General features: G+C 38.0%; 1 protein-coding gene and 1 pseudogene across 4 annotated transcripts; both read left to right on the forward strand.

Annotated features, from left to right (window-relative positions):
* The first annotated feature begins 13,440 nt into the window (after nucleotides 1–13,440).
* Nucleotides 13,441–19,805, forward strand: LOC136206997 (uncharacterized). 4 transcript variants are annotated; one of them, XM_065998234.1, is made up of 6 exons: nucleotides 13,441–13,585; nucleotides 16,648–16,889; nucleotides 17,120–17,182; nucleotides 17,272–17,471; nucleotides 17,801–17,875; nucleotides 19,707–19,805. In XM_065998234.1, the coding sequence occupies exons 3-6, from the start codon at nucleotides 17,149–17,151 to the stop codon at nucleotides 19,773–19,775; spliced, it is 378 nt and encodes a 125-aa protein (XP_065854306.1). In that variant the 5' UTR covers nucleotides 13,441–13,585; nucleotides 16,648–16,889; nucleotides 17,120–17,148; the 3' UTR covers nucleotides 19,776–19,805. The 4 variants fall into 4 exon arrangements, with proteins under 4 accessions (XP_065854306.1, XP_065854310.1, XP_065854308.1 ...); XM_065998238.1 differs by having other exon boundaries at nucleotides 17,283–17,471; XM_065998236.1 differs by having other exon boundaries at nucleotides 16,648–16,792.
* Nucleotides 13,589–23,372, forward strand: LOC136207425 (pentatricopeptide repeat-containing protein At1g63330-like; annotated as a pseudogene).
* The last annotated feature ends 48,717 nt before the right edge of the window (nucleotides 23,373–72,089 follow it).

Here is a 72,089-nt window from a genome sequence, read left to right on the forward strand (position 1 = left end):
TTCATCACACTAGAGCTTAAACGAGGTGGAAGTGTAAGCTTTGGAGACAACAAGAAGGGTAAGATAGTCGGCTCAGGTACTATCGGAGGTAACCCAACCATTGAGTATGTCTCCTTAGTTAAAGGTCTAAAATACAACCTGTTGAGTGTAGCTCAGCTTTGCAAAAGCGGCAGAAGGGTTGTATTTGATGATACTAAGTGTCAAATACTCGAGGGAAATACAAATGAATTGATTTTAACTGCCCCTCGTGTAGAAAATGTATATATGTTGAACTTGGAAAAACAGATTTCTAAAAATATATGCTTAGTATCTAAAGAGGACAACTCCTGGCTATGGCATAGAAGACTTGGGCATGTCAGCATGGATCTTCTGGCCAAATTAGCTAGAAAACAATTAGTTGAGGGATTACCCAAATTAAAGTTTGAAAAAGATCAGCTATGTAAAGCCTGTCAGCAAGGAAAACAAACTAAAAAGTCATTTCATAGTAAAAATGTCGTCTCAACCAAAAGGCCATTGGAATTACTACACTTAGATCTTTTTGGACCTATCCAGCCACTCAGCTTGGGAGGTAAGAAATTTTCTTTGGTTATTGTAGATGATTTCTCTCGGTATACTTGGATCATCTTGCTTAGTAGCAAGGATGGAACCTTTGAGATGTTCACCACACTGATCAGAAAGCTTGAAAATGACAAAGACCTAAAAGTAGCTCACATTAGAAGCGACAATGGTGGAGAATTCAAAAATCAACAGTTTGATGAATTCTGTGAAACCTGTGGTATTGACCACAACTTCTCTGCTCCAAGAACACCTCAACAAAATGGGGTTGTTGAAAGGAAAAATAGAACCATTGTTGAAATAGCGAGGACAATGCTGGGTGAAAATAGGCTTCCAAAGTACTTCTGGGGTGAAGCTGTTCACACAGCATGCTATATACTGAATAGGGCTCTCGTCAGACCTATACTTAAGAAAACCCCATATGAACTTTGGAAAGGTCGAAAGCCCAACATTGGATACTTTCGTGCCTTTGGTTGTAAGTGTTTTATACTCAATACAAAAGATAACTTTGCTAAATTTGATGCTAAAGCTGATGAGGCGATCTTTTTAGGGTACTCAACAAACAGTAAAGCATATAGAGTATTTAATAAAAGAACTCAAGTTGTAGAAGAGTCTGTACATGTTGAGTTCGATGAAACTGACCCCACAGGTAAGTCAGCTCAGCCTGAAGAAGAAGAACCAGGCTCAGCTTCCGCTGATCAACCAGAAGCCACAATGCCTAACATACAGGAGCTGACTCAAGGAAAGCAAGAAATTGAAATATCATTTGCTGACCAATCTATTCCTGTAGAGATTGTAGAAACACCTCTTCCAAACGACTCAGCACTGCCAAAGGAAATAAAGATCCCACGAGGTCATACAGAACAAGCCATTCTTGATGCCGCCAACAACAAACTGATGACCAGGGATCAACTTAGAAAATACCTCAGCAATGTTGCATTCGTATCAATACAAGAGCTAAATAATTTCGCCGATGCTGAGCAAAATGAGTATTGGATCAATGCCATGCAAGAAGAGCTTGATCAATTCACCAGAAATGAGAATTTAGCCAACAGATGCAAACTGAGTTCGAAATGTCCATGATGGGTGAACTCAACTTCTTTCTTGGACTCCAAATCAAGCAAAGCAAGAATGGCATATTTATAAGTCAGTCTAAGTACACCAAGGAAATGTTAAAGAAGTTCAGCATGGAAGAATGCAAACCAATATCAACCCCCATGGGTACTGATACTGTCCTATGCAAGGATGAAAAGAGTAAGTCAGTTGATAGTAAACTCTATCGAGGTATGATAGGCTCATTACTCTATCTCACTGCTAGTAGACCAGATATTCAATACTCAGTATGCTATTGTGCTAGATATCAAGCTGACCCCAGAGAATCTCATCTAACCGTTGTAAAAAGAATTTTTAGATACTTGCAAAGCTCAGTTGATGCAGGTCTATGGTATCCAACCTCAAATGACTTCACACTCATTGGATATACTGATGCTGACTACGGACGAGATAAGCTAGAACGAAAAAGTACTTCAGGGGGATGTCACTTCCTTGGAAGCTGTCTAGTATCTTGGTTTAGCAAGAAGCAATCATCCGTAGCTCTGTCTACAACTGAAGCTGAGTACGTGGCTGCAGGAAGCTGTGTTGCACAAGTCCTATGGATAAAGCAACAACTTGAGGATTACGGAGTCAAAACAAAGACGATAGAGATCAAATGTGACAACAAAAGTGCCATTGATCTATCTAAAAATCCAGTCCAACACAGCAGGATGAAGCATGTTAGCATAAGGCATCACTTCATCAGAGATCATGTACTAAAAGATGAGATCAAGCTGACCTATGTGCCAACAAACGATCAGCTTGTAGATATCTTCACAAAGTCCTTGGCACGAGAGCAATTCAACACACTAAGGGAAGCAATTGGTATGTCAAATCCACTCTAACCAAATTTTGCACTGAATAATTATGAGTGGAACTTTGAATGATTATACGAATGCCATGTTGAGTGAAATATTTATTCCCTACTAAGCTTAGGTTGAAAGAGCCACCCTTCGTACACATAGTAAGTAACGATACTAAGTAGGCATAAAAGTTAAGTAAATATCCCATGCTGAGTAGATAAACAAATCACTTCATGCTGAGTGAAGACACATGCTGAGTACGTAATCTATGCTGAGTTAATAGGAGATAGAAAGATCGTCTTAACAAACGATAGGCACTCAATATTATTGACGCTTCGAATTTCGGCAATAACCCATTCGTATAAAGTAAACTTACACGTGTAAATTCTGACACATTGGGAAGACGCACATTAATGACAAAAACTCATGCGCCGAAGATGTCATAATTAACAGAGCATCTGACGATTGAACGTCCCTAGGAGAAAAACGGCAAGGTAATGATTTAGGATCCTCATTGATTTATATAAAATAGTTGAATCCCCACTCGTCCTTTCTCATTCTTGCAATCCCTAAAACTCAAACTTCTTCCTTTCCAAAAATCTCAAAATCGTCAAAAATGTCTCCAAGCAAAAAGAAAACCCCAGAAGCGCAAAACACACCTATTGACCACGCTGGTCCTTCAACAGAAAAAGAGAGGATAATGATCAAGGTACACTCGAAGGTTAACAATATGAAGGTGTTAAAATGCCGGTGGTTCTCCCCAAGCTTCGTATCGACTGAAACACCGTTCTGTGAATGGATAGCGAAAAACAACTGGACAGGTCTTTTTTCTCTTCCAGGAAAAGCATACCCAAGGCTAGTTCGAGAGTTCTACTCAAATTTACGAGTTGATGCAGATGACTCAGATTACTTGGAAACCACTGTGAAAGGACAGAAAATCGTTATTACCCCTGCCTATCTAGCCACACTATTGGAGATACCAAATGAAGGAATCCAATTTCGAACAACAAAGGAGAAAATACCTAAAGCCATGTCTGAGAAGTTAAAGGGGTTCTGTAAACCCAGAGATCATAAAGGGGAAATACCCAGTACTTGTATGGGTAAGGATCAAAAGATAGTCCATTTCATGCTGACTAACTTTATCTTTCCCAAACTCAGCTCTGCCTCCTCCGCATCTAACTTCGAACAGTGCTTTATATGGCACATATTGACTTCAACTCCATTCAATCTCCCTGTGTTTCTAGTTGGAGCCCTTCAACGAAGCGGTAGGAAACTACGTTTGGGTTCACTTATCATGAAAATCATATAGGACAAACAAATAGAGACAGTGGACGAGACAAGTTCGTTGGGCAGTGAGATCACTACAGTCCTACTAGATGGACTACTGTATAATCAACCCTTGAAGGGGTATAAAGGAACTGGTGATGCCGAGGAGAATGAGGAAGAAGAGCAAGCAGAAATGGAACCTGAAGCTGAGCCTGCACAAGAAGTTGAGGCTCATACTGAGTCACCTAAGACAGCTGAGCCTGAAAAAGGGAAGAAGAGGAAGGCTTCAGAAGTTAGCTCCAAGGATATCCACTCTGTTCCAAAGAAAATAAGGCTTTCATCAAGGCAGAAAGCCAAGGCTGACAAGGTTGATGAGCACGGTGAGAAAAGAAAGAGGCCAGAAGTGCCTGAGGATGAGAACGAAGAGACTCCTGAAACCCCGCTAAAGAAAAGGAAAGGAAAAGAGGTCACTCTTTGAAGATAGTGGAAGTCGTACCACTAACCTCTCCTCAACCTGAAGGTCATGGGATTGACCTAGAACAGGAAGATGTGGAACAAGTTGAGCAACAAAAAGGTAATACTGAGGAGGAAGCATGCCCTCGTGATGATGCTGAGCAAACAAGGGAAGAAGGTAATATTGAGCAACATGTAGGGGAAGGAACTGTTGCTGCTGAGTCAAGTGAAGGTCTTCAAATTGACCATTCTCCGCCAAAAACTGAGACCCGACGGAGATTAAAGAAGAAAGCGCAAAAACACCTTGATCTCATGAACGACTTTCCCTTTGACGAGCCAGAAACCGACCTGTCTAAAATTCAGTTCAAGTATTTCTCAACTGCCACTGAATCTCCACCAGAAGATCTAGTGGAAAAGCAAGCCACTGTTACTCAACATGAGGAACATGCCAAGAACCCTACAAATCCAAGTCAAGCTGCACCAATTGAGCCAACTCATACCCTAACTCCACCTCCATCACAAAGTGTTGATAACTCAGCTCAACAACCTCATAAAAGTCCAGGTACTCAGTTTGGCAAAGAACCAACACCTCCACCATCGGAAAATCCTACACCAGCCTCTGAGTCCAATGCTGCAAAGTTTGCATACCTGAATGCAACTGAGTCTGGCCGTAGGGTCATTGATTCAGCTCAGTCTCTACTTAAAGACTTTCATTCTACTCAAGCTGAAGGTTGCCAGTCCACTCAAGAGCCCTCTCACCTAACCAGTATCACTCAACTTCTACAAGAACTCCGTAGCCTGAAAGATTTGGTTAGTATTATCACTGCAGTGCAAACCCAGCAACCAAACCAAGAGCAAATGGCCAAACTGACTAAAGTAGTGCTTACCATGGCCACTCATCTGAACTCTCTAGAAGGAAAAATTCAACAATTATCTGAAGTCAATCCAGGGTACGTCACTTCCTTTGAGCTTCAAAACTATTTTGTTAAGCTAGCAGCGGAACTGACCCCCTCCAGAGCAACTGCCCACACTGAGTCTACAACATCTGCTGAGTTGCAAGATTGCTTCACCAAGATATATGCTGAGCTAACTAAATCCAGTCCACCAAGCAATACAGAAACTGTCACCACCACCGAGCTCCAACAATGTTTTACTAAGATTCAAGTAGATCTGACAAGTACCCGTGACCTTGTATCCTCTTCCTCTCAATGCACGATTGATCAACTGAGTGAGGCAGTGAGACTCTTGAACATTGATCGAGCCCAGATGGACGTTGATCCCATATCCAACACAGAGCTCATGAGCTTCTCGCAAGCTATCATGAAAGCCATGAGGATCAACAATGCACAACGAATGTTCTATGACTCTGCTCTGTTGAAACTATTTCATCAATCTTATAGTCAGGTCACCAGCTCAATTGCCTGCCTCAGCAAAGCCTATGAATGTCTTCTTAGCATGATAAGCAGCTCCCTTCGGGTCCCCAGGCACGTCCAGGATGATAGCATTCCTGTTATTGACAGTTTGGGAGAAAGCACAAAAAGGCTTCAGCGCTATTCCAACTACCTCTCCTCTGCCGCCAGGAATAAAACCTTCCTCTATCAACCCGATGATGGCAAAACGGGGGAGACTAGTAAAAGAGGAACTCAGCCTCTGACTTTAGGAACTGCGTCTGCCTCTGGGAGCAAAGGAAAAGGCATTGCTCATGTTGACCCCTCAGCCCAAAAGAAGAAGAAGTAAATCTAGCCAGTTTATGTCTAGAGTTTGTGTTTAGAAACTTGGCATCTTATCCTGTTATCTGTTTGTTTTGTCGTCTACTGTTTAGGTTGATATACCTTGTTTGTTACTGTTGTCCAAAATCATTTCTTGTTTGTTGATTGTTATTTAAATCCAATATCAGCTCTTTTTCCTCTTCCTGATCTGATCAGTCAAGTTTGAACAAACAAATCAAAAAGACACTAAAAATAAACTAAGAGACAACATCTTTCTAAAAGAGACAAAATGAATGCAACCCTTACGGGGGAGTCAATTCAGAAATATCAATCATGGGGCAACTTAAAACTGAGTTCCATAATTATGTATTTTGCCAACATCAAAATGGGGGAGTTTGTTGAAACACCTTTCCACAAGATTTTGATTTGACAAAATCATCCATGATTAAGAGGCAATTAAATTTAAATGCTTTGATTTAACTGTACTAATATGTTTGTTGAATCTTGAGTGCAAAAAATATATAAAGTAAAAGACAGGACAAAAGTCAGCACAAGCGAAGCTGAGTAGAAAAGAACTCAGCATGACAGTATGGAAGCTGAGGGGAGTTAAAAGTTCAGAAAACGAAGCTGACTAAAGCTAAAGACCTCGTCAGGAGCGTTTAAACAAAACGGAGCTGACCTTGGAGGAACTCAGCATAAACTATGAACAAATGGAGCTGAGTATTCATCAGGACAGCATGAAGGATCCGTTCTACTAAAAGACAAAGTCTGCCAATCATCTGCACCAATAGTTGGTACCTCGAAGATACCTAAGAAGAATGATTCCGAGAGTCATGGGATGTTGGATTATTGGAAACAGACAACTGTCACAAACAAACAAAACAGACGCTAAAAGACAACCTGACGCCTGAAGTAAAACAGAAGCAGGGAATGGTGTGCAGTCTGAAGATTTCCAGAAAATGTTCCCCAAAAGAGCCGTTTTGGTAGCAACGGTCAAGACATTTTAAAATGATCAAATCCACAGGATTTAGCCTATATAAGGACAATCGAAGAACCAAAACAAACACAGAGAACTGAAGCATCAAAAGAAAAATACAAGAGAGAAAGTTTCAAAAGCACTCAAATACAAAAAGAATCTCACACCCACGTTTCTATTCTATGTGTAAATGCTAGATTGAGTTGTAATCATCTAAAGTGTTCTTTACTTCAAAAAGGAACAAGTCTGTGATCAATAGCAATATTGAGAGAGTAAAGCTGAGTGCTAAGTTGTAAGCATTTCAGTAGTAAAGAAATCTAGGTGCTGGGTTGTAGCACTTAGTAGGAGTTGAGTAGACGAATAGAGGAAGGTACTCTTGCATATTCAACTGCCTTGTAATTGGTTTGTGCTCTACCGTTAAAGAGCTCAGTATTGGATTCAAAAAGCCCGGAGGACTCTGGAGACTGGACGTAGGCAGAGAGGCCGAACCAGGATAAGTGATACTGAGTAATCTCTGAACTCTCTCTTTTATTACATGTGTTGTTTGCTGAATTTACTCAACATATAAATTGTCTAAGCTGACCTTGAGTAAATAAGTGGTGCTGAGTTAGAAGCTGACCTTCAAGAGTGTCAATTCTCAACTCACGTGAAAACAACTTTAGTCAACTTCTGACTAAAGCTGTCTTCAAACATATCTCACCAAGCTGACCAAAATCAGAGTTAATAAACTCCTAATATAACTTCTGGTCAGCTTAGTTAAAACGCGAAAAAGTTATATTAGTTCCTAACCCCCCCTTGGAACTAATTATCAGGGACCAACAATGCTAACCCACTTGGCTTCGTGGTCTCACCAGAATCCCACTTCGTGCGGAGTCAAGAAATTGATCTGGAGAAAACTCCTTCTGGTCAGGAGAAAGAACAGGGCCACACTGAGGATCAGCTTCACACTGACCAAGTGGATCCTGCTGAGCCAAGTAACCTAGATGTTGCTAAGCAAAGTCAAACTGCTGCTGAGCTTAACACAGGGGATGCTGAGCACCCTGCTGAACCAGTAAAGGATAAGGTTGTGGGAGACCTTGACACTGACCTTGGGGCAAACTCTTCTTCTGAGTCCATTGAGTCTATCCAAGCTGATCCATCTCCTCCAAGGAATCTAGACCTGCTAGATGATTTTCCACTAAGGGCTCCAATCTCCAACCTAACCAAGTTTGATTTCAGGTTCTTCACCAACATTGAGGAACCCACTTCGGACCGAATCAGGGAAAACCAAGCCTCTGTTTCTCAAGCTGAGGAACATGCCGACCAAACTAGTCCCATTTCTGCCAACACCGCTGCTCAACCTTCCACTGAGCAAGTGCTTGAAGTTCCTGCTTCTCAACCTCAAAAGATAGTAAAGGAAAATCCTGCTCAAGTCAGTTCTATGCTGCCTCAATTTGAACCCTCTCCTCAGCATTAGACTGACACTGAATAGCTAAACACCTCTGCTGATCACCATCCTTCTACTCAGCAGAATGATAATTAGTCAGTTCCTGCCACTGACCTAAATCAAAGATCAGCCGCTGATAATACTGGCACTTCAACTTCTGGCCCACACCAAAATCTTCCTCCAACTAGTACTACTAACATTCCGACCACTAAACAACGAGCTGATGAAACCTATGCCTACTTACATGCCTCTGAGTCTGGAAAAAACATTATTAACTCAGCTCAAGCTCTTCTTTAGGATCTTTATCAAGTTCAAGCTGATACTGATGGGTCTGTTCAAATTGAGCCAACTCAAGTTTCCTTTGTCACTCAGCTTCTGACCGAAATTCGGGGTCTCAAAGACTTGCTGAGTGCCATGACATCTTTTCAGTCTCAACAACCCAAGCAAGAATCAATAATGAAGTTGGCTGAACTCCAGCTAATGATGGTGAATCACATGAACGCCATCCAAGGCCAACTTCATGCCTTCTCAGCTGCGAACTCAACATCTGGCACATTTGCTGAGCTCACTCAATGCTTTTCAAAGATATCCACTGAGCTGACCAGTACTCGGGATCTCATCGCTTCTTCCTCGCAATGCTCCATTGACCAAATAGGTGAAGCCATTCGCCTACTCAATCTGAGCAAAGAAGAAATGGAAACTGACCTGGTCATGACAAATGAGATTCTGCAGAACACTCAGTCCACTCTTGTCCATCTCCAGGATACTCATGCTCAGCGTAAGTTCTATGACTCTGTGCTGCTCAAAATGTTACATCAAGCTTATGCCCGGATGACAGACTCAGTTATGTGGATTGGGAAGTCTCAAGAATATCTGCTCAGTATGCTTAATACCCATATTAAACTCCCCATTGACACTATGGTCGATGGTATGGTAGTCTTCGATGGTCTTAGGTTAAGTACGAGTCAACTCCAAACATACTCATCCAGATTACAATAGGCTGTTCAGCAAGAGACTTTCAGTGCTCCTTCTCCTCCTCTGAATGATACTGGCAAAATGGGGGAGAAAGGAAAGCAAACTGCTGGAACTCAGCAGAAAATGGGGGAGACAAGTAGGAAGCCAGCTGCCACAACTCAGCAACAACGATCTGCCCCAACCAAACCTAGAAAATAGAACTAGCAATAGTCTTTGCTTGTATCTTACTTTTTGTGGCATGTTTTGGTTAAGCTGAGTGATATCTAATACATGCATCCTTTATCAACTCTGACTATACTTTATGCGATGCTTAACTATTGTGCTTAACTAATATATGCATCCTTTATCAACTCTGACTATACTTTATCTGATGCTTAACTATTGTGCTCATATGCTGATCTGTTATACTTAGTCACTCATTGAACAAACAAGAAGTAACTTGTGAACATTAAAACATAAGTGAAAGTTACTCAGAATACAACTTTGATATCTTTTTGTGACACTGAGCAAAATCAATATTAACACTACTCTGATACCTATAAGTCACACTGAGTAAAAACTAAACTGTTCCAAGCATTGTCCTTCTTCTGAAAACTGACCTAGGCTCATCTGAATTAGATCTTGGAAGGTCTAGAATTGAACTAAGTCAGCAACAACATGTCTTAATTTCTCTCGATTAGTCTTAGAAGGTCTAGAGTTAAATTAAGTCAATAAATGCAACCCTTACGGGGGAGTAACGTCAGAAGAATAAAAGGTATTGCAATCATGGGGAATCTCGATACTGAGTTCCATTAATTAAATATTTTGCCAACATCAAAATTGGGAAGTTTGTTGAAACACCTTTCTACAAGATTTTGATTTGACAAAATTATTTAAGTTAATCCATGATTAAGACAATTAAATTTAAGTGCTTTGATTTAATTGTACTAATATAATTGTTTAATGTTGAGTATATAAGTTAATAAGAACATGAATAAAAGTAAGACATACTGAAGTTAGCATGAGCCACAAAAGCTGAGTACAATACAACTCAACATGATAGAAGAAAAGTCTTCATCAGAACAAATGCCTGAAGACGAAGCTGACTGAAGAAGCTGAATGGAATACAACACAGCCTCATTGGAGAAGAGTCCTCTTCAGAACAGAACACTTGAAGATGAAGCTGACTGAAGACGCTGAGTAAGTTGTTACTCAGTCTCTGAAAGACTTAAAGATCGAAGGCAACGTAAATCTCGTCAAGCTGAGTATTCGTCAAGTCAGCACCAATGATCTGTTAGCTAAAAGACAAGATCCGACAACTGTCTGCACCAATTCAGAAGCCTCGGAAATGTATCCAAGGACCTTTTCGAGACGCATGGATCATCTGGCATTTGGCTAGAAGACAACTTGTTGCTAAAAGACAAACCTGGCACAAGAAGACAACACTGGCAAGCCTGACGCCTGCAGAATTCAGACGACAGGATTGGCCTGCGATTCTGAAAGCTGACCAATCATATAACACAAGAAGACCGTTGAATTCAAACGAATCTGTTCAAATTCAAATGATTGAAGCCTCAGGAATTGCTATATAAAGACAAGTTCAAACACTTGGATCTTTGCCGAAGTACAAAAAGAAAAAGAGCATACATACAAAGCACATTCAAACAAGAAAAAGATCTTACACCAAATTTCTATCTCTGTGTAAAAGCTAGATTGATTTTTTAATCATCTAAAGTATTCTTCATCTAGAAAGAACAGATTTGTATCAATTGTAAAAGATTGAGAGAGTGGTGCTGAGTACTTAGTTTTAAGTACTCAGTGGTAGAGAAATCTAGGTGTTGGGTTATAACACTTAGTGGGGTTGAGTAGACAAATAGAGGAAAGTACTCTTGCATATTCAACTGCCTTGTAAACGGGTTGTGCTCTACCTTTAAAGAGCACAATATTGGATTGAAAAAGCCAGGAGGGATTCTGGGGACTGGATGTAGGCGAAGAGGCCGAATCAGGATAAGTCTGCTGAGTAATTTCTAACTCTCTTTCAATATATATATTTGTATGTGTTGCTTGATCAAATTGCTCAGAATATAAATTGTATAAGCTGACACTGAGTAATCTTGGTGATGAGTTGGAAACTGACCTCAAGTGTTATTCCCAACTCGCAAGTAAAACAGTTCTAGTCAGCCTCTGACTAAAGCTGTCTTACGTCTCTCGACCGTGCTGACCAAAACTGAGCTAAATAACTCAAAGAATTGATTAAGTCAGCATATTTAAGAGAAAAAGTTACATTAGTTCCTAACCCCCCATTGGAACTAATTACACGGGACCAACAGTTCATTGCCTGCCTATGGACCGGGCAGTATGGGCCACCCGTTTAGGCAAAATTCATAGAAAAAAAACGATTTCGTGGTTCAATTCGTCAAATTCCAGTAGTTGTAGGATCGATTCATTATCTCGTCTTCGAAATCATCTCTTTCCGGAGTTCTCGGGTCCATTTTTCAGAAATCCAAATCTTGCCTAAGGAGAGAGAATTTTAAGATTTTGAATGAAAAATGAAAAGGGCGAAAATGTCCAAGAAGGGGCAACATAACGTGGAAAATATGTGTTAATTTAGTGAGCTACTAAATACCGCCCCAAATTACTTATCACCGCCCCTATTTGGACTTTTTTACCTTTCTCATAATTTTGATTAAAAACTGAAAATTCTCTCTCCAAAATCATAAACTCGAACAACAATAATTGAAAGGCAAAAAGCATCCTAAGGCCCCTGATCTTTCATTGTTTGGTGCATTAAGCCCTCAATCTTTTATTTAGACACAATGAGCCCCTGATCTTTCATCATTTGGTGCATTAAGCCCTCGATCTTTCATTTAGACACATTGAGCCCTTGATCTATCATATATGGGTGTATTAAGCCCTTCCATAAATCAATTAATATATAGGTTTATTAAGGGTATGTTTGATATGACAACAAATGATATTCTAAAAATAGCAATTCTAAAATAAAAAATATATTATACAAATTAATAAAAATAATTTAAATAAAAAATAAAAAATTTATTGAACACAACAAAACTTTGTTTTTCGATAATTATGTTCTAAAAATAAAAATAATGTTAAAATTGAAGCACATTTTGTGAAAATAAGAAGGGTAATTTTATCAATAACAAGTAACTATAAACAAATGTTCATGAAAAAACTTTTCGTGAAAGACTCCAAAATGCTGCAGTGTCCAGAGAAAATGCGAAACGCTGCAGTTATATAAACCTAACTAAACATGCCCTTAATAAACCTATATATTAATTGATTTATGAAAGGGTCTAATACACTCATATATGATAGATCAAGGGCTCAATGTGTCTAAATGAAAGATCGAAGGTTTAATGCACCAAATGATGAAAGATCAGAGGCTCAATGTGTCTAAATAAAAGATCGAGGGCTTAATGCACCAAACAATGAAAGATCAGGGGCCTCAAGATACTTTTTGCCTGATTGAAATTATGAAAATAATTAATGTGTGACAACTCGAACCTCGAAAATGGATGATTACAAGTCGGAAACATTAAAATTTACATTTTTTTATCAAAGAACTTAGGAAAATAATACATATTTTTCATGACGATTTTGTATTTTTCATCACAAAAAATTGAAGAATTTTTCATTTTTCGTCACAAAAAAATTGAACGATTTAGTATTTTTCGTCACTAAAATTTTTAAAATTTGGCCTAAACGGATGCGGCATCCATTCAGCCTATAGTGGGGACGGATGCGGCATCCGTTCAACCCATGGTGGGAACGGATGGCGCATCCGCCCTCGAACAGATGCCGCATCCGTTCCCACCATAGGCTGAACGGATGCTGCATCCATTTAGGTCCAATTTTAAAATTTTTTCTCAATTTTTTTTTTCGAGTTTTGAAATTTTTTTATACCAAGGGACAAAGTTATCCAAAGGGGCGGTGATAAATAATTTGGAGGTAGCAAATAGCAAAACTCATAATTTATGGTGTGTTTCATTTTGTTTGAAATTCAAATGTTTAATTAAATTTATTTTATATTTAAATTGCAATTGTGATCCATAATTTTATTTTATTTTCGAATTTGGTATCTAAACAATTTATAGTCTTGTCTTGTGTAGGAGAATTATTAGAGAGGCAGAGTCCTCTACCTCAGATAGAGACCTTCCTTCCACACACAATATTTATGTTTTGGCACGTGACAACTCTAACTACATTTTCATTCTTTTTCAGCATCTCTCCATTTCAATTTCCTAACCCTAAACTTATCAAATTCACGATGCCAAGGACCAGCAGCTGCTGCAGCAGACGCCTTCTCTCTGCGTTTTCATCTCATCTGGTAATGGCTTTTTCTGCTAATTCATTTTCTCTTCTTCATACTCCTTATTCCACCTCTGCAATAAAAAACTTTCATGATCTCATTTCTTCCTTCAATCATATGCTTCGTATGAATCCACCCCCTTCTGTTGTTCCATTCAACAAATTGTTATCTGCACTAGTTAGAATAAAGCATTTCCAGACTGTCCTATCTTTCTCCAACCAGATGGAGTTTATGGGAATTTCACCTAATGTTTATACTGCTTCTATTGTGATTAATTGCTTCTGTCATTTAGACCGAGTCGATTTTGGGTTCTCTGTTTTGGGGAAAATGTATAAACTTGGATTGGAGCCTAACATCATAACCTTTACTACTTTGATTAATGGGTTATGTAAACAGGGCAACCTTGTTGAAGCAGTAAATTGTTTTGACAATATAGTTTCCTTAGGATATCAACCAAATACACATACATATAATGTGATTGTTGATTGTCTGGCATTTGGTTTGCTTGAGGAAATGGTTGAGAGAGGTTGTGAGCCTAATGTGATGACATACAGTTCTATAATCGTCAGCCTTTGCAAGTATGGTCTCCTTAAGGGAGCATTTCACCTGTTCTCAAAGATTAAAAGTGAAGGAATTTTACCAAATGTTGTTACCTACAATTCTTTAATTCAATGTTTATGCTATTCGGATCAGTGGAGTAAAGCTTCTAAGTTGTTCAATGAAATGATGGATCTGAATATAGCACCAACTATAATTACTTTCAGTATCTTGGTTGATGAACTTGGTAAAGAAGGAATGGTGGATAAGGCCCGGTCTGTGGTTGGAATAATCATTCAGTGGGGTATGGAGCCTGAAGTTATTACTTACAACTCGTTGATAGATGGATGTTGTTTAGATAGGCAAATGCATCAAGCTAGGAATGTGTTTAATGTGATGATCAGAAAGGGTTGTAATCCTAATGTTTGAACTTATAGCATATTGATTCATTGGTATTGTAAATGGAGAATGATGGATGAGGCAGAACAACTTCTTGATGAAATGCTTTGTAGAGGCTTAACTCCTAACAACTATACTTATAATGCTTTTATAGGTGGCTTATGCCATACAAGAAGTCCTGGGGAAGCTCTGAAGTTTTTTAACAACTTGTGCTTAGGCGGCTATCTTCCAGATGTAGTTGGTTACTCAATTTTACTACACGGCTTCTGTGAACAGAAGAATTTTGATGTTGCCTTAGGGCTACTACATGAAATGAAGAAGTGCAAGTTGAAGCCTGACATATTTGTATATGGTATTCTAATGGATGGAATGTGCAAAGCTGGGAGGTTGAAAGATGCAAAGAAATTATTTTCCATGCTTTCTGTTGAAGGGTTGCAACCTAATGTTCATATATATACTATAATAATTAGTGGACTTTGTAGAGAAGGATTACTAGATGAAGCATACAATGTCTTTAGGGAAATGAAAGAAAATGGATGTTCACCTGATAGTTGCTCTTACAATGTGATTATTCAAGGATTTCTTCGACAGAAGAAGCTGTCCAAGGCAATAGAGCTTATTCATGAAATGCGCGATCATGGCTTTTCAGCAGATAACACCACACTAGCTTCGATAATGGATCTATCTAGCAAGAATGATGTCATCCTGAACAATCTGTGAATTCATCCTAAAGGATTTCACTTTACTGAAAGTGTATTTCTTTTTCGTTTAGTTTTAGTGAATGTAATTTGATTACTTGTTGAAGTATCTTGTATTTCTTTTGTTTTAGTTTTATGAAGCACCGATACTTCCCGGAGGTCACCGTACGCGTATCCGATACTCCGGGTGCGGGGATTCGCCGGGGATTCGCGGGGATACGTACGGGATTCGCCTGAGAAGTATCCCCTTTTTTCTTTTTCTTTTTAAATGAGGGGATACGCGGGGACACTTCGGGGACACGTCGGGGATACTTTAGGGTTTTTTTTTAAAAAACTTTGAAAGTATAAGGGTTTTTTTTTAAAAAAAACTCAGTAAATAGAAGGATTAAAATGAAATAATCCAAGATTACTGGTATTTGTGGTTTTATAATGACTTGAGAGTATTATTTGTGTTTTTATAATGACTTTATGAATATGATTTGTGATTTATATATTTATGTATCTTTTGAATTTTCATTATAAATGATATATATATTATTAATTATATATAAAATTTGCCGTATCCCCGCCGTACCCGTATCTCATATTTTTTAGAAATGCCGTTTGCCGTACCCGTACGCGTACCCGCACCCGTATCGGTGCTTAGTGAATGTAATTTGATGACTTTTTGAAGTTTCTTTCAAATATGAGAAAAGTGTTTATTCGTGTTCTGTTGAATTAGCTAAACATATACTCCATTATCAGTTATGAAATTCTTATTGGAATCAAATGATGGTCTGCTATATCACTTATGTTGTGTGAAAGGTGTTGCTCTCTTTGTAAGTCTATTTTAATTAGTTTTGCAGTACTGATAGGATCAGAGCTGTGGTAAAAAAAAAAGCTATTTTAGCAAAAATATCGAGTTCTTTTGGGTTGTCAAAAGGAGCCTTAAAATTTGATGATTCTAAGGAGCTTAAATACTGCAATATTTGAGCCCAGTATAACGTTAACAATATTTGGTGATGTTTACAAATGCGAGCATATCTAGAGCTCAGCATAAGATCTGTGTTGCCATAGACCTAAAGATTTGGAGAAGAATTCCAAGTCATGTTTCTATGATTCCCCAAATAAACTGGGAATCAGGTGGGCATCTCCAGGAATTAGGACACTGCAGTCAAGTCTAAATGTTTGCTCTAAATGATATTCCAATTTCACAGTAATTAACAAAAGTAAACTAATTGTACTTGTGTACATCTGCAAGTTCATTATTTTCTGTGTGTGATCCTATCCTAGGCCAAAAATCTATTTTCTGCGTTGAGATGATGTATTACAATCGATGCATATGTGGCTATTCAATCTTTGGTAGAATATCTATGTTTCTTCTACAATGCAAAGCAAAAGTAGGATCAGATTAGTCTTTTGCATTCACTTGGCAAAAAATCTGTAACATGTTATTGTATTTTTCAGGAAGCCCTTGATGGTATTGAATTTGCAAGAGCTGACTCTAACTCTACATAGAGCTCCCTACGAGCTGCATTGGGACACCCATAGCCGTTTGATTTGGAATATGTTGCCGTCGGGAATGAGGATTGTGGAAATAAAAATTATCGAGGTTTGCATTATATTTTGTAACTCCATGGTTTTATCTTGTTAGGCAGTCTTTTAGTTGCACTTGGTGAAGCTGCTTTACTCATCGGGCTGAACGACAGGTTTGCTTTAGTTACTCAGAACTTGCATCTACATTAATACAAAATTAATTTGATAAATTAAATGAAATTTCTGATAACGTTATTTCCCCACGCGTTTTTTGGAATGAAAGAGTGAACAATTTATAATTCATAATGTTCTTGATAAGTATTGGCATATCTTCCTCTGATGTTCTTAGTTCAAATTCAGTTCCTATTTGAACGGCAATGGATTGACTTCTCTATTTACACAGTTGTAGTGATGTTGTCGAGATGGTGAGCAATGCACCACTTTTTGTGCATACCAATGATCGGAGGTAATTTCTCGATTTCACAAGAGCTTAGCATGGTTGACATGAACTTTTATTCCATTCTGACACTCAGTACTGGAAAACGAATGTTGAAGGTGGAACCCAGATGCTATTGTCTTTAACGCCTCTCACGTATAAGGAACACATAGCTATTTGGGTACAACGTTTCTTTACAGTTTCAAGTGGAGCAACTCTTCTCAATGCCACCCTTCAGACAGATTCTTCTGCTTTATTAATTGCATCTTCAATCGTCTGGCAGAAATCTGCTGATGGTGAAAAGTACCTGAAAATAAAGGTAACAGTTTTGTTGATGTAGTTAATAAGTTTGAGATGGAAAGACATCTAGTAAGTTATGCAAAGGGAAAGGCATTATTCTCTTTTTTCAGAAGTATGTGTATGAATTGTAATTCCTTTTTAAACAGAAAATGCACCACCATGATGATCAATTAGCCAATTTTATTGCTTTATGGCTATTTTATTAACATCAATATTAGGGGTGGTTCTGGTGGCCGGGGCATCTGTCCCCTTGCAGGCCCGCCCTTGGCTATGATGTGGTTGAATTCATTGTTTCCGCATATCCAGAATTGTGGTATTATGAAAATATACACTTAATTTGGCTGCCAGGGGATATGGAAGCTTTTCTTTTCGGCTATTACTCAAATCCACCTTCTTATATTGCCTTCGTTACTGGCAGACAAGGTACTCGTGTACAAAAACTCACCTGAATGTTGATGTAGTATATAAGATAGTTGACTATATATGCCAACTAAGCACCATACTGGATAAGTATATGATTTTTTTTTCTTGTTGTGGCTTAGGATACGGCATATGGCTATCCGTCTACCATAAATGTCAGCCATGGTGTTTAGTTGACATATAGCTTAACTTTATTGAAATAAAATGTAAAGTTTGATGATTTTTGTGAAACATAGTCCAAATTTTAGTGACTGTATGATGTTGCCATTGGTTGAAGTGGAAAATTCTGAAAAACTTTCTTATCTCACCATTTGAGATGTGTTAGAAGACATGGAAAATAAATAAGTGTACTTCATTGTTGATACGATACAACTATTTTTCAATCTCATTTTGAACTCTTCATCCAAATTCTCTCTTTCAATCGCAATAGATAAACTTGTAAAAATAAATATTGCATACTTGTATCAGTATCCTAATTACTTTATAATAGTAGGCTCTATTGTTCTTCATTCCTTATATTTTCATCAGTTAATACAAAAACTAAATTGAATTGCCCAACAAAATCATAATAAATATTTGATTTTGCACTAAAATAAAATCATTTACAAGAAAAAAGAATATTAGAAGGTTCATGTAATTAACAAGAAAAAATTGAATAAATATTTCATGTAATTAACATGGAAAAAGAATGAACAAGTTAGGTAGCTCACATAATTAGGATGACAATGTTTTCAACAACCTATAACTCTCCATGAACACCATAATATGATTTCTCTTTTCTCAACACATAAAACTTCATTTCACTCTTTCTCAACATTTCCATTTCAATTTCCACGATGCTTACCAGGAGGAGCAGTAGCATACGCCTTCTCCCTTTGTTTTCAACTCATCTTCATCTTCATCCGGTAACGTCTTTTTCTACGTTTTCATTTTCTCCTCTTTATACTCCTTATTCAACCTCTGCAACTGAAAACCCAATAAAAACCTTTCATCATCTCATTTCTTCCTTCAATCACATGCTTCATTTGAATCCACCTCCTTCTGTTATTCAATTTAACAAATTATTCTCTGCACTAGTTAAAATGAACCACTTCCAGACTGTCCTTTCTTTCTCTAACCAGATGGAATCTGTGGGTATTAGACCTAATGTCTATACTGCTTCTATTGTCATTAATTGCTTCTGCCATTTAGACCGAGTCAATTTTGGTTTCTCTGTTTTGGGGAGAATGTTTAAACTTGGATTGGAGCCTAACATCATAACCTTTACTACTTTGATTGATGGGTTATGTAAACAGGGAAATCTTGTTGAAGCAGTAAATTGTTTTGACAACATAGTTGCCTTAGGATATCAACCTAATGCACATACATATAATGTCATTGTCAATTGTCTATCTAAAATGCGCAAATTCAATGTGGAGCAACTAGGATATTATGCATGGTCTGTTTGGTTGATGCACATGCGCCAAAATACAGTATTCAGCAACCCATACTCATGTTGTTGATTATCATCTGTAGAAGGCCACGTATTAGGATAGAAATTGATGGGAATATTTTCTGGTTGCTGCCTTATTTGAGGAACATATGACACTTTGTTCTCATATTTTTCATCAAGTAAAGATATTATCTTTTTCATGTCCAATTGGTTTAGCTATAGCAGTTGTTGTTGCTGATGTTGTAGCAGTAGCTGCTCTTGCATTTGCTGTTGTTGCTGCTGAAATTGCTGTCTTTTTTAGCCTACGAGTTCCCGTCTTGTCGCAGTTTTCGGGAACCGTTTTTGCCTTTTTCTTGAAATGAGTTCGCCAGTAATTTTTTATCTCGTTATCTGTTCTTTCAGGTAGGCTCCTCGCAATCGTGGACCACCTGTATGAACAGATTTCGTAAGCACCGGTTTTTAGACCTATGATACAAAAGTCAAAAGCGTGAAGAATAATGCTTGAGAGGGGTTGTCAGCCTAATGTGGTGACATATAGTTCTATAATCGACAGCCTTTGCAAGTATGGTTTCCTTAAGGAAGCATTTCACCTGTTCTCAAAGATTAGAAGTGAAGGAATTTTACCAAATGTTGTTACCTACAATTCTTTAATTCAATGTTTATGCTCTTCAAATAAGTGGAGAAAAGCTTCTATGTTGTTCAATGAAATGTTGGATCAGAATATAGCACCAAGTATAATTACCTTCAACATCTTGGTTGATGAATTTGGTAAAGAAGGAATGGTGGATAAGGTCCGATCTGTGGTTGGAACAATCATTCAAAGGGGTATGGAGCCCGATGTTATTACTTACAATTCATTGATAGATGGATGTTGTTTAGATAGGCAAATGGATCAAGCTAGGAATGTTTTGAATGTGATGATCATAAAGGGTTGTAATCCTAATGTTCGAACATATAACATATTGATTCATTGGTATTGTAAATGGAGAATGATGGATGAGGCAGAACAACTTTTTGATGAAATGTTGTGTAAAGGTTTAACTCCTAACAACTATACTTGTAATGCTCTTTTACTTGACTTATGCCATACAAGAAGTCCTGGGGAAGCTATGAAGTTTTTCAAAGACTTGTGCGCTCGTGGTTATGTTCCAGATATAGTAAATTACTCAACTTTGTTACATGGCTTTTGTGAACTTAAAAAATTTGATGTTGTCTTAAGCTTACTTCATGAAATGAAGAAGTACAAGTTGAAGCCAGACATATTTGTATATGGTATTTTAATGGATGGGATGTGCAAAGCTGGGAGGTTGAAAGATGCAAAGAAATTATTTTCCATGCTTTCTGTTGAAGGGTTGCAACCCGATGTTACAAATTATAATATAATGATTGGTGGACTTTGCAAAGGAGGTATATTAGATGAAGCATATAACATGTTCAGGAAAATGAAAGAAAATGGCTACTCACCAAATAGTGTCTCATATAACGTGATTATTCATGGATTTCTGCGGCACGAGAATTTGTCCAAGGGGGTAGAGCTCATACATGAAATGCGTCAACAAGGCTTTTCTGCAGATAACACCACTGTAGCATTGGTAGTGGATCTTTCATGTAAGAAAGATGTCCTTTTGGAAAATATGTAAATCCATCCTAAAGGATTGTTATTCTGGTGCTCCTATGGTGAATTAAAGGTGCAATTCGTTTCTCTTATTTCAACTTTTCCGCTGCTATGTTTTGTTGTTGATCCTATGATGAATATGTCTTTTATTATTTTCTTTTAATACTTATGTTGCTGTTTATTTTATGGATTAATTGGGTTTCTAATAAAATAAATTCAATTGAATTTATGCACATTCTTGCTGCTGTCTAAAATGATTAGTCATACGTATTTATTTTGATGTCTTATAGTTGTATAAAATCAGAAAAATCTAGAAATGTAAAACTATAATTCCATGAGGAACACTATGTGAAGCATAAAAGAGGACATTAAATCATCTATATGCTATGCACACATGTCTTGAGCTTTATAGTACACTAACTGTTGTGTTAGTGGTTTGATTCAATCCGTTTTACATGTGAATAGTAGTCATTATTTGGATGCTATCTTTTATTTATGTATGAAAGCACAAGTAAGTATCCAAGCTAAGCTAGTCTAGGTAGTCTGCTGTACGCATGGCTGATTTTGTGCTATACTTTGATAGTATGGGTCTCTGATTTTTGCAATAATGTGCTCTGGCTTATGCGTTGTCATAAATTTGATTTTTCAGTTCAGTTATTCATCTAATTTCTAATTTTAGATTGAATGAGTTGTCATAATTTCACATATTAATTGTCGATAAGTGGAAGTTAATTGAACCGCAGTTATACACTTTAGTGGAAGATGATAGGGAACTCATTTTCCAATATTATCTCATCATACATTATGTACTTTTTTATGAGAAAGAAATGCTCTTACTTTACCCTCCTAATCAGATTATGCAATCGCATTTGCAGGGTGAACAACAAATGAAGATCATCAGGATAAGAGTTTGGCAGCATGGCATTGAAACTGATGAGATTATATGTTTCAAGGGTTGGTTAGTGTTTCCTTGTGGAGGTTCTATATCTATTGCAGTCCAATCTTATATGAATGTTATCTTCAAATAATGTGATGGTATTCAGGATACAATTTTGATCTTCTTTTCACAGAAACATGTTAATCCAGAATAGTGTTTTTTGTATGTATGCTATAAATGAGAGCCTGAGGGTATGTATTACTTTATATTGCAGATGATGTTGATATACTCTTATCAAATTAATTGTGTCTTAGTGTAAATGCAAGTTCTGAGTAACTAAAGCAAACCCATTGAGGATAATGACTATATTTTTCTTCTTAATTTTCATGTTTGCTCTAAATGATACGGAAATGGGAAGTTAACTAATTGTACATCTGCAAGTTCATTTCTGTGTGTGATGATCCTAGGCCAAAAATCTATTTTCTACTTTGAGGTGGTGTATTACAATCGATGCATATATGTGGCTATTATCCTTGTTCCCTTCATTCTTTTTGTGAATGTAAAATCAAAATACATCTATTATCTACTATTAATGTGGAGACGGGGGTGGAACGAGCAGCTGCTGCGGATTCATTTCGCACCAGGGGAAGCCGGGGAAATTATGAAGATTCGTTTGAGCTTTAGGCGACCAGCAGATTGTTTATATTAGGGATCGACTAAGATTGGGTATTTCACGGTGAAGAGGGCCTATTACCTAGCCGAGGCAATGAGACGGACAACTTCTGACGTCCCTGAAAGCTCTAGCCAGGACACTAAATTACAAAAAAGGATCTGGCAACTTCATTGTCCTGCAAAATTGCTCTATTTTATGTGGAAACTGTCAAAGGGAGTTCTGCCAAGTTTTTTGGAGCTAAGCGGTCGCGGAGTCAACGTCATGCCAACTTGTCCGCCATGTTCTTCTAATGTTGAATCTTTGTTACATGTTTTTGTCATGTGTAGGTCGGCGAGGGATATTTGGAAAACCGCAGCTTTAACGTTGCAGGATGATAAGCTGCTAGCGTCGGCAGGCTGTCTTGATGCTTTACTGTCTATTGAGGTGTGGGTTTGGACTGTAACGCTGTGGAAAATCTGGTACAGGCGGAACAGACTGGTGCATGAAGCAGAGTGGCTAGCTGACTCGGTGTTGCAGCAGCAAGTGCAGGACTTTATACACCACATTACGACAGCTCCTACCGATCATACGATCCCACAGGTACAATCCTTAGTTTCTCGGGCAGCCTCTTGGCCGTACAAAAGTATGACGTCCCCCCCCAAGCGGCGTCGTGAAAATCAATTGCGGTGCCAGAATCAATATTTGATGGAATAGCTATGTTTCTTCACTTGGCAAAAAATCTGTAACATGTTATTGTATACTCTAGCTCTACATCAGCCTTCTGATTTGAAATATTAATTCCCAGATTGTGAAAGTCTTCAATAATGTCAAAATCGCATTTAGCTTGTGTATTCTTTGATTCCGTTAAACTGCAATCGCCATCGATATATTTACAAGAAGATGAAGCATTACTCCTAACTGTTGAATCTGTGACAAAAACAACAAAAAGTACATTGTTACTCGAGGATAGAAAAATTCATTCGAATCAATTTAGATAGAAAAATTCATCAGCATACTAATAGGACAACACATTGGAAAGAATTTTGCTACGTATAATATGAAAACCATATGATAACTGTGTGTGCCACGTGACAGCTAAAAAAATAAAAAATGTATTTTATTTACTGTTTATAATGAATATATACTGTTTTTTGTCATCAGACTTTCATGTCGTACGTAAAACTCAATTATTTTTAGTGTGGTTGTCATATCATTATTCAGGTGATTTTCTATGTCTGAAATGATCGATTACTTTATTGAAACAAAAAAAAAATTAATAACTTTTAAAGTTAATTTTAAATTTTACTGACCATGTTGCAATTAACTCTACGGTTGAGTCACCCTCATAAATGGTGTTATGCATGGTTGAAGATAAAAAGTTAAGGGTTGGTAGTTTGACCAAAAAACATTTAAAAATTATATTTTTATTCACATTTAACCTTTTCTTTTAATGAAAGAATGATAAGACTGTTACAAAGGAAAGGATGTGGGATTGAGTACTACACACTCTATTGACCACTGTCTATTACATTCTTCGCAAGAATATGTGTATGTGCTGAAACATTAGAAGAACGCCTAGTAAAAGTCAAAGAACACCTCGAAAGGTTATCTAGAGCATGCTTGCGATCTCTGATTATGACAAAGAAAGGTGATATTGCCTGCGTGGACCATTGATTGAATGACTATTTGTGCATCAGACTCAACAATACCTGACTCCAGTTGTTATCTTTAATCCAGCTAAGGGCCTCTCGGATTGACAGGGCTTCAGCAAATGTAGCATCAGGCGCATTTTCTAAGTATCCATTACGGGCAGCAACAAATTCGCCCTCATTGTTACGAACAACGCAGCCATAGCTAGCCTTCGACGTTTCTGCAGACCACGCAGCATCGACGTTGAGCTTTAGGAACCCTTGAGCTAGTTTAGACCATCTAATTGTCCCAGGAACTGTAGTCGGTCCTTCCCCGAATAACGATAGCCTGAGCTGAGCCTCCTTCCACGTTTTCAGATACGTCACCGCTCCTTCATAAACAATCACCGCGGGAGCTAATTTCTGCTGCCAGATGAGCTCGTTTCTGTTGAGCTAGATTTTCCAACACAACATTACCGCCACCTCCAGCTGCTGTCTCGGACGTACAGACACCACAAGCCAGAAATCCATCGCATCCACCCGCGATCTCCTAATATCTCCTACTGAGGATAGACGCCAGACATCCTGAACCCACAAGCATCTGAACAATGCGTGATGCACGTCTTCCATAGCAGCAGCACATACAGGGCAAATAATAGACACTGGAACGTGTCTGTGCCTGAGTTCAGTCATAACGGGAAGGCAATTGATCAACGCCCGCCACATGAGGTTCTTTGCTTTAGGCGGGATGTGAAGCCCCCATAAGAGGTTCCATGCCCTGGCTTGTGTGGGTGTCGGGACCTCCAAAATTCTCATGGTCAACTGTTTGTAACCGCTTTTGACGGAGTAAATGTAATTGCGCTCTCCTAACCAGAACCATGAATCTTTCACCCGGCATCTGCTGAGAGGGATTTGTAGTATCTGATCCTGATCCCTGTCAGTAAAGACACCTCGAAGCAACTCCCTATCCCATGTTTTTGTTTCCATGTTAATTAGACCCGCCACCATATTAGCGTCCAGTTCGTCTAGTTTCTCACTCTCCACCATCGTGTTTTGTTCATCCAGAAACCATGGATCCTGCCAGATATGGATCGTAGACCCATCCCCGACAATTTTCCGTACCCCTGATATTAGTAGATGTTTCGCTGCGACAACACTATCCCAAATAAAGCTTGGTGGATCAGTTAGATACGCTTCAATGAAAGAGCATTCAGGGAAATAACGAGCCTTATAGACCCAGGCAACCAATGATTTGACAAATTGTTAGGTATCGGAAATGGTTGTATTTGAAAAAATTTGTAAAATATTGTGAAACTTTGAAATTGAATAGATATATAAATTTTGATCTGGAGTAAAATGATAATAACTACTAACTTTACAGACTTAATTGTATATGAAGACCACTTTAGCCCTTGTTTGGGAGGAGGTTAATGGGAGTAAATGAGAGTAATGGAAGGTTAAGTATTAAGTTAACCTTGTTTGGGAGTTATTTTTTGAGAGTAAATGGAGGTTAATGGGGTTAAATCTTTACTTCCTCTAACCTCCAAACTCTAACCTCCAAATTGGGAGTTAATGGGAGTAACGTAAACTTTTTTAAAATTTCTAACAATGTTTATGCTATTCGGATCAGTGGGGGAAAGCTTCTTTGTTGTTCAATGAAATGTTGGATCAGAACATAGCTCCAACTATAGTTACCTTCAACATCTTGGTTGATGAATTTGGTAAAGAAGGAATGGTGGATAAGGCTCGATCTGTGGTTGGAACAATGATTCAAAGGGGTATGGAGCCCAATGTTATTACTTACAACTCTTTGATAGACGCATGTTGTCTAGATAGGCAAATGCATCAAGCTAGGAATGTTTTTAATGTGATGACTAGAAAGGGTTGTAATCCCGATGTTCGAACTTATAGCATATTGATTCATTGGTATTGTAAATGGAGAATGATGGATGAGGCAGTGCAACTTTTTGATGAAATGCTTCATAATGGTTTAATTCCTGATAATTATACTTATAATGCTCTTACACGTGGTTTATGCTATACAAGAAGCCATGGGGATGCCATGAAATTTTTTAAAGATTTATGTGCTCGTGGTTATATTCCCGATATAATAGGATACTCAACTTTGTTACACGGCTTCTGTAAACTTAAGAATTTTGATGTTGTCTTAAGCCTACTTCATGAAATGAAGACGAGAAATTTGAAGCCTAACATATCTATATGTAATATTCTAATGGATGGGTTGTGCAATGCTGGAAGGTTCAAAGATGCGAAAAAAATTATTTTCTATGCTTTTTGTTGGAGGGTTGCAACCTAATGTGCAAACATATAGTATAATGATTGATGGACTTTGCAAAGAAGGTCTACTAGATGAAGCGTATAATATGTTCAAGAAAATGAAAGAAAGTGGGTGCTCACTGGATAATATCTCTTACAACGTGATTATTCATGGATTTCTACGGCATAAGAATTTTTCCAAGGGGATAGAGCTCATACATGAAATGCGTCAACAAGGCTTTGTTGCTGATAACACCATAGTAGCTTTGGTAGTGGATTTTTTGTGCAAGAAGGATATCATTCTTAAAAGTTTGTAAATCCATCCTAAAGGATTGTTTTTCTGTTGCTCCTAAAGTGAATCAATGGTGCAATTCATTTCTGTAATTTCAACTTTTCTGTTGCTATGTGTTGATTGTTTTGCTGCTGCTCCTATGATGAATGTCTTTGATTGTTTTCTTTTAATTCTGGCGTTGCTGTTTATTTAATGGATTAATTAGGTTTCTTATACAACAACAACAACAACAAAGCCTTAGTCCCGAAATGATTCGGGGTCGGCTAACATGAACCATCATATAAAACCGTGAAAATCAAGTCGTGTCAGCGACACAGATTCGCTCCCTCCACTCCGTCCTATCCACTACCATATTTTCCTCAATTCCCAATAAACTCATATCACTCTCGATCACCCTCCTCCAAGTTTGCTTAGGTCTTCTCCTACCCCTCACCACTACATCCCTTTGCCACTCTTCGGTTCTCCTAACCGGCGCATCAAGCGCTCTACGTCTCACATGGCCAAACCACCTTAGTCGGTTTTCTCTCATTTTATTCTCAATAGATGTAACCCCTACTTTTGTCCTAATTATTTCATTACGCACCCGGTCCTTTCTCGTGTGACCACACATCCATCTCAACATACGCATCTCCGCCACCGACATCTTATGGATGTGGCAGTGTTTCACTGCCCAACACTCCGTACCATATAACAATGCTGGTCTAATTGCCGTCCGATAGAATTTTCCCTTCAATCTATTAGGCATGCCGGGATCACAAAGGAAACCCGTAGCACTCTTCCACTTCGACCAACCAGCTTTAATCCTATGGGCAACATCTCCATCTACTTCTCCATCCGTTTGGATAATAGATCCTAAATACCGGAAGCAATCCGAGGCCTGAACAACTCTCCCATCTAGGGTGATTGTCCCTGCCTCCCTACTCCTACGGCCGCTAAACTTACACTCCAAATATTCTGTCTTACTTCGACTCAACTTAAAGCCTCTAGATTCTAGAGTTTGCCTCCATAGTTCCAACTTCATCTCCACTCCTTCTTTCGTCTCATCAACCAACACAATATCATCTGCAAACAGCATGCACCATGGTATACCATCTTGAAGTGAACTTGTTAGTTCATCCATAACGATGGCAAAAAGAAATGGGCTTAGTGCGGAACCTTGATGCACTCCAATCGTAATAGGAAACTCTTCAGTTTTCCCAACACTAGTACGTACACTCGTGCATACTCCCTCATACATGTCCTTTATGATGTCAATATATTTCCGCGAAATGCCTTTCCTTATCAAGGCCCACCAAAGTACTTCCCTTGGTACCTTATCATATGCTTTCTCCAAGTCAATGAAAACCATATGCAAGTCTTTCTTCTTATTTCGATAGTGCTCCATTAATTGTCTCATTAGATGGATGGCTTCCATAGTTGATCTTCCCGGCATAAAGCCAAACTGGTTTTCCGAGATCTTCACCGTCCTCCTTAGCCTTTGTTCAATCACTCGCTCCCAAAGTTTCATAGTGTGACTCATTAATTTGATTCCCCGATAGTTGGCACAATCTTGGACATCGCCTTTGTTCTTATACAAAGGGATTAAGGTACTTTTCCTCCATTCTGATGGCATCTTATTGTTTCTCCAAATTTTGTTGAAGAACGTCGTCAACCATTCGATTCCTCTTTCTCCCAAACATCTCCAAATCTCAATAGGGATGCCATCAGGTCCTACTGCTTTCTTCAACTTCATCTTACTTAATGCCATTTTGACTTCACCCTTTTGAATTCTCCGCAGGCATTCATGATTTATCATATCGTGATGGATACTTATATCTCCAACATCTTGTTGGCGATCTCCATTAAATAAGTCATCAAAATAGGACCTCCATCGTTCCTTGATATCCTTATCTCCAACTAGGACTTTCTGGTCCACATCCTTCACACATTTAACTTTTCCGAGATCTCGCGTCTTCCTATCTCTCATCCGAGCAATTCTATATATGTCTCTTTCCCCTTCTTTCGTATCCAATCTTGTATACAGATCCCGATTCACCTTTGCTCTAGCATCTCGTATGACCTTCTTTACTTCCCTTTTAGCCTCTTTGTATTTTTCGTAGTTCTCGTCACTCCTACATTTCCCCAATAGTTTATAGGATTCTCTCTTACTCTTTACTGCTTGTCGTACTGATTAGTCATACCGTACCTATTGTTGTTGTGTCTTATTTTGATGTCATATAATGGTAATTTAGGAATGCTCAAATTTTGAATTTTTGAGCTAGTATGTAGTCTGGTTTATTTACCTTTTCGGCTTTATAAATTTGACAGGAATGAAGTCATAATGATCAAATTGATACATCCAGCATTTTACCATTTGTACAAGTAGTCTACTCGTTTCACTGCTATCTGATTGCACTTCTTTACATCTGCAAGTTCATTGCTTTTTGTATGATCCTAGGTTCAAAAATCTATTTTCTACTTTGAGGTGTTGTATTACAATCGAAGCATATCTGGTTATCATCTTCTCTCACTTTTCAATTTCAATTATTTTGAATTGATAATTTCTGTAAGAGTTCCATAATTTTACTATTAATTATTGTGAATTGATAGGTATTAATTCAGCTAGAAAATGCTTCTATTATTGTTCAATGTTGGATAGGTGTAGAATATGATAGGTTTGATTGGTCTAGACTAGATGTAATTATGCAAATGATATGCTAAAAAAAACTGAAATATGCAGCAAAGGAATTGGGACTTAATCCACTTGACCAATTCTTAATTTTCATGTTTGCTCTAAATGATATGGAATTGTTCTTTGAGGTAGGAAATTTGTAATGTTTATCACTGTCAAAGGGAGTTCTGCCAAGTTTTTTGGAGCTAACGGTCGCAGAGTCAACGTCATCCCAACTTGTCTTTTGCCATGTTCTTCTAACGTTGAATCTTTGTTACATATTTTTGTCATATGTAGGTCGGCAAGGGATATTTGGAAAACTGCAGCTTTAACGTTGCGAGTTGATAAGCTGCTAGCGTCGAATATCCAGTCATGGATGGCGGACTGTCTTGATGCTTTACCAATTTTATGATAATTTTATGAACACATTTGTTTTACCCAGGTTTCTTAAAATGATGTTTTACATGTTCTAGACTTTTTTAATAATTTTATGAACACATTTTTTATCCGACTTACATTTTTCCGATAGTATACGAAATTGTTCCAAATCAGAATACCATTTGTTCCAACATAATACATATATTGTTCCAAAAGAATAAATCAGCGTACCAATTTTTTCAATATATTATTTCAGTCAGGAATTTTCACATGGACCTTAATGAGCAAGTGAATTTGCTCATTCACCGTTAGATATAGGCTTATTAAATCTAAGTCCCAGGATGCTTTGAATCTCTATTTTAGAATTCTAATAAGCCTAGATCTAATGGTGAATGAACGAATTCTACATGCTCATTAAGGTGCATGTGATCAAAACCGTTATTTCAGTATAATACTTATATTATTCTAACATACTAAATCAGTTTACCAATTGTTCCAAATCGGTTTACCAAAAATTCCGGTAAGCGGAATCCGGCCATAAAAACAGTGTCAGAAAATTCTCAAAAAATTTCAAAACATGTAAAATATTATTCTGAGAAACTTTAATTCTTGGATCGAAGCGTAATTTCTTACAGTTTAGTCCCAATAAAACTTTTTTCCTTAATTTTATCTATTTTAGATGCTTCAACAATTTGTTGTGTCAAAACCGTAAGGAATCTCGCTTTGAGTCAAGAATTAAAGTTTTTTAAAATGATGTTTTACATGTTTTGAAATTTTTTGATAATTTTCTGAATATATTTTTTATCCTACTTACATTGTTCCGATAGTGTACGAAATTGTTCCAAATCAGTGTACAATTTGTTCCAACATAATACTTATATTGTTCCAACAGAATAAATCAATGTATCAATTTTTCCAATAAAATAGTTATATTTTTCCAGTGTAATACTTATATCGTTCCAACATAATAAATCGGTTTACCAATTGTTCCAAATCAATTTTATTATCTATCGTCTTTAATTTCATTTTTGTTTTTTTTAGTATTTAATATAGTATCTTCAAATTTATATTAGTTATATTATTTAGAAAATAATTACAATTCTTATATTATTCTAACAGAATAAATCTGTGTACCAATTGTTCCAACAGAATAGTTATATTGTTCCAACAGGATACTTATATTGTTCCAACATAATTGTTATATTGTTCCAACAAAATATTCCAATACATAGTGCTGAAAGGTAGGACCAAAAAGTGCCCAGAAAATTATCAAAAATTTTTAAAACATGTAAAACATCATTTTAAGAAATTTTAATTCTTGGCTCAAAACAAGATTCTTTACGGTTTTGATCCAATAAATTTTTAAAGCATGTAAATTGGATAAAATTAAGGAAAAAGTTTTATTAGGACTAAACCATAAGAAGTCCTACTTTGACTCAAAAATTAAAGTTTATCCGAATAATGTTTTACATTTTTGAGAATTTTCTGGGCACTTTCGGGTTTCTCACCGTAAAACTCCCACCTAATCGTTGGATTTCGTTGATTTGGGACTAAACCGTAAGGAATCTCACTTTGAGTCAAGTATGAAAGTTTCTCAGAATAATGTTTTACATTTTCTGGATATTTTTTTCTCAAAGAAAAACAGATCGCCGGATTCTGTTCACCGGAAATTTTTTTACACGAGCTTCTGGGATCTTAAAATGATCGTCTAATTAAGACGAGTCCAACGGTATAATTTTTTTGAAAAACAAGGTTGGAAAAGTCGTGAAAAGCATTTTAAAGAAAAAAAGTAAAACAATTTTTTCTTTACTTATATTTACAAATTTGTCACATTCCCTTACTTAATTACAAAATTGATCCTTGTGTTGTCACACCATAAAACTTGTCTCACCATAAAAAATATTGTCACACTTGATTTCTTCTATATATATATATATAATTAGAATAGAAATTGAGTTTATTTATTTATTTAATTAACAAGGTTTAGAGAAATAAAAACATATACAAAAGCTCCTTGCATAATTCGGCCTACACAAGAAAAAATAGGGTTTTAGGGTTAATTTTTGTGAGACATAAAATTAACAAGTCTCATCTTGTCCTATCTGATTTTTGGTGTTTCAATAATTACCACATTCACTTTGTACTTATTCGAGTGGATCATCGTTAGAGGTCATCTTCGTTGGTGGCTGTTAAGTTGATTAAATAAAGACCAAGCACTTTTGTGGATCGCTCTGTACAATAATAAATCACTCCAAAAAGGTAAACACGAGTAAACAAAATTGTTAGTTTCATTTTGTAATCGGATATAGTGAGATCCATTGGTCGAGGGAATACAATTTTTAATTTTTCGATGTGTCTTGTATAGACTTATCGCATGTTTTATTCCCAACATGTCAGTGAAGGACATAAGGACTTATGAATAAGCATTAGATCGATTTGTTATGCAAACACCAGAGGGTAACAATGTTATAGGTGTTTCTCGTGTAATATTCATAGTTAAGTCCTTAGATCCAAAGTCGTTGTGGGGCCTAGAAGAGACACATTTTACTTAGATCATTCACCTAGCCCGTGACTAGGTGCCAAGTATGGGTTTGGATGGGTATACTCTAGATCATGCTTAGAAGCCATGAGTTAAGTGTCGGGATTGTTTCTCTCCTACGGGAGAGAATATATTATTGGTCATTTGATTAGTGAAGCTAGGAAGTGTGTGGCCACACCCGAATGAGGCTATCAGAGTTATTGCTCATTTGATCTTAGCAGTTCACTTAGAGATTAAGAAATGTTCGAGCACTAGATGAGGATAATAATATCATGCCTTAGGTTGGACTTGATATCAAATAATATGGATCATTTTGAGGTTACTATTTAGGTTTTTAATCTTTTGATATGAGATATCTATCTGATTTGTGTTATCATAACGGTTTGCTAGAGTTCGCTTATGATTTATGGGCTGAAAGTATCTTTTGAGCCAGCCACTAAGATTAGATAGACCTATAGAATAACATGCATAGAAAGTCTGATCAGAATACATATTTAGGGTAACTTGAAATGCATATAGTAGTTATATACATTCAAGTGTACACATTAGTGATAAAATAGGGCTTAAGTGAACCGAGATTTTTTAATCGAATTAAAATCTAGTTCAGCCCAAACCTAATAAATAAATATCAGTAGGGAAATTATCTAATAGAAAATTATATTTTAATTGGTTGAAATATAAATCAGATAATAATATTTATAATTTTGAATATTATAAATTTTATTTCAATTAGTTGAAATACAAATCAGATATTATTTTTTAATATTAGATATAGGGATGTAAACGGAGCGGAGATTTGGTTTCCTATCCCTGTCCCCGCCTAAACGGGGATTCCCCATCCCCGTCCTCACCAGCTAAACGGGGACAAAAACTGTCCCCGTCCCACGGGAAAACCGCGGGTACGGGGAATCCTCGTTTACCCATTTACAAAAACAGCAGGGCCTCTATTCACCAAAACACAAAAAAAAAAACTTAAAATAGTCTTTTATTTATAGTCATCTACATCAACATGATCCATATATTCCAAAGTTCATGTAAATTGTAATTTAAAAGTCACAAATGCAAAAAATGGATAAAAGTAGTTTTGATGAAGGTGTCATTTTCCAAAATGGTGATTCATGTCTTGAGAAAGCTAAGATGAAGAGAGAAATTGTATTGTAATGAATCAAGAAACTAAGTTGTATTACAGAGAGAATTGAAATGAATACAACAAGTATTGAATTGAAGTAAGTAACAAATGAGCTAGCTATGTGAATATATACAAGGGGCGAAAACTGATTAATAACAGACTTGCTGAGCTGTCATTAAGCTGTTGATCTGTTGTAACTGCTACTAACAGAATTCTGCTGTGAACTTTAACATTCCCCCCTCAAACTTGGTCTTGTGTTAACAATTTCAAGTTTGTGCATGAATTGATCTATCTGTGAACCATTCAGACTTTTAGTGAAAAGATCTGCTAACTGTTGAGCTGAGCATACATGTGGTGTGGCTATAAATCCCTGCTCCACATAATCTCTGATGAAATGAACATCTATATCAAAGTGTTTAGTACCCTCATGATCAACAGGATTTGCTGCAATTGCTATTGCTGAAGTATTATCACAATGAAGTGGTATTGGAAGTGTCACTTCAAGCTTGAAACTCTGCAATATGTAGAATATCCACTTCAGTTCACATGCTGTTACTGCTAAACTCCTGTATTCTGCTTCTGCAGAAGATCTGCTAACTGTTGACTGCTTTTTGCTCTTCCAAGATATTAAGGATTGGCCTAGGAAAACACAATATCCTGTGATAGACCTCCTTGTAATCTTACATACCCCCCAATCAGCATCACAATAAGCTGGTAGTGGTAGAGCAGATTGAGTAGGATAGAAAACACCTCTAGTCAGTGTCTTCTTTAAGTATTTGAGGATGTGTAGAGTTGCATCTAGATGATGTTGCATTGGTTCAGTCATGTATTGACTGAGTTGTTATGTAGGAAAGCAAATATCTGGGCATGTGAATCCCAAATATAGTAACCTGCCAATCATTCTTCTGTATACATCAGGTGCCTTCAGTTTTGGAGTCTCACCTTTTGGTTGAAAACCAGATGGCAATGGAGAACTAGCTTCATGTGCTTCACTTAAATCTGCATCTGCAAGTAGGTCTCTGATGTACTTAACTTGAGACAACACCATCCCCTTTTCTGATCTTGCTACTTCAACTCCTAGGAAATACTTTACATATCCTAGGTCTTTGATTGTAAACTTGCTGTGTAGAAATTCCTTCAGCCTGATAATTTCTTGCTCTGAAGTCCCTGAGATGAGTAAATCATCCACATATAGAACCAGAATAGTAAAAATGCCACCTGCATCTTTTGTATACAAACAGTGATCATGTTTGGACTTCAGGAAGCCAAATTGTTGAAGTTTAGCTGCCATCTCCTTGTTCCACTGCCTACCTGCCTGTTTTAGGCCATAGAGACTTTTGACAAGCTTGCACACCTGCCCTTGTTTTGCTTTTGTGTATCCCTCTGGTGGTAGCATGTACAGATCTTCTTCAATGTATCCATATAGATATGCATTATTGATATCTATTTGATGGACTGGCCAATTCCTTGCTGCAGCAATAGCTAGGAAGATTCTCACAGTTACTAACTTGGCTACTGGTGAGTATGATTCCGTGTAGTTAAAACCATAGATCTGATTGTATCCTTTTGCCACCAATCTTGCTTTGTATCTGTCTACAGTCTCATCTAGTTTCCTCTTGACTTTGAAGATCCATCTAGAAGCTATCCTCTTCTTTCCTGCTGGTAAAGCAGTCAGTATCCAGGTGCCATTCTCCTCTAAAGCTGTCAACTCTTGTGACATTGCCTCCCTCCATTTAGGATTTGTGGATGCTTCTTTGTAGGATTTTGGCTCTTTGTCATCAAGTAAGTTGGTCATGAAAGCTTGATGATCACTGGAATACTCTGGCAAGGTGCAGACATCATCCTCCAGAACTTCTATTTGTATGTTTCCAGCAAAATCTTGCATCCAAACTGGTGGTTTGATAACCCTGCCAGTTTTGGTACATGTTGGTGCAGCTTCAGCATCAGCATCCATCTGTGCAGCAGCATTATCTGCCTCATTTGGTGGAGGAGTGCTGGAAGTTGTGACCAGTTCTGGAGAACCAGAAGTACTTGGAGAAGCAGATGATGATTGCTTGTAAGGAAACACAGTTTCATGAAAAACCACATCCCTTGTCACATGGAACTGATTAGTGTCCAGTATATAGACTACATACCCCTTTTGACCACTTGCATATCCCATAAAAATGGCTTTATGAGCTCTGGGGTCAAACTTGTCTTTGTGGGGTTGAAGATTTGTCACAAAACAAAGGCATCCAAACACCTTCAAGTGTGTGTAATCTGGATTTCTACCATAAAGCCTTTCAAAGGGAGTCTGCCATTGTAAACTTTCTACAGGCAATAAGTTTATGACACGAGTGGCTGTTTTGATTGCCTCTCCGCAGAATTCATTTGATGCGCCAGACTGAAACAATAGACTTCTTGCTACTTCCAACAAGTGCATGTGTTTTCTTTCTATGACTCCATTTTGTTGTGGAGTGTAAGTGCATGCTTTTTGGTGTAAAATACCAAAATTAGTGATCATATTTTGATATGCATGGCTAGTAAACTCAGTTCCATTATCGGATCTGATTACCTTGATGGTAGTTTTGAATTGGTTTTGTACCAACAGAATGAATTTATGCATTGCAGCACATACTTCAGTTTTAGATGGCAGTAGTATGGTCCATAAAGCTCGAGAAAAGTCATCCACTATTGTTAAAATGAACCTTGAGTTGTTTGAAGAACTCATATGATAAGGCCCCTATATATCTGTATGTAACAACTCAAAAATGGAAGTAGAAACAGAATTGCTAAGTGGGAAACTTAATCTGTGTTGCTTTGCCAAAGGACATATTTCACATGGTATTACATTCTCTACACAAGAAATTCCTTGAACATGCTTCAACTTTTTCCAAGATACATGTCCTAGTCTATAATGCCATAGCACATTTTCATCATTCATATCTTCTACAACTGAAACAGCAAAAGTACACTGTATGTTACTTACATCTCCTGTGTGAACTTCATTGATGAGTCTGGGGCTAAAAGATCTTCTTGTTAATCTGTAAAGGCCTCCACTCATGCATCCTACTGCCAGCACTCTCTTAGTCTTCAGGTCCTGTAATGTGCAGAAATTGGGGTAAAAGCTAATCCCAACTTCCTCTTCTTTCAACAATTGACCAACTGACAACAAATTGAACTTGAAACTTGGGGCACATAGAACATTATGCAACTGAAATCTATCAGTAAACTTAACATTCCCTTTCTGTGAGATGTTTTGTAAACTGCCATCAGGTAGATATACCTTTTGCTTTCTTGGCATATTATGAACATTAACCAGATTAGACACATTTGCACACATATGTGAACTTGCACCTGAATCAATAATCCAGTCATTACTATCACATTTTATATCTGAGTAGCTGGTGATGTTACCTGCAAACCCAGAAAAAACAGCCAAATCATTTGTTGCTTTAGTGCTCAAGAATTTCTGAAACTCCTTCTGTAGAAAAGAGTTGAAGAACTGTGCTTGAATCCCTTCCTGATCCATCTCAGTTTCCTCTATTCCACCTTCTTGAGCCACATGTGCCTGATGATTGAAATTATTCTTTACTCCCCTCTTCTTTGGTTTAAACCAGTCTGGATATCCCTTCAATTTGAAGCAAGAATCCTTCAGGTGTCCTGGTTTCTTGCAATATGAACAGAACATATCTTCTTTGGCAACTTCTCTGTCATTTCTTTCTCCTCCTCTGTTAGAACTTTCACCTCCTCTATTAAAACTCATCACAGCATTCACTATTTTTGGTGTTCCATGACTGACATTCTGCACATTTTGCTTCTGCTGCTCCATCTTCAACACCATAGAATAGGCTTTAGTAACAGATGGTAGTGGATCTGACATTAACACCTGATTTCTTGTTTGCTCATAAACATCATTGAGCCCCATCAGAAATTGCATTAGATGATCTGCTTCTATCATATCAGACATTTTCTTGCCAGTAATTTCACAATTACAAGATGGAATAGGGTTCATAGCAGAAATATCCTCCCAAAGTTTCTTCATCTGTGTGTAGTAAACACTTACAGTTGAATTTCCTTGCTGCAGATTAGCAAGATCCTTCTTGAGTTGATACACCAGTGGGCCATTTGATTGACCAAATCTGTGCTCCAATTCCACCCATAACTGCTTTGCTGTTTTCACATAATTAAGGGATTCAGAAAGATCTTTTGAGATTGAAGCTAATAACCATGAAAGAACCATGCTATCACATCGTTTCCACTTTTTGTAGATCGGATGATTGAGGGGTGGTTGAGGAAAATCTATCAGCAAGAAATCCAATTTGTCCTTCGCTGATAGACCAATCTTCACTACACGAAGCCAAGACAGATAATTTGCAATTGTCAATGGAGTATTGACTAGAGAAACACCAGGATGATCTGATTTTTCAAGATCAAGAAAAGAAGTATCAATTTCTGCCATTTTTGTTATTGCAGGGATAAAATCTTCACCAATTGGACTCAGAATGACTTCCTCTTCACTTTCTGATTCAAGAACAAGAAACTTATTATTTCGCCTTTGTGTTGTTGCTCTCCTATTCACCATAGATCTTCAATTGCGGAACAGTAGCTCTGATACCATCTTGAGAAAGCTAAGATGAAGAGAGAAATTGTATTGTAATGAATCAAGAAACTAAGTTGTATTACAGAGAGAATTGAAATGAATACAACAAGTATTGAATTGAAGTAAGTAACAAATGAGCTAGCTATGTGAATATATATAAGGGGCGAAAACTGATTAATAACAGACTTGCTGAGCTGTCATTAAGTTGTTGATCTATTGTAACTGCTACTAACAGAATTCTGCTGTGAACTTTAACATCATGTTAATTGCATTTGGGAATATATAATCACTACATCCATCAATCAGAATTAACACCATGCTTTTCTTCTCATGTAGAAATACCACTCGAAAAAACAAAGCTCTTTGAGAATTTCCCGCAGGGCAAGGATACAATTTCCCGGTCCCGTCCCGTCGGGGCTCTACGGGGACCAATACCCGTAGGGCGAGGATACAATTTCCCAGGCCCGTACCGTCGGGGCTCTACGAGGACCATATTGGTCCCCGTTCCTGCCAATGTTTTGAAAATCAGACCGGACGTTGAACTGGTGAGACAACTGATTCAAAGTTCAACCGGTTCAACCGGACTGGTTCAACCTGATAACCAATATATATATATATATAATAAAATCTTGTTTCATTGAATATAAAATTAAAATTTTCATACATATAAATAAACAGTTCTTAATCGGAGTAGCAATTGCCTGATGAAGAAGCTGCATAGGAAAGGAGTAACTTAAGTTAGACTGTAGGAGGAGAAATTCTACTATGGTCCCGTTCCATTGGACCTTACCAATAGAAACGTGACAATTGTGCAGTTTCTTTCTTTGCACCAATCATCTCTCAATGAGTAGCATGATTCTCTTTTTTCATTGGTTCGGTCTATTGCACCTGGTCCACCGTAGAAGTTCTCCTATAGGAGGCATATAAGCAATTACATTTCAATATTAATAGACTTCACTGCAGCTAATTCGCTTAACACGTCTCATTGTCAATTGAATTTCATGTTTACTTCACATCTGCAGCAGATGGGAAAGTTTCTTCTGTTGTCAATTTATGAGCAAATATGTTATGTTCCCAATAAGACTAAATATGGAATTGCAAAGTATCAAAACTTGTGAAATACCAAGATGATATTTATTCAAAATATCTTCATAAGAAGGTGTAACAAATAGGAATCTTCCGTGATTGTTATTGATGATTGAATATGTATTTATACAAATTACAGTTTATATCGTATTCAAAGACTAATCTAGATACAGGCTTAGATAATAGGAAATACGGTTGTGATACAGTGTTATCTATAACTAACTGAAAGATATTCTCTAATACACCTCCGTAGTCGAAAGGTTCGGAGGCCGAACATTGAGACTATTTCTGAAGTCTTCAAACAGGGGTAACGGCAAACCTTTGGTGAAGATATCAACTATCTGATAGCGGGAGGGAACATGTAAGACTCGCACTTCACCTTTTGCCACTCTTTCCCGAACAAAGTGTATGTCCATTTCAACATGTTTGGTGCGATGGTGTTGAACGGGATTGCCACTGAGATAGACAACACTGACATTATCATAATAGACTAAGGTGGATTTTGTGATCGGACACCCAAGTTCGAGAAGAAGATTGCGTATCCAGCATGTTTCAGACACCACATTTGCAACTCCATGGTATTCGGCTTCAGCACTAGACCTTGAGAGTGTGGGCTGTCGTTTGGCCGACCATGATATGAGACTGTCCCCGAGAAAGACACAATACCCGGAAGTGGAGCGGCGAGTATCCGGACACCCTGCCCAATCGGCATCTGTGTAGGATGTCAGTTGATTATGTGATGAAGCTAATAAGGTAAGACCAAGATCAAGAGTGCCCTAAATATACCGGAGAATACGTTTAAGGGCAGTCATGTGAGATGTTTTGGGATCATGCATGAACAAGCAGACCTGTTGTACCGCATAGGAGATGTCAGGTCTAGTAAGAGTCAAATACTGTAGGGCTCCTGCGAGCTTCCTGTATTCGGTTGGGTCGTGGTAAGTAGAGCCAGATGAGATGCTGAGCTTCTGTTTGGTGTGGACGAGAGTTGTGGCTGCATTACAGGAGCTAAGACCAGCTTTTTTGATGATTTCGGAAGCATAGTTCTTTTGAGAAAGAAAGAGTGAGCCTGGAGAGCGAGTAACTGAAATTCCCAAGAAGTAGTGTAATGGAACCAACTTTTTTATTGCAAATTCAAAATTTAATTGAGAGATAATGGATGTATGTATCTTGTCAGAGGAAGTGACGAGAACAATGTCATCGACATACAAGAGGAGATAAGCTGTGTCTGTACCTTGGCTGTATACAAAGAGAGAGCTATCTGAAATGCTGTTGGTGAATCCCACCTTGATTACAAAATTAGTGAATCACTGATACCAGGCCCGAGGAGCATGTTTAAGACCGTACAGGGATTTGCGGAGCAGACAGACATGATCAGGATACATAGGATCTCGGAAGCCCAATGGTTGGTGCATGAAGACAGTCTCATCAAGATCCTGAAGGAAAATAGGCTAACATATGGCAGTGGAAATATAAAAATTTTAACCTATTTCCATAAACCCAAGATCCGTTAATCGTTATTTCATATAAAGAGGGATAGAAAGAAATACTTTTTAGAAGTTCTATCTACCGTTGCAAACGAAGTGCCCACAACTCTTACTCCGAGTTCCCGAGCACAAAACAAAACAATCGAAGATCAAGTTAGAATTCAACCGTTTATAACAACCAAAATAGATTGTCTCTAATTAATCAACACAAGATCAAAGATAAAGAGAAAGAGATGAAAATCAATTGAACGGAAGGAAGCGGTAGATAACCTCGTCCTTATGGTGTGGGTGGAAATTCTTTCTACCGGCTTGCTTAGTGTATTTCGAAAATTGCATATAAGGGGGTATTTATATTATCTTGTATCTAAACCCTAGTTAGATAGAATTAGGTTACTGAATAAGAATTTAATTCGGAATATAATTCTTATTTATTATCTATAATTATATCTTAAATATAAAGATAATATTAGTAACCTTATAGGATAATAATAGGAGTAATATAATCTAATTAAAACTCCTAACTTATTTATCATTTTATTAATTTAATTCACAATCATAATCTAATTAGAATTGTTAAAATCAAATTAATTTATTCATGTATTTTACACATGAAAATCGCCCCCCTCATTAACTGGGCCTTAGTGGACTCAGTTGGGCTTCCATCAATTAATTAACATATGTTTCTCTTTTGGGTTCCAAATCTTATGTGTGACCCATTAGGTTCTTATTGCTTCTAGCCGTACGCAACTATTAAATTAATTTTCACAGAATTATATTTAATCTTTGCATAACGGAATGAGTACGCAAAATGTGATTGACAAATCCGTAACATTCCCCCAGAGCTATAAGAAGATAGGTTGTAACCCCCTCACTTGGATCACATGATATCTCACACAATATCAGTTATAGACATGCTTTCAATTCTCAATCATATAAACTTCAATCTCATATAAACTTTACATATTATACATAAGAGAAAGCATTTACAATTTACAATACACGTTTAAGTCATTATCCTACATAGAGGATTTACAAAACAAAAGTATATCACAAGACTCCAAAATGCCTAGATGAGAATGGACTGACACTGCTGGTGCGACCTTAAGCAAGAAGAACTCCACCTAACCTGTAAAATCTGTTGGCAAGGGGTGAGCTGCCTACTCAATAAACATATTACGCATATATGTATATACAAAAGTAATGTAAAGAGCACAAATCAAAATATATCATCAATACCAAGTTAGACTTTATTCACTTGTTTCACTTATTATAGTAATACTTATTTTAGAAAGGCCTTGCTGTACTTAGACAATATATATAAAATGGTCCTTGGGCCCAATCTGTATTCCGGCTCACTAAATTCGGAATACAATCATCTATGCTACGGAGGAGTTACACTCACTCACGTACTCATATATCTCAACACATGTGCTTCCGGCTCACAATATTCGGATAGCACTCTCAACTTGGACCATTTCACATATCCATCTAAGCAAGCTCATATTCATTTATAATCCAACCATTATTCAGTTCCAGTATGTGCACAAGGCTTAACATGCCGTATTTACGCATAACACTACAACATACTCAATCATAACACTTTCTTATCAATCATGACGTATCATAAACACTCAAACATTATCCACATCATTCACATCAGATTCAACCACATCTCACACTCAACAAGTCACAAGGCACAATACAGTCATACACATATATAAGCAATATGCTTACCGTCGCACTTGGTTCGATCTATTCAACACGATCGGTTGTGCGTTCAATTGCACCTTGCCCTCCTAATGTCACATAACATTGATCCAATTAGCCTTAACATAAACTTAATGAAAATATAAACTAAGGAATGCTATATGATTTACAAGACACTAATGCCACAAAGTTCATGCAATCTAATCCTTTTGTCTTAGATCATCATATGACCTACTTGCACACATTCTGCCATAACTCTCTCTATATAAATCCAAATGCCCTGATTCTTGCACCTACTGAAACTAGACATATATGGGTATAACATATCCAAAATTCATGTGAAGATCACTTCTACACAATATATGGCATGTAAAATGATTCTGTCCTGTTTCCTGCCAAGAAACAGACTATCCAGATTTGCATCTACCATAATTCACTCAACCTAGCTCATACTAAACACAATGTATTGCCAAATCCTTTGACATACATATACTTCAAGTAGTTAGGAACACTTTTGTATAGATAAACTTTCTCAAATTATGACTCTAAGGTCCTCAAAATGCTACATCAACATGGCTGCCTCACATGACATTCAATTTCGAGGCAGTCATGTTCCATCTAGGTTTTCTTCATCTATATATGGAATTAAAGTCCCATATTTTACAGAGGGTTTCATAACACATATAGCAACATATGTTATTCTTTATGTATCTTCAAATTCGAAGAATATCAATATGAAAAACATGCTCCAAAATGACTGAAAGCAGTACCCTAAATTTCTGTTTAGGGCACTTGATACATATCTTTCATTTGGACAGCCTATAACCACTTTAAACAACACAAAAACTCAACAAACTCCATCACAACTCATCCACAACAAATCCTATGATCATACCTAGGTATTTCAGAATCTCAAACTCATAGAAAACAAGCTAAAACAACATACTAACCTTCAACTCGTGTCTATCACCTAGTATGCTTCCTAACTTGACTTGTTTGACTCGAAAATGGAAGAAATTGGAAGAGTTTTCTTTGGAGAGGTTTAGGGTATGAACAAGGAAGGTTTTGCTGAAGCTTTGGTCGAAATTGTGGCTGGAATAGATAAAGAATGAGTTGTGCACATCATTTGGCAAATGAAGAGGTGTATTTTGTCTTAATATTGGGGTGACACCTCGTGCTTGCTCACAAACCTCAAATTCAGCCCTCCTAAAGTGTAACTTAATGAATTTAGGACATATGAATTCATTCATTCATTAATTTAAGTCCTAACTCAATTAACCAATCGTTACATCTTAACGATACACTAATCGTCTACTAATCGCACGGTAATCGCATTATGCATATGAAACTTCTAATGACAATGCGATGAATCTAAAATGTATGTATTCAATCATGAAAACATATATGAATGTGGGAAGATGTATATGTTAGGGTTTTAGGGATGTCACATAGGTTGATTCTATCGATGACCTTTCCGTATTAGTTACAGTATAATTCGATCCTTTATCAACTACATCCTTGAACTGAATCTTATGACTATGGATAATGTCAAGTCACATATAGAGAGACATTCGTTTTACTTGTACAGGCCGAGTCAACTCCAATTAGGTAGGTTAAGAGAAATATGTATTTCAATCTTAAGTTATCACCTTGCAAGGATTTAGAGTCAAGTCTTCCACAAGCGATCCATGGACATATCTCTCATTTATCGGGAGTGACAAATGCTCAATCCAATGTATAACTATCCTGCAATTACTTCTTGTGATACCCAACGTCTGCCGTTCACACCCCAGAGTCATCTCTGTTATGGATCGTGTTACAACAGGATCAAAGCGTCACATTCCGTAATCCAGAATTACTAATTAACATTCCTTTGAGTCTGAGGATTACTTATACCTATTAATACCAATGAGATGAACAGGTGACAAGGAAGAATCTACCCATCATGTTATCTCAAGTCGGGTCCCCAATCCTAATGAACTCCTTTTCATTGGATCCACGTAACTGTCCAGATATCTGTATATATGAAGCTTGTGAGATCAGCTTTCTGTCTCGACAGAAGACATTGTTATATGCAAGTCTCAGCAGTGATATGTCAATCTTAAACATATTACTTGACTTGGGGTGGTTTTAAGTTTATTAGTTTATTATAAAGTTTCGTCTCACTTCATCCTTGTATGAACACTTTATAATCACTTTAAACAAACTTATGGATTTCCTTTTATTAGACTTTATTTAGTTCTTAAAAGGGATTGCCTTTATATAGTTATGAAACCATATCTCATTAAAACAAATGATATAAAGAACACTTCATTTGTATTAAGTTTGTATCCTAGAACAATTGTCTATAGGACACTAAACCCCAACAGATCTCCGTGCAGAAATGCATTTTTGACATCTAATTGCTGAATATTCCAATTTTTAGACAAGGCTATACTGAGAACTACTTTAATTGTTGCCGGTTTGACCACATGACTGAATGTCTCACCACAATCAACCCCAGCCAACTGACCTGATCCATTGCCAACCAATCTTGCTTTGTAACGTTCAAAGGAGCCATCTGCTTTTGTTTTGTGCCTGAAAATCCACCAACTGCGAATAACATTAGAATTTTTGGGACGGGGGTACTAGTACCCACGTCTTATTTTGAATTAAAGCCTCAAATTCGTCGGTCATGGCCTGTGTCCAGTTCGGATCACTTAATGTAAGGATTGGTGTCTTTGGTATGGGGGAGATGACGGATTGTGTGGACGTGGATAGGTTCAGCATACGACGTGGTTTTAGTATGCCATATTGGGCTCGGGTGACCATATTATGTGTTGTGGGAGGTGCTCATGGAGAAGGGATTATTGTTTGGGATTGAACAGGGGTACCATTAATACGATTGGACTGAGAGGAAGTTGTTAAACTAGGTGATGTGGGAGATGTGCATTGTTGCGGGGAAGGACTCGGAACAGGGCCGGACGAATTCAACTCAGAAGATGCTGTTGACATAGGAGATGAATTTGACGATATAGAAACAGGGGACGCTGCTGACTTGGAATAGGTAGATGAAGGGGCGGACGACATAGACATGGACGACGGGATAGACGGGACATACACGGACGACGGGATAGACGGGACAGACGCAGACGACGGGAGGGGGATGACGCAGGGAGAGGTCACACTGACTGGAAATTGTGATAGGGGTAGGTGATTTACGGGAAGCAGGCCACCTTCGTCTACCGCAACTGTCCTTGGACTGGAATTATTTGACAGTGTGTTTACTGAATAAGGAAATTTAGACTCGTCAAAGATAACATGTCAAGATATTGTAATTTTGTTGGTGGACATGTTGAAACATTTATAACCACGGTGATTGGATGGGTATCCCAGGAATACACAGGGATGGTAGCGTGCTTCTAATTTATGACGTGACACAGAGGGAATTAAGGGAAAACAGAGACATCCAAAAATACGTAGATGAGAGTATGTAGGGTCCTGTTTGTATAGAATTTGGGTGGGAGAGTGATATCCTAATATTTTGTGAGGATATATATTTAGCAGATATGTTGCTAGTTCAAGGGCATGGTGCCAAAATTTAAATGGGACTGATGCATGATTCATAACAGTTCGGATTATGTTATTTATCGTGCGGATTGTGCGTTCAGATTTACCATTTTGGGGAGAAGTGTATGGGCACGAGAATCAAAATTGCATGCCATGAGTGTGACAAAATTGGTGAAAGGAATTGTTATTGAATTCACCCCCATTGTCACATTGAAACACTTTAACTTCGCATTCAAATTGAGTGCGAATCAAAGAACGGAAAGCAAGAAAGACATTATAAACTTGTGATTTATGAGCTAAGGGAAATGTCCACAAAAAATTTGTGTAGTTATCCAGAAACAGAACATAGTAACGATGACACCTGAACTTAAGATTGGAGAAGTCCAAATATCGTTATCAATTAAATCAAATGGAATACAAGCAAAATTATAAGAGGAGTGAAAAGGTAATTTTACTTGTTTTCCATTAATGCAATAGGAACAAACAAAGACATTTGGAACTTTATTACATGAAATGAAATTTTTATTCAACAGGGCATTCAAAACAGGAAGCCTTGGATGTCCTAAACGACTATGCCAAACATCAGAAGACAAAGCAGTAAAAGCAGAAAGAGATGACGGTGACAGATAGGGGCTAGACACGACAGGGTAGAGGTCTCCGCTACTATTACATCTCATAATACGGGTACTCGTCTGTAAATCCTTCACAGAAAAACCTAAAGGGTCAAATTCCACAGAAACTCTATTATCTCTAGTAAATTGACGAACAGAAATAAGGTTTTTGATAAGTTTAGGAGCATGCAACACATTAGTTAATTTCAAATGTTGGGTTCTAGTTTTAACCAAGCAATGCCAGACCCACAAACAGGTATACAGTGACCATTACCGACAATAATATTTTCATTGAGGCTAGAATTAAAATAAGAAGTGATTGTACCTTGTTGGGCTATCATATGAGAGGTGGCTCCTATCTCCATGTGCCACTGATCTGATGGCGGTGTGATGGACATGGTGTGCATTGCCTCTGCAATGTTAGTTGGTGCATATGTGGGATTAGTCATGCTTAGGTGAGCTTGCTGTGTGTTCGGGCGGGGACCCAGAATACTAGGTTGTTGTTGGTGACGGCCCGTGTAAGGCTGATTTACCCAGTTATTTGTAGGAAATGGACAAGGTGGTGTCGCCCATGGCTGTTGCGGGCCCCAAGGAAGAGAGTATCCCCACTGCTGATTGTAGTCACCGCGATGGGAAGAGCCAGGATGGCACTGTTGAAGCACCTTTCCACATAATTTTGATTTGACAAAATTGTTTAAGTATGTTATTCTAACACACACTAAGTTTAAATGCTTTGATTTAATACTACTAATGTGTTTGTTCAATGTTGAGTTAACATATTTATAAGCCAAGGGTTATACGGCCCAAAGAGCCCAAGACATAAGTCAAAGCCCAAGTCAAACTACTCAAGGCAACTCAGTCCGCTTTTATCAAAACGGTGTCGCTGTGTACAAAACGCAGCTCAGCATCGGAAGGATCGAGAAGACCTCCGGAGACAACTTCAGATTGAAGTTTGCTGAGTTACTCGACAACCGTACAAGACAGCCGCTGAGCGAAGACAACTTCCAGACTAAGTATTTCTACTTCGGGCAAAATTCAGAAGTCTCAGAATGTTGTCCCCTTGTCTTTACCACAAATGGTAAGACATTCTGCCGAGCTGACCAAGCATAGAAGATAATGAAATCTGATTGGATGAGAGCTCTGCGCTGAGTCAGTGAAAGCGACATGAAGCCGTTTTCCCTCCAACGGTTATTTCGAAATTCGAAATGACCGACCTTCAAGACGTCTCTATAAATAGTGCCATCAGACACTTCATTCCATACATATCTTTGAACAAGCTGTTACGCTGACCAATTTCATACTCAAAGAATCTGCGCAAGAAAGCAAAGCAACCTTACACCAAATTCATATACATTTGTGTAAAAGTCTAGAGTGATACTCAAATCATCTAAAGTGTCTTAGCTATCATTGTTTAGGACAATATCTTATCATTTCTAGAATAGAAAGGGAGAGGCTGAGTACTCGGTTATAGTACTCAGCATTAGAATAGAAGTGAGTAGAAGTATAGAGGACGGTACTCTTGTCATACTCAATTTCTGATTGTAAAGGTTTGATGCTCTACCTTTAAAGAGCTCAGTAGAGGATTAGAAAGCTCGGAACGTGTTCCGGGGATAGGACGTAGGCTTAGAAGCCGAACCTGGATAAATCTGCTGAGTAACTTATCTCTAACCTTAAAACTCCTTTATTTACATATTGCTTGCTTAAACCAAAACTGACCAAGTAAAGAGGTCAAGGCTGAGTTGTGCGAAATGAGTTTCTGAGTGCAGGAATAGACTTAAGTGCTATTTTCTGACTCAGCGAAAGAAGCTAACTTAGTCACTAGTTGACTAAGCTAGTGTCTTGATAACTCAGCACGCTGAGTAATCCTTTTCAAAAGAAAAGAGATCAGACTTAAGTAACAAATTTTTGAATAGTTCCTAACCCCCCCTGGAACTATACTTGTTACATTACTAGGGACCAACAAGTGGTATCAGAGCTTAACAAGCTCACTTTAAAAGGTTTAACTACCTAGAGCTGATCCCCATAATGTCTGAAAATAGCGTTCGGTTTCTCCCAGGAAACCAGACAACTCAGATTCTACCTGAGGGGCTGTCCATCACTAGGCCTCCCCTATTCTTCGGGTCTAACTATACCTTTTGGAAGAATAGGATGAAGAACTTCATCTAGGCAACAAACATGAGTGCTTGGCTTTCAATAGTCCAAGGACCATTTGTTCCCGTGGAAGTTGTTGCTGTTGGGGTTTTGTGTCCTATAGTCAATTGTTGCAGGATACAAACTTATTGTAAATGAATTGTTCTTTATATCATTTGTCTTAATGAGATATATGTTTTATAACTATATAAAGGCAATCCCTTTTAAGCACTAAATAAAGTCTAATAAAAGGAAATCCGTAAGTTTGTTTAAAGTGATTATAAAGTGTTCATACAAGCATGAAGTGAGACAAAACTTTATAATAAACTAATAAATTAAAACCACCCCAAGTCAAGTGATATGTTTAGGATTGATATATCACTGTTGAGACTTGTATGTAACAATGTCTTCTGTCCGACAGAAAGCTGATCTCATAAGCTTCATATATACAGATATCTGGACAGTTACATAGATCCGATGAAACGTTGTTCATTAGGATTGGGGATCCGATTTGAGATAACAGGATGGGTAGATTCATCCTTGTCAACTGTTCATCTCATTGGTATTAATAGGTATAACTAATCCTCAGACTCAAAGGAATGTTAATTGGTCATCCTGAATTACTGAATGTGAGACTTTGATCCTGTGGTCCCACGATCCTTAACAGAGATGACTCTAGGGTGTGAACTGCAAAGGTTGGGTGTCACAGGAAGTAATTTCAGGGTAGTTATACATTGGATTGAGCATTTATCACTCCCGATTAATGGGAGATACATCCAAGGATCGCTTGTGGAAGACTTGACTCTAAACCCTTGCAAGGTGATAGCTTAAGAGTAGAAATACAGATTTCACTTAACCTATCTTTTTGAGTTGACTCGGCCAATAACAAGTAAAACGAACGTCTCGCTATATGTGACTTGACATTACCCATAGTCATAAGATTCAGTTCAAGGATGTAGTTGATAAAGGATCGTATTATACCGTAACTAATACGGAAGGGTTAACGACAGAATCAACATGTCTTCTTAACGGACTCTGGGGGAATGATTACAGACTTGCCAATAACATACTCTGTACATCATTCCGTTATGCAAGGGATTAAATATAATTCTTGAAGAAATTAATTTAATAGGTTGCATACGACCAGAAGTAGTAAGGACCTAATGGATCACACATAAGACTTGGAACCAAAAGAGAGATGGATATGATTAATAGATGGAAGCCCAATTGAGCCCAGTAAGGCCCAAATACAAGGAGGGGGTCGAAATTTGTATGTATTAGTAAGGGATTGATTTTATTCCATTAATCCTAATTTGATTAGGATTATGAATTAAATTAATTAAGAGATAATTTAATTAGGAGTTTTAATTAGATTAATATTCTCCTATTATTATCCAATTAGGTTATTTATTATTATCCTAAATATATTAGATATATAGTGAGATAATAATTAGGAATCCTTTTCCGAATTGGATTCCTATTAAGTAACCTATTCCTATCTAACTAGGGTTTAGATACAAGCTAATATATATACCCCTCCCTATAGTGAATTTCGACCAAGCCCTAAGCCTCCCCACTTGTGATTTTCGAAATTGCTTAGAGAGAGAGAGAAAAGAATTCTATTCCCCAAGTTCGTGGACAAGAATTCATACGGCATTCCATCGATTGATTAATCTTATTCATCCCTCTTTCTCCTTGATCTTGTGTTGGTTAATTAGAGGCAATCTATTTTGGTTGCATCTCATAAGGGTTGATTTTATCTTAACCTCACCGTATTCTACTTTGCGGTTGGAACCTCGGAGAAGAATTGTGGGCGCTTCTTTAACAACGGTAGATTGTTCATCGAAAGGTATTCCTTCTTATCCCTCTTTATATGAAATAATGATTAACGGATCCTATGGTTAAAAGGAAATAGGCTAAAATTTTTATATTTCCGCTGCTATACCTTAGCCTTAATTTCCTTCAGTTGCTGGCCAAACAGTTGTAAAAGCTGAGGCCAGATGGACAGAGGATGATCTCAAGAAGCTACAAAATCATGCTTCGGCTATAAACATGCTTCACTGTGCGCTCGATGCTGCAGAATATAATAAGATATCAGGTTGTGAGTCTGCACAAGAGATCTGGAAGAAGCTGGAAGTCACCTACGAAGGAACCAACAAGGTGAAAGAATCCAAGGTGAACCAGCAGATGAGATTGTATGAGCTGTTCGAAATGAACAATGATGAAGGGATTTCTGACATGAATGCAAGATTCACCAACATCATAAATGAGCTCAAAAGGCTTGGAAAGATCTTCACTAAGGAAGAGCAAGTCAAGAAAATCCTTAGGAGTCTTCCTAAAGATTGGCAAGCAAAGAAAACCGCTGTTGAAGAAGCACAAGACTTAACCACCTACAAGTATGATGAACTCATTGGCTCATTGCTGACCCATGAGATTTCTATGAAGAATTTTGAGGTGAAGGAAAAGTCTGAAGACAAGAAGAAGTCTCTTGTCATGAAATCTGACTCCACTGATGGGAGTTCAACAGACGATGAAGAAATGGTCATGTTCACAAGAAAAATGAAAAGGCTGTTCAGAAAGAACGATAAATACTCCAAGAAGCCTTATAGAAAGTTTGATAAGTATAAAGTTGAGTCCAGCGACAGCAAATACAAGAAGGACAGTTCAAAGCCCATTACATGCTTTGAGTGTCATCAAACCGGCCATATCAAGTCAAGCTGCCCAATGCTGAGGAAAGATAAAAGGAATGGGAAGAAAGCAATGGTGGCAACATGGAGCGACATCGAGGAATCTACTGAGTCAGAAGCTGAGGCCACCGAGTCAGCAAAGATATGTTTTATGGCTGACGAACTTGCTGAGCTATGTCTATCTGAGCATGCTGACCCATCCATTCCATCTGACGATGAAGAGCAATCAAATGAGGTAATATCACTGCCTATGCTAAGAAATGATATGATTAATGCCCTGAGTGATCTCTATACACTTGTCAAAAAGTGTAATAAGAAGATTAGAGCACTCAGCAGGCGATGTGATGAGGTTGAGGAAGTAAAACTGGGTGATCTCAGATTCCTCCTTTAGGACAACTCAACTATACATGATAACCTGGAGATCATGCATAAGTTTGTCTCTGAGGTCTAATCAGATTCTAAGAAACTGAGAAAGGACATCACATCCATCCAGAACCAATTAAAGGTACCAAATAAAAGAATTAACCCTCTGAATACTCAGTATAGAAATACTAGTCAGCAGAGATGGAATCCTCAGCGGAAAGTCCAGTGTGACTTCTGTGGGAAGAAAGGACACACCACAAAGGTGTGCTGGCACGCTCAGCACTTAAGTGCTGACCAGTCAGTGAGAAATCCTAAACGGAAGGACATCTGTGACTTCTGTGGAAAGAGAGGACACACCACAAAGGTGTGCTGGCACGCTCAGCACTGGGGTGCTGACAAGTCAGTAAAAAATCCTAAACAGAAGGTCAGCTGTGACTTCTGTGGAAAGAATGGCCATACTGTCCAAGTATGTCGCCATAAAATAAAATATGATGCTGTACCTGTTGAACCTAACAAGCCAGGACCCAAAAAGAATTGGGTACCTAAAAGTAACTAGTTACAATGCAGGTAAGCCTGAGGTGTGCTGAGAAGTTAAAGATGTGGTATATTGACAGCGCATGCTCGAGGCATATGACAGGTGATGAAACTCAGTTCATCACATTTGAGCGTAAACGAGGAGGAAGTGTAAGTTTTGGAGACAACAAAAAGGGTAAGATAGTAGGGTCAGGAACCATTGGAGGTAATCCTACTATTGAGTCTGTCTCCCTAGTCAGCGGACTCAAATATAACTTACTCAGCGTAGCTCAGCTATGTGATAATGGGAGAAAAGTTATATTTGACAACACTGGATGTAAAATCTACGAGGGTAAAACAAATGAGTTAATTCTAACTGCCCCTCGCATGGATAATGTCTTTATGCTAGATTTAAAGCAAAAAGTTTCAAAAACTGTATGCTTAGTATCAAAGGAGGAAAACTCCTGGCTATGGCACAGGAGACTTGGTCATGTAAGCATGGACCTCCTGGCCAAATTAGCAAGACAGCAATTGGTTGAGGGACTGCCAGAACTTAAATTTGAAAAAGATCAACTATGCCATGTCTGCCAAGCTGGTAAACAAACCAAAGAATCTTTTCATAGCAAAAATGTTGTCTCAACTAAGCGTCCACTAGAGTTGCTACACTTGGATCTCTTCGGTCCAGTCCAGCCGCTGAGTCTGGGTGGAAGAAGATTTTCCTTGGTCATTGTAGATGACTTTAGTCGGTACAACTGGGTCATCTTGCTCAGTAGCAAGGATGAAACCTTTGAGACATTCTCAAATTTGGTCAGAAAACTTGAAAACGAAAAAGACCTAAAATTGGCTCACATCCGAAGTGATAATGGTGGAGAATTCAAGAACCAACAGTTTGTTGAATTCTGTGAAGCCAGCGGCATTGACCGCAATTTTCTGCTCCTAGAACACCTCAACAAAATGGGGTTGTTGAAAGGAAGAACAGAACCTTGGTTGAAATAGCCAGGACAATGCTGAGTGACCATAGGCTTCCAAAGTACTTCTGGGGAGAAGCTGTTAACACAGCGTGCTACATTCTTAATAGGGCTCTCATTAGACCTATACTAAAGAAAACTCCCTATGAACTTTGGAAAGGACGAAAGCCCAAGATTGGATACTTTCGTGCCTTTGGCTGTAAATGTTTTATCTTAAACACTAAAGATAGTTTAGCCAAGTTCGACTCAAAAGCTGATGAAGCTATCTTTTTAGGCTACTCAACAAACAGCAAAGCATACAGAGTTTTCAATAAACGAACTCAAACATTAGAAGAGTCAGTACATGTTGAGTTCGATGAAACTAACCCTACAGGAAGATATCAATCTCTGACCGAGGATGAACCACTCATAGTACCTGCTGATCAACATACCATTGCTGAGTCATTCCCTCAAGGACTGACCAAAGGTAGAAGAAGTAAAAGTGAATCCAATATTGTTTTCACTGACCTATCTACACCTGCAGAGATTGTTGAAACACAGACAGCACAAGACATAAATCTACCTAAGGATATAAGAGTGCCATTCTTGATTCTGCTGGGAATACCCTGATGACAATGAATCAACTCAGGAGGTACCTCAGCAATGTAGCCTTCGTCTCAGTTCAAGAACCAAAGAACTTCGTTGATGCTGAGCACGACGAATTCTGGATGAATGCAATGCAAGAAGAACTTGATCAATTCAGAAGAAATGACTTATGGGAACTAGTGCCACATCCAAGGAGCCAAAAGACCATTGGAACAAGATGGGTCTTTCGCAACAAAATGGATGAGCAAGGAAATGTAGTCAGGAACAAAGCAAGACTTATAGCTCAGGGCTACAGTCAGCAAGAAGGTATTGACTACGGTGAGACCTTTGCCCCAGTGGCAAGGCTAGAGGCTATTAGGATCTTATGTGCTTATGCTAGTTATATGAACTTCAAATTATTTCAGATGGATGTTAAGAGTGCATTTCTTAATGGAGTTATAAACGAGGAGGTTTATGTAAATCAACCTCCAGGGTTTGAAGATCCAAAATTTCCAAACCATGTTTATAAACTCAAAAAGGCTCTGTACGGCCTCAAGCAAGCACCTCATGCTTGGTATGAGAGGCTGACCAATTTCCTGCTGACTAGAAATTATGTCAGAGGCAAAGCTGATACAACCTTATTCATTAAGAAGAAGGGTAAAGATACCATGCTGGCTCAAATATATGTAGATGATATTATTTTTGGTGCCACTAATGAATCAATGTGCAAGGAATTTAGCAAGCAAATGCAGACTGAGTTTGAAATGTCAATGATGGGAGAACTCAACTTCTTCCTTGGACTTCAAATCAAACAAGGCAAAAATGGCATCTTCATCAGTCAAGCTAAATATGCCAAGGAGATATTGAAGAAATATGATCTTGAAAATTGTAAGCCAATATCCACTCCTATGGGCACTGATACTGTCCTCTGCGCTGACGAGAATGGTAAGTTAGTAGACAACAAATTATATCGAGGTATGATAGGCTCTCTACTTTACTTAACAGCTAGTAGACCGGACATTTAGTTCTCAGTATGTTACTGTGCTAGATATCAATCTAACCCTAAGGAATCTCATTACATAGCTGTAAAAAGAATCCTTAGATATTTGCAAAGCTCGGTAAATGCAGGTCTGTGGTATCCCAACACTCATGACTTTACACTCATTGGATACACTGACGCTGACTATGGAAGAGACTTGCTGGAACGAAAAAGCACCTCAGGAGGTTGCCATTTCTTAGGAAGCTGTCTTGTATCCTGGTTCAGCAAGAAGCAGGCGTCAGTAGCCCTGTCCACCACTGAAGCTGAGTACATTGCTGTTGGAAGCTGTGTTGCTCAAGTCCTCTGGATTAAGCAACAGCTTGAAGATTATGGTGTTCAAACAAAGACAATTGAAGTTAAGTGTGATAACAAAAGTGCAATTGATTTGTCAAAGAACCCAATCCAGCACAGCAGGATGAAACATGTCAACATCAGACATCACTTCATGAGAGACCATGTACTCAAGGGTGAGATAAAGCTGACCTATGTCCCAACGGATAAGCAGCTTGCTGGTATCTTTACAAAACCACTGGCTCGCGAACAGTTCAGCATACTGAGAGAAGTCATTGGTATGTTTAATCCACTTCAGTAAAATTCAAATGCTTAATGTCAATATTTATGCTGAGTGAATTACCATGCTGAGTGATATATGATTTTGTTTGCTGAGTTATTAATTATTGACTTAATATTACAAACTAAGCAAACATTAGCACTGACCAAACATCTCAAACTAGGAAATCATCCATCACATGAAAACTGACCACTCTGAATACCAAACGCTTAGTATTCTAGACGCTGAGTGATGTACTCGTTGTAATTAATGCTATAGCATGCGCACAGATATCTAGGATGACGTTCACGCCGAATGTGTCATAAATGCTAGGATCTTTGTCGGAATGACAATCCCGAGGCAAAACTGACACATGGATTCGATTAAATTCATCCCTCTCCTCTATAAATAATGCGCAATTACCCATTGTTTTCTCCTTACGCACACAGAATTTTTCAAAGCAGAAATTATCTAAAACCTAAGTTTTCCAAATTTCCTCTGCTATAATGACTAAAATGTCTTTCCACATCTCCGGCGCCGGTCATTCAAAGGCTAGCTCCGATGAACCTTCAAGAACACCTCCTACGCCTAGTAAGGGAAAATCTGGGCAAGCTCCCTCAGGAAAATAAAAACCGACCAAGAATCGAACCTATCACAAAGTCTTTGACAATATCGTCGAATGGAAAGTGGACTTCTCCAGATGGGTCTCAGAATCGTTTGTTGACAACGAGAAACCCTTCTGCGACTGGATCTCCAACAATGGTTGGACTGGGCTATTCTCCCTACGCGATTTTACTTACCCTGACTTAGTAAGGGAGTTTTACTGGAACCTGAGAGTCGCTGATGACAACCAGGACTACTTGGCAACTGAGGTCAAGAAAAAGACCATTTTCATCAACCCAACTTACCTTGCAAATTTTCTCAACTTAGAAACCAAAGGAGCAAAACTGAGGAGAACGGGCGATCAGGAGGGAACTGGGTATGATGTCAACTTCTGTAAGCCAGCCGGTCACTCAGGAGAGGTATCGAGCTCATCTATGAATCAAGACCAGAAGATAGCTCATTATTTGCTGAGCTACCTCATCTATCCTAAGGTGCACTATACCAGCTCCGCCACCAACTTCGAGCAATGCTTCATCTGGCATATGCTGACGTACACACCACTCAACATGCCAGTATTCCTCATTGCTGGCTTCCAGAGAAGCACTGGCACCTTGAGACTAGGATCGCTGATCACCAAAATTCTCCTGGACCACAAGATTGACCTCACGAATGAAGTGAAGGCTCGGGGATCATAAATCACAGCAGCGTCGCTGAGGGCATTAAAGTTTAATCAACCCCTTAAGAAGGGTAAGATAGTTGCTGACCCTTCCACTCAGGAACCTACTGTTCCTGCTCCCAAGGGAAAAAGAACAAAGGCCCAGTTTCCCGAAAACGCAAAGCTACAATGACCCCATCTGCTGAGTCCCCAGCGAAGAAGCAAAAGTCAGCTTCGAATCCACGTCAGGAAGGACCTAGGTCTAGTGAGAAGAGACCAAGGGAAGAAACCGAGGAGGTTGAAGCGAGTGGTCAAACTGACCAGAGTAAAAGACCCAAGATATACTCTGAGATCACTCCCACGGATGCCGTCCCTACTGACTTCTATGTGCCTGAAGACGCCATAGTCAATCAAAGTCAGGAACCTGCTGATCAAGCAGAAGATGAGGTACAACTGGATGACCACTTCATCGCTCAAGTTGAAGAAGAACTTGACGGGGATGAGGAGGATGAATATGATGAGCAACAAGAAGAGAACAATGATGAGGCTGACTCAGAGGAGACATCTAGTGACGCTGAGCAGAATGATGATGAGCCAGTTGCTGAGGAAGATCAGGCAGCTGAACAACACAATGATGAACAGGAAGTTGTATCTTCTCCTTCTGAATCACTTGAATCTATTCAAGCTGATACTCCTCCTAAGCGTAAACGGAAACTCATCAAAGTTGGCCAAACAATAATTCCTGAGCTCATCCTTCCACAGCCAACAAAGGATCCCTCTGCCATAAAGATGACATTCTTCCGTAAACAACCCTCATCAACTCCACCAGCTTCGGTAGAAAAGCAAGCCTCTGTTTCTTATCAGATGGAACATGCCGACTTAAATGCATCTGCCAACTCAACCAGTCAAGTTGAGACAACTCCCGTCAATCCAAGCACTGTGCCGACTCCAACTATTCCTGCTCCAGTCAGCACGGACAATGTAAGGATTTCTTCTTCCCCAATTACTTCAACGGCTGCTCCACCAACTATCCCATCATCTCAATTGCCGATTGAAAGAACCATTCCAGTCACTGACCACGTCCTTCCTCTAACTCCTATCCAAACTGGTCATACTGAAGAAAATAGGCCAGTACATGAAGGCTTATTCAACTATGCTCAAGCTTCTGAGTCCGGACAGTGCATCATTGACTCCATTCAAACGCTTATCCAAGACCTTCATAGATCAACATCTGCTGCTGCTGGGTCCACATCTGTTGAGACTACTCAGCTATCCACTGTCACTCAACTTCTAAATGAAGTTAAGGGATTCAAGGATTTGCTGAGTGTCATCATCTCCCTTCAAGCACAGCATCCACGGCATGACTCAATAGCCAAACTGACTGAGATCCAGCTGACCATTGTTCAACATCTCCACAACCTTCAAACACAAGTAAGCAATCTGTCAGCTGCGACTCCCAACTCTGCTTCTTCCGATGAACTTAAGATGCTATTTGCTCAGCTTCACACTGAGCAAATCAAAACCAACAATCAAATAGCCTCCTACTCTCAATGTTCCATAGAGCAAATTGCTGAGGCTATCCGTTTGTTGAACTTAAACAAGGAAGAAATGGCTACTGACGCCACGAAGCAAAATGAAATGCTGTCCATTACACGCCAAACCTTCAACCACATCCGACACAGCAACATTCAACGTCAGTACTATGACTCCTATTTGTTGAAAACCTTTCACCAAGTCATAGCTGGCCTCGTTGACACGATTACCTGGATAGGTAAATCACAAGACTTCACAATCAACATGATCAATGTTGCTCAACTTAACATACCCCCTGAGGTATCCAGCGACGGCGTTGCAATATTTGATGGAGTCAACGAGAGCACTGACCGCCTCAAGGCATTGTCGACTGAGCTGACCAGAGCAGTCTTAACAGATGCCTTCAGAATTCCTCCTCCCAATGCTGACAAAACGGGGGAGAAAGGACAAGCTCGAACTCAAACTCAACATGAGTCAAGTCAGCCAAAACACAAGAAGAAGAAGTAGATATAGGCTAGCTTAGCTTAGTAGATGTTTATTTTCTTCTTTCTCTGTTTTGTAATTGCTGAGTTTCTATCAATATGAATACTTACATCTTTTATCCACAAACTGAGTTATGAATTCTTTTTATACGATGTTAAGTAATTAAGTCAGCATGTACCTTCAATATAATCAACCATGATTAATGCTTATACTTCTTATTGATTATATCTTATGCTGACAACATGTTTGACATTAACCTATTTGTAATTAAGAACATTGACTTATAAACCTCATTGAACAACAAACTACTCAGCACGCTCTGAATGCTAAACTTCCGCTTAAACACTGAGTAAAATAGAATACGTTCCATGAGCTGACCTATATCCGAAAACTGACCTTAGACTTACTCGATTAAACCTTTAAATGTTTAGAGTAAAACTAAGTCAGTAGCTCAACCCTTACGGGGGAGTTTACTAAGTAAACATTAGGTCAACTATCATGGGGGAGCTCAATACTGAGTTCTTCGCTGAATAGTTTTGCCAACATCAAAATGGAGGAGTTTGTTGAAACACCTTTCCACATAATTTTGATTTGACAAAATTGTTTAAGTATGTTATTCTAATACACACTCAGTTTAAATGCTTTGATTTAATACTACTAATGTGTTTGTTCAATGTTGAGTTAACATATTTATAAGCCAAGGGTTATACGGCCCAAAGAGCCCAAGACATAAGTCAAAGCCCAAGTCAAACTACTCAAGGCAACTCGGCCCGCTTTCATCAAAACGGTGTCGCTGTGTACAAAACGCAGCTCAGCATCGGAAGGATCGAGAAGACCTCCGGAGACAACTTCGGATTGAAGTTTGCTGAGTTACTCGACAACCGTACAAGACAGCCACTGAGCGAAGACAACTTCCAGACCAAGTATTTCTACTTCGGGCAAAATTCAGAAGTCTCAGAATGCCGTCCCCTTGTCTTTACCACAAATGGTAAGACATTCTGCCGAGCTGACCAAGCACAGAAGATAATGAAATCTGATTGGATGAGAGCTCTGCGCTAAGTCAGTGAAAGCGACATGAAGCCGTTTTCCCTCCAACGGTTATTTCGAAATTCGAAATGATCGACCTTCAAGACGTCTCTATAAATAGTGCCATCAGACACTTCATTCCATACAGATCTTTGAACAAGCTGTTACGCTGACCAATTTCATACTCAAAGAATCTGCGCAAGAAAGCAAAGCAACCTTACACCAAATTCATATACATTTGTGTAAAAGTCTAGAGTGATACTCAAATCATCTAAAGTGTCTTAGCTATCATTGTTTAGGACAATATCTTATCATTTCTAGAATAGAAAGGGAGAGGCTGAGTACTCGGTTATAGTACGCAGCATTAGAATAGAAGTGAGTAGAAGTATAGAGGACGGTACTCTTGTCATACTCAGTTTCTGATTGTAAAGGTTTGATGCTCTACCTTTAAAGAGCTCAGTAGAGGATTAGAAAGCTCGGAACGTGTTCCGGGGACAGGACGTAGGCTTAGAAGCCGAACCTGGATAAATCTGCTGAGTAACTTATCTCTAACCTTAAAACTCCTTTATTTACATATTGCTTGCTTAAACCAAAACTGACCAAGTAAAGAGGTCAAGGCTGAGTTGTGCGAACTGAGTTTCTGAGTGCAGGAATAGACTTAAGTGCTATTTTCTGACTCAGCGAAAGAAGCTAACTTAGTCACTAGTTGACTAAGCTAGTGTCTTGATAACTCAGCACGCTGAGTAATCCTTTTCAAAAGAAAAGAGATCAGACTTAAGTAACAAATTTTTGAATAGTTCCTAACCCCCCCCCCCCTTTGGAACTATACTTGTTACATTACTAGGGACCAACTTGCCTGATGGCCTAAACGTCTAGTGGTGTATAGTTTTGACAATGAAATATGTATTATGATATGTGCGTTATGGCTATGGATGTGATCTTTGTAAATTACTTTATCTCTACTAGACGCTACGACTACTTAGGGGCAAGTGTACCCTGTCGTATCAAGTAATAATCTCGTTAAGACCGGGTATCGAATCCACGGGATTTATAAGTACAAGTATTAGATGACTCAGTTTCGTATGTTATTTAAGCGGTGAATACTTTGGGGTTGATGTAAGAACCAACTACAAACTACTCCTAACTAGTGATGAAGCAGGTTTATGTAGCAAAAACTCCACGAAGGGATATAAATGGCGATAAGTTATAACCACGATAAATAACGACTCAAAATGTATACGGTTAATGATTTACTCTTGCAATGACGACTATGTGTAGTGTGACCGACCCGTGAAGTACTTAGACTACGTGGTTCCTAGTCAAGGCGTGTCTAATGCTTGGGACCAGAAATTAGGGCTTGTAAGTTCCGTGGCTTGTCAATTCCTACGGTTTCCAGAGCGTCACTTTCGGTAAGGCAACACCTATATGAATCCCTAAAGATAGCCCGAATGGCGTCGGAAATCGCGTTCTCCTACACAATAATCAATTATGAGTATCAAAACAAGTAACAAACATCAACATGTATATAGAAAAGAAGATTATGAATCATAAATTATAAATACGGAGAATGTAAATATGAAATACAAGCAAGCCTAGTACATAGGAAGAGTACAAGCTAATTAGCAAGTGAAAATGGAAGAATCCACCCTCGGAACTAGCTAACCGGACTCAATGCCGTCTCTTAGGACTTGGAGGTGGAGCTTTCGAGCTTGGTGAACGGAGAAGGAACGGAACTTTGACGGAATGCCGGAATCAACGAACAAGCCCGAAAGGTGATAGAGTTTTTGCTAAAATAAAATGAAATCCCAAACTATATAACAAGAACTTAATTTATACAAAAAGTGTATATCAAAAGGGATGTCTCAAATGAGTGCTAGTCACTCTTATTTATACACATCAAGCTAGGGGTAAAATCATAATTCCACAAGATACAAGCATGGAGCAACATGATTTTGTGTAGATTTTCCCATGACACGCCTCGCGTCCCGCGTAATTCAATAATTTCCTGCATGTGGACCTAATCCGGATCTTGTTGTCTCAACCACACCCCGCGTATAGTGATATATGTCGCGCGTGTTTGAGCTCCTAGCGTTTTATTGCTTGAAATACACCATTTACGCCTTGCGTATCCTAAAACACGCCTCGCGTACCAATGGTTGACTTAGGAGACAATGCAGTCTGACTTTCAGGATTAGGCTTATCATTTCTGACACATGTTCCACGCCTCGCGTGGTTGTTGATACGCCCCGCGTATTGGTGAGTAGATTCCACGTGGTGCCAATGGATTGAGTCAATTATTTCTGACCAAGTGTTCCACGCCCTGCGTGAAGGGAGATACACCCCACGTATGTTGGTGGAATTTCACTCCTTACTCGTACCTGAAATACAATTCTCGAGAGCCGAGTTAGCTTGACGTTTTATTTCATAAATTTAATCAAAAATAAAGATAATTAACTAACACTACGAATTTTATTCTTACTTCGTTATTTTATTAAAACACTCTATTTTTGTAATTAAACTCATTTATTTATCCTCAAATTAAACCGTAAATCACGCTAAAAGATAGGGACAAAACGCCCATATCACTGCCCGCTGCGATTGATGTGTCTGCCGCAGAAATGGTGCCGTCCACCGTGCCTGCCGCCACGGTTGTAGGAGTGGGGACGTTGAATCGCAGGACGGGCAGGTGGGAATAATGCTGATGCAGAATCGGCAGTGGCGACGGAAAGAGCAATGGTGTCTGACTGTGTCGTTGTCTTACGGGCACGAGCTGTTTCTTCAAGGATGAGCATAGAACGGGCTTTCTGAAATGAGGGAAGAGGATCTCCGTGTCTGATCTGGGTACCAACGGTATCATATGCATCAGTCAATCTGGAAATAAGCTGTAACACCATTTGATCATTCATGACAGGACAGTCCATATTGGACAATTGGTCAGACAGAGACTTGAGATGTTGACAATAGGAGGAAATATTAGAGAAGTTGTCAAGTTTGGTTTTGGAGAATTCCTGTTGAAGGAATAGGGCCCGAGAATGCTTGTTGTCAGAGAAGATTTCCTGTAAATGGGTCTAGGGTGTAGCTGAGGTGGAGTCAGCTTCGATAATTGTGTGTAAAAGATCAAGTGATATGGTGCTATAAATCCATTGTATGACCATAGCGTCAATACGGGACCAGAGATCGGGATTAGATTGGTGCAGTGCGGTGTTTTTGGGGGGAGGGATGATGTGATCAATTACTTGAAAGGCTTTAGCGTGGAGTTTGAATAGAGCATCCCATGTAGAATAGTGCCTTTTTCAACGTCTAGGGTTATTTTGATGAATGTGGAGATGTTTGAAACAGTGAGGGAGGGATGATTGGTAATGGCGGTTTCTGTGTTGTTGGTGTGGGAGTTAACGGTGTTTGTGTTGTTCGGTCCGGTTGAGGAATTATTGGAATTGTTGGAAGTGTTTGTCATGCTACTATAGTGTTTGGATTAGGTTTATGGAAGGGAGAGATCGGTGATTAGGTTTTCCAGAAGGGAGAGATGATCGGTGTTTGTATTTAGGAGGGGGAGTTCGATCAATGTTTGGATGAGGAGCGGCATGTGTTTCAGTCGCGGGAGAGAGAGAATTTAGGGTCTGTTCGTATTTGGGAACATGAGATTCAAGCGGCGGCGGTGATGGTGGCTGTGGTGGAGGTCGGTATCGGGAGGGAGGAGGTAGAATTAGGTCGAAGAAAATAGGTTAGGCTCTGATACCATGTAACAAAAAGGAATCTTCTGTGATTGTTATTGATGACTGAATATGTATTTATACAGATTACAGTTTATATCGTATTCAAAGACTAATCTAGATACATGCCTAGATAATAGGAAATACGGTTGTGATACAATGTTATCTATAACTAACTAAAAGATATTCTCTAATAGAAGGCACACGTGAGAAACAAGGGAAAAAGGAAACCTGCAAATTTGGCCTTCTAGCAGATAAGCGTCCGATTTCTGTATTGATATTTAGGGAACAATGAACACAACCTCTCTTGCCTGATATGTTACTTCCCTGGGGTATAAAATATTGACATCATCGTATCTCACACAGGGATGAATCTACAGTGGGGGCAATGGGGGCACTTGCCCCCACTGAGATCTAGGAAGAAATAAAATACTAGGTACTAGGTTTTGATTTCTGGAATTTTCCCCCCTCACAAACACCATTGATATCTGCAGGAGCTTCTGTTTTGCGAGAAAGAAAGAGGTAGGAGAAGAGGACTGGAATGTCATTTTCTTTATCTTTTAATTAGAAAAAAAACGACGTCGTTCCACTTAAGTGGAACACCGTCGTTTTGTCTAATTGAAAAACAAAAAAGAATTTGACATTACAGTCCTTAGTCCTCAGTCCTCAGTCCTCAATTGTAATTTTGTCAATCTCTTCAAATCCCCCAAATCCCTAAGAGCAACTCTAGTGGTTGCCAAAAGGACCAGTTTGTAATTTTGTAGAGACTTCAAACCATTAGAGTAGAAATTGTGATAGTCGCCAGACGCAAGAGGGTCGCTCATTTGGGCGAGTCTCCAGCCCAAATCCCTTGAAATCCAACAACACGCGAGATGGTGGATTGTGTATGGAATATTCACTTGTAATTGGAGCGTGGAGTGCAAATTCTAACCTTAGGTGGTGGCTTTGAAATTTGAGAAGACAAAAGAGTAATAATGGTGGGTCCTTGCTCCATTATGCTGATATTTGAGTTTTTGAATTTCTTTCATATATATCAACTGAAATATTAATATTATTTTTTATTTATAATATGGTTAAAATAATTTATGATAATATTTTAGTGAACTAATTATTGGGTAGTGTTTGATATTCTTTTTACTATATCATATTAATATTAATTGTTGCTTATCTTGCAAGGAATTTACGAATCCGCAATAGAAACATGTACGTTTAACTAAAATTGGATCATGTTTTCCTTTTAATTTAATGCATTTACCTTTACCTTGTTCGTTTTTTCAAATATATATTTCCTTAATATAATGCACATTTGTTAATTACTAAAATCGATTAAAATTCGGAGAAAATAAATTATATTTACGCTATTAATTTTTAAATCCAATTAAAAAAATTATTGAAATTATAAATATTTATTCGATTAATATTAAATATTTATAGATTTTTTTATTCAAGTAATATTAATTTATTAATATTATAAAATATGCTAATTGATTAAAAGTAATGAAACTTAAATATTATATGATGTGTGGGACCTGTGATTGTGACTAACCACTAGAGAGGATTTTTTGTTAGAGTTGTTTTATGGAGAGAGTTGTTAGAAATTGGTGAGGTGTAGTGGTTGGAGGATATGCAACCAAGTTGCTCTAATTATGTCGATCTCTCCTCAAGCTATTGCCTGCTGCTCTTCTCTTTTCAGTCTATCATCCGACGGTCGTCCCCTCTCCTCAGTTTGTTCCGACTCTGCCCCATCTCTGCCTCGGTTCATTTCGTCCCTCCCTCCTCCATTCGTTCTGTTTTGTACTTACTTTGTTGCTCTTCGTTTGATGTTGGCATGTTGTTAATTGATTCTTTTATTTTATCCTGAACTGATTTATCTTGAATTTTGTTGTTAATCTTCTATTAATTGATTCTTTGTGGCTCTTCTTTTAGGCCCCGTTTGGTACGCCGTAATGAACGTCGTAATGGAATGCCCATTACAACCGATGGTCATTACCATGTTTGGATTAGTCTGTTGGAGTTTAGTGTCCTAAAGGCAATTGTTTTAGGATATAAATATTAATGAATAAATTGTTTATTTAGTCATTTGTTTAATCAGATATATAGCATTAATATGTAACTATATATAAGGCACAAATCTTTCATAAAGAAAGTAATCCTAAGTTTGTTTAATAATTATAAAGTGTTCATACAAGCATGAAGTGAGATTGTACTTTATAACAAGATCAATAAACTTAAAATCAATCCAAGTCAAGTGATATGTTATAGGGGTTGGCATATCGCTGTTGAGACTTGCATGTAACAGTGTTTTCTATCGAGACAGAAAGCTGATCTCACAAGCTTTAGATATAGAGATATCTAGACAGTTACATAGATCCGGTGAAGGAGTTCATTAGGATTGGACCCGACTTAAGATAACAGTATGGATTAATTTATCTAAATGTGTCAACTGTTCATCTCATCGGTATTAGTAGGTATAACTAATCCTCAGACTTAAACATTCATTAATTAGTGATTCTGGATCGTAGAGTGTGATACTTAGATTCTGTGCGAGCACGATCCATTACAGGTGGAAGCCTGGGGTGTGTAAGAGCAGGGTTCGGTATCACACAAAGTGGTTGTAGAATAGTTAATGTCAGATTAAGCATTCATCACTCCTGATAAATGGGAGATATATCCAAATGGCCGCTTGTGGTGAATTAACTGAAATCCTTGCAAGGTGATAGAGTTAAGAGTAGAAATAGAAATTTCACTTAACTTATCTTTCAGAGTGAATTCAACCTGTACAAGTAAAACAGACTCTTCGTTATATGTAACCTTGACACGTTCCATGGTTATAAGAAATTGACCAACAGGATATAGTTGATGAAGGATCGTATTATAATGTACCTAATGCAGAAAGGTCGACGTCAGTTATCAACCTGACTTTTTAATTGCTCTGGGGGAATATCATAGGTTCTGCTAGTAACAGCTCGCGGCGGTATTCCGTTATATATGTGTTGAAATAGTCGTGATGATTTAATTTCAAAGGATATATACTGCTAGTAGCAATAAAGGACCTAATGGATCGCATATGGGACTTGGAACCATAGGACGAAAATGTAATTAGCCAAACACTACACATGGGCCGAAATTTATATAGTGATTAAGGATAAATTAATTTGATTAATGGTTATAATTGGATTATAGTTATAAATTAAATTAATGGATTATGTGATACTGTTAATTATAGATTTTAATGGGAATGAAACTCTAATTAATTATCCATAACAATAATTAGATTATTAATTTGATTAATAATATTATCTAGATATAATTAGTTATTATTTAGATAATAATGAAGTGTTTATTTAATTATCTAATTAGCAATCCTATTCTGAATGAGATTCTGATTATTTAATTATCTAACACAACTGGGATTAGGGTTTAGAGAAGTCTATAAATAGACTCCCTAACCCCAGAATTCCGTACACACAATAGAAGAGGAAGAGGAATCGTTCCGTCTCCGTCTCGGCTAATTTACATTCTTTCTAACTCTCTATTTGATCTCGTATCGATTTCGTTAGAGACAATCATTGCGATTGTTTATTATTAAGGTTGATTATTAAGCGGTTATTGTTTTCTGTGTTGAACAAACCATTTGTGGATCTCGGATTTGATAAAAGAAGTTGTGGGCACTTCGTTTGCAACTGTAGATAGAACTTCAGAAAATGTATTTCCTTCTATCCCTCCTTATATGAAATAACGGTTAACATATCTTGGAAAAGGGAAATAGATAAAATTTTATTATTCCGCTATACCTAGGCTTGTCTATTATCCTACATTGGTATCAGAGCCTATGTTAATATGTTATTTCATATATGAAAATAAAAGTGTTTCGATCAAACTGAATAAATATTTATTGTTAGGTTAATTAATTAATTGGTTAGTTTAATTAATCTAAAGATAAATAAGTTTTGATTACTTGATAATTAAAACTGATTATGCATAGCTCCTGATTATTTCGGTTGATAATCGTTTAAACTTAACTTAAAGGTTTTATAGTTAGATAATTAAAAACTTTTGTTTTTACTAAATCTAAAAGATAAAACTGATTTCTGATATTCTGAAAATTGTTTTGAAATTGTTTTAAAACAATTATATGTATATTAGTATATATTTATTTAAAAAAAAAATATACGAACAGCTGTTCGGGGTCGCTGCCGCGAGGCAGCAACCCCGAGCGACTGTCGCAGTTGGTTGCTACCTTGCGCAGCAACCAACAGCGGGGACGCCACTGCTGTTACAGCAGTGGCTCCCTGCGTTTTGCTGCTGTCGCGAGGCATCAGCTGTTACAACGGGTGGGCCGATTAAATCGACCCGGCCCGATGGGTACCGTTTTAAAATCGTTTTAAACATGCCCGGTTTTTTAATATAGATATATATACACGTTTCAGAATATTAAAAGTTTTGTTTTGATTATGAAAATGAATTTATTTAAAAGTTTGTTTTACCTAAATATTTGATATAAGTAATTCAAAGCGTTAAATGAATTATACGAATTAATTAGGATGTGCATAATGCTATTTTGTACATGTTATATTAATCTAATATGTACTTGCTACAATTTGATTAGATTGAATATAAAGGGTGCAAAATTGATAAGAATAAAATTGGATGTAAATTAATTTAAGTTGTTAATTCGATTAACTCAAATATTACTAAATAGTTTGTGTAATCAACCAATTAAATTTAATTTAATTGAGTCTTTGCATGTTTGGCGTTATGGACATATTAGACCCTCTATAATAGTTATTTAGTCTTTTGGTAATTTTTGAAATAGGGCCTGCGAGTCCTGCATCTTTTACTCTCTATTGTATTTCTCTTCTCATCCAAATCCCTTCAAGTAATTTGAAGTTTCTTAGAAATTGAATATTGTTATAATTCGAGGCGCCAATGAGAAGACGGAGGACCCAAGAGAAAATATGTGATAGTTAATATTTCCCTAGGGTTGACCATTTATTCCGTTTCTGGCTCAACGGAATAAAACTTAGGAATATGTCCATAATTGTCAATGTTGAATGTATGAGTGTCTGATGTATGCTAAAGCAAATCAAGACTAGGTTAGATTATAAGACAGTAAAATTAAAATCCCTCACTAATCAAAATGTTAAGTCAATAAACAAGTTAATGTCAGTTGCCCCCTATTATTATAATTCAGTCGGGCGACTGAGAGTCTCAAGGCCTAGGGTCTTATGGGTAACACCTGAATTATCAAAAAGTGTTTCATGAATAAATGAGTTCAGTGGCTTAAAATGGCTGAGAGTAGTTAGACGAGTCGTCTAGATTATTTAAAGTCGTTGGGAAAAATGGTTGGGATTAATGTCAAAAGCATTAGTTACTAATGTGGTTAGTAACGCAACAAACCTAGGAATCACATGGTTGATGTGATTGATTACATGAATCTACCTATTAAAGGGAGTGAACTTGTTTGAGTCATTCAAGGTAAGCTTCACAAGATAGGATCCTAGCTCACTAAGGAATTTATATTAGATTCTTCGAATTAATATGGAGGGTTATTAATTTGGTAAATGAATAACATTCGTCACCTTTTCTCACTCTCAGGTTATAAATCAAAATCTTACTCTAAATAATCATATCGAAAAACTGATTTAAGAAATATCCTTACCAATAACAAACTAAATGGTTCAAACTTCGCCGACTGGTTTCGTGACCTCAAAATCATTTTGAAGTTCGAAAAGATTGGGTATGTATTGGATACGTCGATACCCGAGGCTCCGACTGATGATGCACCCATTGAAGAGATAGATGTTTATCAGAAGCATCGATCTGATGATGAGCATGCAGGATGCATCATACTTGCATCGATGACACCAGAATTGCAAAGGCAACATGAGGAGATGGATGCCTATTCTATAGTCATGCACTTGATAGAGCTGTTCGGGAAACAGACTCGCTATGAATGCTTTGAGATATCAAAACTGTTGTTTCATTGCAGGATGCAAGAGGGTACATCTATTATGACACATTGTGTCAAACTGATTGGCTACATTACCAAACTTTCTAGTATTGGCTTTGCGATAGATCATGAACTAAGTGTCGACTTACTTCTCTCATCCCTCCTAGAAAGTTATTCTCAGTTTGCGATGAACTATCAGATGAATGACTTACAGACCTCTCTTGAAGAGCTCGTCAATATGCTCAAGACTGTTGAGCCCAATATGAAGAAAGATAAGGGAATCTCCGCACTTGTCATCGAGGGGTCAAAGAAGAGGAAAGGGAATTTTCCCAATCCTAAATATCCCAAGAAGAACAAGGGAGCCAAGTCAGCCCAAGCCAAAGGGAAGCAAGTTAAGAAGCCCAAAGGGGAATGCCACTTATATGGTAAAGATGAGCATTGGAGGAGGAACTGCAAGGAGTACCTAGCTTCTCTCAAGAAGGGAAAGAATGGTGCTTCAACTTCTGGTATGTTCTATATTGAAATTAATTCAATTTCACAGTCTGAATCTTGGGTATTGGATACCGGATGTGGATCTCATATTTGTACGAATATGCTGGAACTAAAACGGACTAAGGACTTGAAGAAAGGAGACATAAATCTGCGAGTTGGAAATGGAGCATGGGTTGCCGCACTCATAATTGGAAATTATGTTTTGCGTTTACCATCAGGACTTGTAATAGAATTAAGGAACTGTTTGTATGTTCCAGAGATGTTTCGTAACATTATTTCTATTAGTTGTCTAGTTAATGATGGTTTTCATATTTCAATTAAGAACAATAATTGCGAATTTTATAGAAACAACGTTTTCTATTTTTCAGGAATATCGTTAAATGGGATTTATATTTTGAATGATGATATTTCTGCTTACATAATTGATACCAAAAGACTTAGGATAGAAAATTCAACTTACTTGTGGCATTGTCGTTTAGGCCATATAAACCAGAGACGCATGCTTAAGCTACATCAAGATGGGCTTATAGATTCGATTGATTGTGAATCAATGGGAACGTGTGAGTCATGATTAAAAGGCAAAATGAAAAAGATACCCTTTAGCAATAAAGGTTAGCGTGTATCAGACACTCTAGGATTGATACATTCAGATGTATGTGGTCCTATGTCAGTCCAAGCAAGAGGAGGATTCAGATACTTCATTAGGTTCATATATGATCATACTAGATATGGTTATATCTATTTGATGAAGCACAAGTCAGAAGCTTTTGAGAAGTTCAAATGCTTTAAGAGTGAAGTTGAAAATCAAACTAGAAAGACTATTAAAATACTTCGATCTGATCGAGGTGGGGAATATCTTTCAGAAGAGTTTATGAATTATCTAAATGAATATGGAATATGCTCACAATGGACACCTCCTTATACACCACAACACAATGGTGTATCAGAGAGGAGAAATCAAACCTTATTGGATATGGTACGATCCATGATGAGCACCGCATCTCTTCCAAAGACATTCTGGGGCTATGCCTTGGAAACTGCTCTATTTACCTTGAATCTAGTACCCACCAAATCTGCCAGTGCCACTCCATTCGAACTGTTCATTGGAAAGAAGCTTGTTTTATCTTTCATGAGAATATGGGGATGTTCAGCATATGTTAAAAGAATAGTGGCAGATAAGTTGGATTCTAAATCTGATAAATGCTTCTTCATTGGATATCATAAGGAAACCATAGGATATTACTTTTATCATCCGGATGATCAGAAAGTAATTGTATCCAGGAATGCAGTGTTTCTGGAGAAAGAGTTTCTAGAGGAAACACAGAATGGAAGTATAGTCGAACTTGAGGAAGTTCAAAATGAAACACATGCTGAGACAGCGGAAGAGGAAGTTGAACCCGAACCTGTTTCACTAGATGAAGCACAAGTGTTATATCCCACACGTAGGTCTCAGAGAGTTCGTGAGCTCCTAGTTAGATATGGTTTTCTAGTGGGAGATAATGAACTGGTTCCCATGTTAGACGACTGATGCTTGTAAAATATATAGCAATAAATAGGACAAGTGTATCCTATCGCAACAATTAATATAGTGCTTAAGCACGAGATCGAACCACAAGGACTACTATCCCAATGAGTTAAATTCAATGGATAATTTGTCTACGCAGCTGGTTAAAAAGAAGATTGGTGTTCTAAACTAATAAAATAAATTCCTATCCTAAGAAAGCAGTGAACAGAACTAGCCGCAGGGTGGATTGTTGTCAATGGTAGTTGCAATCTAGGTAGGGGAATCCACTAATTAATCTCTATGAATGTGGTAAAAGGGGCTCGAGTTTAAGCTTTACTAAAGATTGAAGGTGATCGCCATAGGTGAAAGACTAATGTGATCAGTATTGTCTTTCCTATTCACATGCATACGGGTGACAGCTTGATTAGGCATATACCCTAGGTCATGCAAAGCATTAGGTTCATTGGCAATCAAGGCTACAGTCGTAGCCCATTCACAAAGCCTCATTCCTAGTGGTCTCTAGCGAAGCTAGATTTATGAAAATTCAGTAGAGATGATTCCGTGGTCAAGAATCAATCTCTCTAATATCTAGCTAATGTCAGGGTTATAGGCATTAGGCACAATATATACACAGACGCGCTAGTTGAGCATTATCAATGCTCATTCTAGCAATTAATCCTGTTCCTAACATCATTTAGGCATAAAGCATTCATAACCCAATCTAATCAATAGATAGTTCTTAAACCCCAAAACCCTAACATTCATAGTATCTTAATCAATTTCATCCCCATCCTAGATTGGATGGGGATTAGTTCATAGACAAACTAATCAAATCAAACATGTTATTGAGGAAAAATGAAAACATTCTTGAATAAATGTAAAGAAGATTAAGGGTAGGAGAAAGAAATTCTAAACCCGTTCGTCTGATTACAATGTAAACAAGGTAGATCCTCCAC

The sequence above is a fragment of the Euphorbia lathyris genome, chromosome 9, assembly GCF_963576675.1.
Source record: "Euphorbia lathyris chromosome 9, ddEupLath1.1, whole genome shotgun sequence".
In the NCBI taxonomy this organism is placed as follows: Eukaryota; Viridiplantae; Streptophyta; class Magnoliopsida; order Malpighiales; family Euphorbiaceae; genus Euphorbia; species Euphorbia lathyris.

Excerpts from the sequence above, each read along its gene's own strand:
- LOC136206997 (XM_065998234.1), top strand. The coding sequence starts at position 17,149 with ATGCACCACTTTTTGTGCATACCAATGATCGGAG. Across the intron at positions 17,472-17,800 it reads AAAAGTACCTGAAAATAAAG|GGGATATGGAAGCTTTTCTT; the intron begins GTAACAGTTTTG and ends TTTGGCTGCCAG. Across the intron at positions 17,876-19,706 it reads CTTCGTTACTGGCAGACAAG|GTAGGCTCCTCGCAATCGTG; the intron begins GTACTCGTGTAC and ends CTGTTCTTTCAG.